The sequence below is a fragment of the Nicotiana tabacum genome, chromosome 20 (assembly GCF_000715075.1).
Source record: "Nicotiana tabacum cultivar K326 chromosome 20, ASM71507v2, whole genome shotgun sequence".
Classification (NCBI taxonomy): Eukaryota; Viridiplantae; Streptophyta; class Magnoliopsida; order Solanales; family Solanaceae; genus Nicotiana; species Nicotiana tabacum.
Window position 1 is genome coordinate 85,521,282 of NC_134099.1, and position 72,089 is coordinate 85,593,370.

General features: G+C 35.5%; 3 protein-coding genes across 7 annotated transcripts; all 3 read right to left on the bottom strand.

Moving 5' to 3' along the window:
• Positions 1-3,853: 3,853 nt before the first annotated feature.
• Positions 3,854-4,665, bottom strand: LOC142174445 (uncharacterized). The gene is made up of 3 exons (XM_075240239.1): positions 4,399-4,665; positions 4,294-4,315; positions 3,854-4,182 (listed from the first exon to the last, which is right to left on the bottom strand). The coding sequence occupies exons 1-3, from the start codon at positions 4,663-4,665 to the stop codon at positions 3,854-3,856; spliced, it is 618 nt and encodes a 205-aa protein (XP_075096340.1).
• Positions 4,666-12,467: 7,802 nt separating this feature from the next.
• On the bottom strand, positions 12,468-22,388 carry LOC107812557 (transcription factor bHLH53). The gene is made up of 4 exons (XM_016637704.2): positions 22,212-22,388; positions 20,917-21,028; positions 15,455-15,918; positions 12,468-12,784 (listed from the first exon to the last, which is right to left on the bottom strand). Exons 3-4 carry the CDS (start codon positions 15,887-15,889, stop codon positions 12,710-12,712), a joined length of 510 nt encoding a protein of 169 aa, XP_016493190.1. The 5' UTR covers positions 15,890-15,918; positions 20,917-21,028; positions 22,212-22,388; the 3' UTR covers positions 12,468-12,709.
• Positions 22,389-28,004: 5,616 nt separating this feature from the next.
• LOC107812558 (rop guanine nucleotide exchange factor 14) lies at positions 28,005-43,195 on the bottom strand. 5 transcript variants are annotated; one of them, XM_075239983.1, is made up of 10 exons: positions 42,841-43,173; positions 40,957-41,120; positions 38,537-38,632; positions 38,020-38,464; positions 31,287-31,658; positions 30,217-30,371; positions 30,059-30,133; positions 29,711-29,962; positions 29,160-29,495; positions 28,005-28,642 (listed from the first exon to the last, which is right to left on the bottom strand). In XM_075239983.1, exons 5-10 carry the CDS (start codon positions 31,390-31,392, stop codon positions 28,508-28,510), a joined length of 1,059 nt encoding a protein of 352 aa, XP_075096084.1. In that variant the 5' UTR covers positions 31,393-31,658; positions 38,020-38,464; positions 38,537-38,632; positions 40,957-41,120; positions 42,841-43,173; the 3' UTR covers positions 28,005-28,507. The 5 variants fall into 5 exon arrangements, with proteins under 5 accessions (XP_075096084.1, XP_075096086.1, XP_075096082.1 ...); XM_075239985.1 differs by lacking the exon at positions 38,020-38,464; XM_075239981.1 differs by lacking the exons at positions 38,020-38,464; positions 38,537-38,632 and having other exon boundaries at positions 40,957-41,106; positions 42,841-43,195.
• Positions 43,196-72,089: the final 28,894 nt, after the last annotated feature.

Below are 72,089 nucleotides of genomic sequence, written 5' to 3' on the forward strand. Positions count from 1 at the left end.
ATTGATCTCATCCGTTGGATCAATTAAGATTTACAGTTGAGATCAATTCACTTAACCAAACATCGTCGTTTGGTTAAAGGTTGGGGTCAGGCTGGATCGGGTTAAAGGGTCGGGTTACGGGTTACGGGTAAGGGTAGTGTATCTCAACCGTTGGATGAATTGAATCCGACGGCCTTTGATGAAGGGTGATGAAACGTCGTCGTTTCGATTTGTTTGAATTGGACCGGACATGGGGCTGTTGGGATTGGGCTGTGAAGGGAATTAATTGATTTGGGCCTGGATTTTAATCCAGGTCCAATCTTTTACTAGTATGTTTTTTTATTTTATTTTTCAATTAATTCATTTTCTAATTTAAAAATTATAAAACCATTTTAACTTCACAAAAATATATTAATTACTCTATAACAATTATTTAACACATAGACAAAAACATCAATCACACAGTGAAACATTTAAAATAGAACCAATGCGTATTTTTTGCGATTTTATTTAAATTATCTCTTAAATGCATAATTAAATCCTATATGCATGCAATATGTATTTTACTTTATTTTTTGATTTATTTTGACAAAAATAAACATTTACGGACATAACACAAACATTTAACACCACGCCAAATTCAAAAATTACACAGTAAAAGAAATTTATTTTATTTTTGATTTATTTTGGAGTAGTTTTTCGTAAGGCAAAAATTACGTGCTCACAGCTGCCCCTCTTTGTGCGGAAACTTGAAGAGTTTTCGTACAAAGATAAAGTGAGCGGACACGAGCAATTTTTGCCCGTTCGAATACTCCGTGGGAAGCATTTTTTGAAAGATTTGACCGAACCTCTGCTTCAAAGGTTTCCTACATATCCTTGGCTATAAAGGAATCAGGTCAATGTAGTTCGGGAATTTTTGGGTAGCTGGGACTACCGTGGTACTGTGATGTTACTGCTGCTTCATGCTGTTTTTACTGCTTGCTGACCTCCTTATTACACCTTACTTTAAAGGAAATACAAAATTAAACTAGACTATGGTACATGAATTATAAAATCTTATCTAGATCATGCCCTTGCGTTTCTTGTTGTCTTGATATCTTGGTGAATCTTGGGCATTTGGCTTATTCCGTATTCCTCTTGGAACTCTTGTTGTTTCTTGCTGGGGATTCTGTTGGATTCCTCTGCTTTATTGATTCTAAGTGTGCTCCTTTCTCACGTGAGTGGGCTTTTGGTTTCAACACTTCAATTGCATTCCCTCGTTCTTCAGGTGGGTGCCTCGACTTCTTTTCTTTCTTCCTGCATCCTCGTTCTCCAGGTGGACGCCTGTTTTCTTCAATTCTTTGTCCTTATTCTCCAGGTGGACGCCTGACTTCTTCTTTCTCTTTATCCTCATTCTCCAGGTGGACGCCTGGCTTCTTCAATTCTTTGTCCTCATTCTCCAGGTGGATGCCTGACTTCTTCTTTTCTCATCCTCATTCTCCAGGTGGACGCCTGACTTCTTTAATTCTTTATCCTCATTCTCCAGGTGGACGCCTGATTTCTTCAATTCTTTGTCCTCATTTTCCAGGTGGACGCCTGACTTCTTCTTTTCTCATCCTCATTCTCCAGGTGGACGCCTGATTTCTTCAATTCTTTGTCCTCATTCTCCAGATGGACGCCTGACTTCTTCTTTTCTCATCCTCATTCTCCAGGTGGACGCCTGATTTTTCAATTCTCATCCTTATTCTCCAGGTGGACGCCTGACTTCTTCTTTTCTTCATCCTCATTCTCCAGGTGGACGCCTGACTTCTTCTTTTCTCATCCTCATTCTCCAGGTGGACGCCTGATTTCTTCTTTTCTCATCCTCATTCTCCAGGTGGACGCCTGATTTCTTCTTTTCTCATCCTCATTCTCCAGGTGGACGCCTGATTTCTTTAATTCTTTATCCTCATTCTCCAGGTGGACGCCTGATTTCTTCTTTTCTCATCCTCATTCTCCAGGTGGACGCCTGACTTTTTCAATTCTTCATCCTCATTCTCCAGGTGGACGCCTGATTTCTTCTTTTCTCATCCTCATTCTCCAGGTGGACGCCTGACTTTTCAATTCTCATCCTTATTCTCCAGGTGGACGCCTGACTTCTTCTTTTCTTCATCCTCATCCTTAAATGCATAATTAAATCCTATATGCATGCAATATGTATTTTACTTTATTTTTTGATTTATTTTGACAAAAATAAACATTTACGGACATAACACAAACATTTAACACCACGCCAAATTCAAAAATTACACAGTAAAAGAAATTTATTTTATTTTTTGATTTATTTTGGAGTAGTTTTTCGTAAGGCAAAAATTACGTGCTCACAGTTATGATACTCCACCAGAAAATGTTGGTGATGATTATGAGAGTGAAAATGAAACATTCTGTCCAAAGGAGTTGTAAAGAAATTGTGGTGTTATTTTTGTATAAAATTGCTGTAAAGGTGGCATCTGAATTATGCCAATTTAGGATAGTTCTGAAATATTCTGTAAATTTGTGAAAAGGCACTTATATTTTGTTTTGTTGGCATAGCGTAATTTTTTGTAACAGCTATGCAAAATTACAATTTCAAAAGTTATGTCAAGGCATTTTGTTATTTATTTCGTTGTTTCTCTCAACTGTTGATTTGTCCATTGAGTTTGTTAGTATTTGTTCATGACTAAGTGTAAGTGAACTTCAAATTCAAAGTTAATGACCAAATGTCCTTAACTTTTGAACTTGAAATTCAAAGTTAAGGACCGACAATCCTTAAGTTTTAAACATGGGACTATAACTTAAGGACCTCAAGTTAATGACAAACAGTCCTCAAGTTTTTAACATGAGACTATAACTTAAGGACCTATGTCCTTAACGTTCGAACTTAAAATTCAAAGTTAAGGACAGACAGTCCTCAAGTTTTTAACACGGGACTATAACTTAAGGACCTCATGTCCTTAATGTTTGAACTTAAAATTCAAAGTTAAGGATAGACAGTCCTTAAGTTTTTAACATGGGACTATAACTTAAGGACCTCATGTCCTTAACTTTTGAACTTGAAATTCAAAGTTAAGGACAGACAGTCATTACGTTTTTAATATGGGACTATAACTTAAGGACCTCATGTCCTTAACGTTTGAACTTAAAATTCAAAGTTAAGGACAGACAGTCCTTAAGTTTTTAACATGAGACTATAACTTAAGGACCTCATGTCCTTAACGTTTGAACTTAAAATTCAAAGTTAAGGATAGACAGTCCTTAAGTTTTTAACATGGGACTATAACTTAAGGACCTCATGTCCTTAACTTTTGAACTTGAAATTCAAAGTTAAGGACAGACAGTCATTACGTTTTTAATATGGGACTATAACTTAAGGACCTCATGTCCTTAACGTTTGAACTTAAAATTCAAAGTTAAGGACAGACAGTCCTTAAGTTTTTAACATGAGACTATAACTTAAGGACCTCGTGTCCTTAACTTTTGAACTTGAAATTCAAAGTTAAGGACAGACAGTCATTACGTTTTTAATATGGGACTATAACTTAAGGACCTCATGTCCTTAACGTTTGAACTTAAAATTCAAAGTTAAGGACAGACAGTCCTTAAGTTTTTAACGTGAGACTATAACTTAAGGACCTCATGTCCTTAACTTTTGAACTTGAAATTCAAAGTTAAGGACAGACAGTCATTACGTTTTCAAAATTGCAAGTTGAACTTACTGACTCCTGTTAATAACTTTTAATTGTTGAACTCAAAAGAAATTAAAAGAAGGTAACAAGATATAAATATTGAAAATCTAGGCATCCGCTCAAATTAGAATAATAATGAATACAATCTATAGCAAAAACTTAAAAGAGTCGATAAACATAAGTGTATATTTCTACTCTTCTCTATGCTTTCTTGAAAATGGATGGAGTGCCGGAGAATATATACAAGCTGTTCTATTATGACCAATTCTTCTGCAACGACCACATTTGAATGTTATTTTTGATGGCTCGGTAGCAGGAATATGCCTTTTCTTTTTCCTTCTACCTGGTGGCACTTTGAAATCTGGAGGTTTAACAATTTGTGACTTAACACTCTCTGGTACAATCCATGAATCAGTATGTCCTACAGGATGTATTTGTCTTTCATATGTTTTCAGCCAAGATTCCTTTAAGTACCAGTGCGAACAAAAGTCAGACTTCTTGATGTTTCTCTTATCGATAGCTGCAATTGCATGTATGCATGGTAATTCATCAAGTTGAAATTGAAAACAATCACATGTTCTTTTGTTTAAGTCCACCAAGAAAGTTATTCCTTCTTCTTCAACTCTAGAACGCCATGAATCAACAGGGAAGACCTTCAATGTTGAAAAATTATAAGTGAGTACATTATGTTAAAAAATGTCAAAATCATAATATAAACATAAAACATAATACTTACGTTCAAAGTAAATGCTAAATCTATTATGTTCTTCAATTCCTCCTCTACCCAACAAGAAACATCATAAAATGTTCCTTTTGCTTTATTTCTTCTTTCATAAAACCAATGTTGTAGCTTCACTTGAATGAAATCCATCATTCTTAGTATAGGCAGCTCCCTTGCTTCTAATAGCACTGAATTCATTGACTCAACTATATTTGTTGTGAGAATGTCATATCTTCGTTGTGGACTACAAGGACGTGCCCATCTTTCCGGTGGTTCTTCCATCAAGTAGTCATAAGTTTCTTATCTACATTTGCAATATCTGACATGTATATGTCAAATTCTTTACGCTTGTATACTCTTGCAGCACTTTGGAAAAGTTTTATGACCTCACTTTTCACCTTTCTTCGCTTTAGGTTCTGCTCCAAATGATAGATGCAAATCCCATGATGGCTTTCAGGATATACCTTTACAATGCCATTTGCAATAGCTTGATGCCTGTCTGATAAAAAAATCAAATTCTCACGGCTCCCAATTGCATTGCGAAGCTGACTAAAGTACCACTCATAGGAATTGTTGTTTTCAGATTCTGCTATTCCAAAGGCTAATGGGAAAATTTGGTTATTTGCATCTTTTGAAACTGAAATCATTAAAACACCACGATATTTTGACTTCAAAAAAGTCGCATCAATAGCAATCACTGGTCTACAATGATTCCAACCAGCTATCGATGATCCATATGCGTAAAACATATAAAGAAACCTGAAAATACAATATAAAACAAGGTTAAAATACCTGAAGTTTAGGACAGTCAGTCCTTAACTTACATTTACAAGTTATAAAGTTAAGGACATGTTGTCCTTAACTTTTATTTCAAAGTTCAAAACTTAAGGACTGGAAGTCCTTAACTTTTAATTACAAGTTCAAAACTTAAGGATAGGGAGTCCTCAACTTCTAGTTATAACTCAAAAGTTAACAATGCTAAAGACAGCATGTCCTAAATTGTTTACCTGTTGTTGCCGTCTATCTTTATGTTAGTATAAGTTCCCGAGTTTTTACTTGTCATCATATACAAGTATGAACACAATAATTCATAATTTTCTTCGGGACTTCCTCTTATTAAAGCGGAAGCATGTTGAATAGCACGCCACGCCTTGTGATATCCAATGTCTAGTCCATGCAATTTTTGCATCTCTGCCATGACAAAAGCTGGTGTAACTTCAAATCTTGGATCCCGAAGATTATCGATAATGTAACCACTAATCAACTTTGAAGTAGCATGCCTTTGATCTGCTTTCCTAGTGTTAACAGAGCAGTCATGCTTTTTCTCAAGCTTTACTATCTTGAATAATGTTGAGTCTTTAATTCTGAAAGCACGCACACACCAACGACACCTATCATCATTGCATGTCAACGAATATCTTGTTGAGCTTGATCTAAAAACTTTAAATTCAAAATGTCCTTTGATTGCTACATTAGAAAAACAATTAATTATGCTCTTCTTCTTGTCAAATACTGATCCGACTTTTATTTGATCCAAAGAAGCATTTTCTCTTAATATCGTAGTTGGGGATTCTTTTTGTTTCAAATTTGATCTTCGTTTAGTTATTTGAGTGCAGGTTTTGTCAGCAACTACTTCGATTACCGGTGCACTCTCTAAGACTTGAATACCCAAAGCTTGTTCGTTGTCAATCTCTATAATGCTTTGTCCTTCTACTTGAATAGAATCAAATGTTTGATGCACCTCTTCATTTAATGGTTGAGCTTCAACCATATCTACTTCAACTATCTGTTGGCATCGCTCTTGATTGTCATGTTGAGTTTTTGTGTTGGCATGTTCATTGCTTGTTGATGCAAAAACTCTTTCCGAAATATCAACTATGAAACGACAGCTCTTGAAGAGTGAATGAGTTTTTAGCAACTCTATATATGTGTGAAGATCTAAATCTTTGGATACAAGCATTCCTTTGCTTGTTCCAAGGTTGATATCAAACCATATCAATATTTCAAACTTTTCACTATCCAATTCAATAAGCTCAAAAATCTGTTTAACGAAATCTTCAAACTGAATTGACTCAGGTGCTAGGAAAAGCTTTGTTTGATGATCAAGATATTTATAGTCTTCATTCCATCTACCATTAAAAGCAACTATTATGCATATTGTTTCCATCCTACAAGTCAAGAGAATGGGAAACAAAGGACATACGTTATAAAGCAATCCTTGTAGAATTAAGAACAGGTGTAATGTAATTAAAGTTAAGAACTGGCAGTCCTTAACATTTAAATATGGAATTAAATGTTAAGGACTGTCAGTCCTTAAGTTTTAAACATGGAATTAAAAGTTAAGGACTGTCAGTCCTTAACTTTTGAACAAGAAATTAAAAGTTAAGGACTGTCAGTCCTTAACTTTTGAACAAGAAATTAAAAGCTAAGGACTACAAGTCCTTAACATTTAAACATGGAATTAAAAGTTAAGGACTGCCAGTCCTTAACTTTTAAAGATGGAATTAAAAGTTAAGGACTGTCAGTCCTTAACTTTTGAACCAGAAATTAAAAGCTAAGGACTGTCTGTCCTTTAACATTTAAACATGGAATTAAAAGTTAAGGACTGTCAGTCCTTAACTTTTGAACAAGAAATGAAAAGCTAAGGACTACAAATCCTTAACATTTAAACATGGAATTAAAAGTTAAGGACTGTCAGTCCTTAACTTTTGAACCAGAAATTAAAAGCTAAGGACTGTCTGTCCTTTAACATTTAAACATGGAATTAAAAGTTAAGGGCTGTCAGTCCTTAACATTTAAACATGGAATTAAAACTTAAGGATTGCTAGTCCTTAACTTTTGAACCAGAAATTAAAAGCTAAGGACTGTCTGTACTTTAACATTTAAACATGGAATTAAAAGTTAAAGACTGTCAATCCTTAACATTTAAACATGGAATTAAAACTTAAGGATTGCTAGTCCTTAACTTTTGAACCAGAAATTAAAAGCTAAGGACTGTGTGTACTTTAACATTTAAACATGGAATTAAAAGTAAAGGACTGTCAGTCCTTAACATTTAAACATGGAATTAAAACTTAAGGATTGCTAGTCCTTAACTTTTAAACCAGAAATTAAAAGCTAAGGACTGTCTGTACTTTAACATTTAAACATGGAATTAAAAGTTAAGGACTGTCAGTCCTTAACATTTAAACATGGAATTAAAACTTAAGGATTTCTAGTCCTTAACTTTTGAACCAGAAATTAAAAGCTAAGGACTGTCTGTCCTTTAATATTTAAACATGGAATTAAAAGTTAAGGACTGTCAGTCCTTAACATTTAAACATGGAATTAAAACTTAAGGATTGCTAGTCCTTAACTTTTGAACCAGAAATTAAAAGCTAACGACTGTCTGTCCTTTAACATTTAAACATGGAATTAAAAGTTAAGGACTGCTAGTCCTTAGCAATCCAGAAATTCAATACAGAATTATCATAGGAGGCGGTGTCTATAAATTTATCAATCCAGAAATTCAAAAAAAATCAAATTCTTATCTAATATATAATCAAATCAATACAGATCTAAAAAGTATAACTATAGCGAAATAAAAATTGATAGAAACACATGAAATTACAACTTACTGTTTATCTATGTTGTTTTTTTGGATTAGATTGCTGAATTTTTGAAATCGGGAAGAGAAATGGTGGTTCGTCCTCAGTTGATCGCCGCTGCTGCTGTTGCTCGCTTCTTCTCTTTGTGTAACTGCTGCTTGTGTTGATAGCGTAGGTATAAGTTATACCAGAAGGGTATTTTCGTCTAGTTAGGTATAAGTTTTTTAAAAGGAGTGGCTAAAGTCTAAATACATTGAAAACAATGGCTTTAAAATAAAAGCCACAACTTTTAGTGGCTATTTGTGCCGTTCGCCCTCTTTTAGTTCGGATGTATGGATTAGTAAAAAATATAAAAAAAGACACCAGGTAACCACTCTAATGGCTGCTATTTAGAAATTAGTCGGTACGTCCTCAATTTCAGTTTTTTCAGACAAAAATATCCTGAATTATCCTGAAATTTATATTTTTAGTTTAAAATTTCAGGACCAAATAGATATTGGATAGTCTCTAAATAACATTACTAAGATTGGTTATCTGTGCACTTACCCCTAGTAAAACAGGTATCAAAATTAAATGGCAGAACGGCCTAAATGGCACCTATACTTGTGCCACTTTGTAATGCGGTCCTCATACTTCACTTTTTTTCATCCAGACACTTTAATTTGTTCAAAATCTATATTATAAACCCCTCTGACTGTTGACCAAGGACATGTGGCAACAAAATGGTTGAGCTGGACAAAGTGTCTGTAATTCACGCGACCAAGGAGCGTGCATATGAAGATTTTGAAGAAGAAATAATTAAAATAAGGAGAAAAAAATCATCAAAATAAGAATGAAAAATAAAATAAGTTTAAAAAAGAAAAAGGAAAAAGCAAAGAGATATTTTGTATGCTTCTTCTTCTTCCACCCCCACCCCCACCCCACCCCATCTTCCTTTTCCCTGTATGCTTTTCTTCTTCTTCCACCCTCATCTCCCATTTCCCTATACGCTTTTCTTTTTCTTCTTCTTCTTCACCCCCCCCCCCCACTTATTTATAAACAAAAGCAAAGCCACTGAGACGTCTCAATTTAACGCCGTGAAAACAAATACTGATTCTTCATGGCAGAAAGTGATATAATTGACGGAATTGCAAAACTAGCCATCTAAAACGACCTCACTCCTCATTTTCTCTCTTTCCCCTCTGCACCTCAACAGAAGTTCTTGTGCTTTGGATAGGATGTGCTGCAGTTTTTTCCCGCCCAGATATTTTTGGCCAACAATCATCAACTATATCATACACAATCATTTAGTTATCTCAGGTAAGTTGCAACTTCTCCAATTAAATCATTGGCTCAGTAGCCAAAAATCAATATAAATTGCTTCATCAGCTAATAAACGGATAAAAACCTTTGAGGAAGAAGGGATATGAGACGGATAAGGAAGAAAAAATATGTGCATTTGCTAAGCACAAGGCAACCCTAATTTGAGAGAAGGGAGATGAGATGGATGCATTAATTTTCTTTTTCTTTTTTCTTTAAGGAAATAGTATATAATAAGTGTTTTTAGTAGATAAAATATAAAAAATGACGTGGAATATGATGTGTCATCCACGTCAAGCAAGTGAGATACACACACGGTCAGAGGGGTTTAAAATATAGATTTTGAACAAGTTAAAGTGTCTGGATGAAAAAAAGTGAAGTAGGAGGACCGTCATGACAAAGTGGTACAAGTATAGGTGCCATTTAGGCTATTCTGCCGGAATTAAATTATTGAGGAATTAGTAATGCAAGATTATTTTGCAGGGATTATAATATGTGATTATTTCTTGTTGGATGTTTAATTTAATATATTTTTTATTTATTTGAAATATAAAAGTTTGTTCAATATTTTGAGGGTTAGTTTTATCATTTTAATGTTTTAGTCCACGTTTTATATTATTATTATTATTAAGTATTCAGATTCTTATTCAACATTGTATTCCGTATAAAATAATATATAAATTTTTATGTGAGTATTATGTATGAAGAAAAAAGGAAAACAATTAATTAACCAAACATGGTATATGATCAGGGGCGAAGCTATGTTGGCACAAGGGTGGTCAACTGACCACCCTTCACCGAAAAACTATACTATGTATAAGGTAAAATATTACTTGTTATTGATTAAAAATAGACTTTGAACACCCTTGCATAACCCACTGAATTTTAACACTCTTATTAAATTTTTTGGTTTCGTCATTGTATATGATATACTGGATTTTACGCCAAAATTAACTCTCGTTGAAACATCAATCCAACAATATGTTATATTATGCAATATTGTACATAGATTAACTCTTGTAAGGCACCTTACTTCTTTAAATTTTTATTCTTTCTTTTTCTTTAAACTATTCGTTAGACATGGGAAGGAGTTCTAAGTTACACCTTTAGAAAACAAACATACAACCAATGTGGGATGTTTGGATATCAAATATTTTTTCAATGTTTCGTATGCCGAACTTCAATATTTGTAAATATTGAGATAGCTATTATTATTTGTAAATATTGAATTCCAGTATTTAAAGTATGTGCTGTTTACCTGTAAAATAGTACAGTTAAATTTGCTACGTAGTTTATAGATAAGCGAACTGATTTGATCGAAAAATGATAAATAAGACTTAACGATTAAAATCGAAGGAAATGACAAGCTTGGCTCCGAGAGCAATGCCTCCGAGGACAGAAATAAGAACAATATAAAAGAGCAAATAAAGTTATTTTATTGAGCTTGAGAATAAAATATAGCATAAGTTTTTTCAAGAATTTCGCGTGTTACAATGGTTGTTAAGCCTACTATTTATAGCTATACCCAGGGAAACAAGATCCTAGGATCAAGCCCCTCATAGGCTTCATTTGTTTGCACTTAATGGAGGTCTGAATCTTAATCATTCAGGTTTCAGGCATTAAGTGCGTTTGTTTTTAAAGTCTGAATTTTAATTATTCAGATCTTAATCATTAAGTGTGTTTGCTTTTTTACTTCACAACCACTTAATGGGTCTGAATAGGTCTGTATGATTAAGATCTATAACAAAAACTTAATTTCATTAAGATGCTATCATCCATATTCATTATTAACTACCGCAACTGCCTACCACTATCAACTACCAACACGCCCACCACGGCTACTGCCACCACCAGACCACCATCATCCTCAATCATAGCCACCGCCATTATCGACTATCACCACCCACCATCTCCACCACCATCATTCTCAACCACAATCAACACTCATCCACCTCAACTGCCACAACTAACCACCCCATCACCATCAACAACCACAGATGGCACTGCCTATCATTATAACCTACCACCACTCACCACCACCTTCCTCAATCACAATTACCACCACCACCCGCCATTATTAACTATCACCACCAACTACCACCATCCTCAGTCATAATCGCCACCACTACCAATCACACTAGCTACTACCTTGAACCACCGCCATCAACCAAAACTACCACCAATTACTGCCTCTAGTCGGCATTCACCTGTTAGCCATCACCACCAACATCTATCATATTTTTAAAAACTATATATTTTAATGAGAGAATATTTGATTAATTAGTATTTCATTTGAATCTTATGTTTATTAATTTTCAAATAAACATAAATTTTATATATTCATATGTTAAAAATCAAACCGTCTTAATCATTTAGTATTCAGATCTTAATACACATCTTAATATTCAGATGTGTATTCATATTCAAGTGGCTTAATCTTAATACACGTCTTGATATTCAGATGTGTATTCAGATTCAGACGTCTTAATCTTAAAAAACAAACAAATGAGGCCTTAAATGACAATAAAGGGGTCATTGATGAATATGTAACAGCAGGCCATGAATGCAAATACTTTCTGCAACGACTGCCCATTTAATGCCAGGATTGAATGATATCCGATGGCAAACATTCGATCTGCTCACATTGATCATGCTCCCTGGGGGTCTATCCGATGCTAATTACAGTTGTTATTCCCGGTACTGGTTATTATTCGATTTACTTTCTACTTGTCTTCGGTTCCACATGTCACACCACCATTTGAGCATTTAATATAAACTAATTTTACCCTATACACTTGTGAAATATTGAAATAGAGGTTTAAGGAGTGGTTTTAAATGAATAATGATTTTCATTCACAAATCTTTAAACTTTTTCAAACATTGAACTTTTTCCTTTTAGCAAATCCCTTTAAAATTTTGAAGGAGAGATATATGGAGGAAACTAAACTTCTCGGAAAGAAAAATTAGGGTGTACTTTTTTCCTTGTAACAATTAAATTTCGAAATAGAGTATATATATAGTTCATAAGTGATTTATACAAGTTAAAAAAAAAAATTAAAGGTTAACTTCATGAAATAGATTCACAGGAAGGCAGCTATAACTAACTTCTAATTTACCATCAAAGGAAGAACTGCAATTCATTTTGTAAAAGAAGAATTTACAAAGAAAAAGCTAAATGAAGGTACATGGAGCCTAAAATCTAAATACTAGAACAAAAATAGAGCAGAATTAAATAAGCAATAATTCCAACAAAAAATGAAAAAGCAAATAACAACAACAGGCAAATTAACAAAATAAACTGAACTACTGTTAGATTCTCCTACTATTAGCTGCTTGGCTTAATCAGCTGGTTAACTTCCTTCAAAACCCGAGGATTTGAATGCTGGAACTCATGATCATTGGCTAGAGCTTTAATGAACATTTCAGGAACTAAACACTTGTCACTGGAATACAACTTCTCCTGAATTAATGGAGATCCAACAAATTTGTGGAGTTTGAAATAGCTCTCTTTCTTCCTGAAATCATTCCAACTTTAATTACTATGTTACTATATTTTTACCATGATTCCGTCACTAATTATTTGAATGCACAAAAGAAAGAAGATTAAAAAGAAAAAGAAGTCTCTCTCTCTCTATAGACTAGTTAGAAGGGGGGCTTGGAGCAGCGGTAAAGTTATTTTCGTGTAATAAGTCTCGCGGGTTTGAGCTGTGTGGAATCAGCGACTGATGCTTGCATCAGGGTAAGTTGTTCGCGTCCCTTGGGGGAGTCAATTACTCAAATGGTCACTCAACTATCTCAAATTATCTCCTAAAGTCACTTTTCTTTCGTTTGTAACAACAAAGTCACTGAATTATGCTTATTGCACTCAGAAGGTCACTCAACTAGATTTTTCAAATTTTGGATTGACAAATACCTATTTTACCCTCTAAATTATAAATATTTATCTTCTTTAATTTTTTTAAAAACTTTTTAATATTATGATTTTTCCTTTTTAATTTATATTATGGACTTACCTATAGAATAAATAAATATTATTTATAAATTAAGAAAATAAAAAGTATTTAAGCATCTATAATGCTGGAATAACAAAATAATGAGCATAGTAAAAGAATTAATTAGAATAATTTATTTGTAATAGTAATTTTAGTATTAACAATAAAAATTCAAAAATGTATTTACACAATTCAAAATTAAAGAAAATAAAGGTTGTAATATATATTCCATGCACGTAATATAAAAATAATTATTTAAATAAAAATATTTTTATAATATACATTATATATTCTTGAAAATTATGCTCAATTATATTATATATATTACATGCACGACTTAACATAGCATATTTTGCCCTATACAGATAGTCCCCCTGCTTTCCAGTGATATAGCTTTGTGTCATCGGAATGGTAGAAACATAATAATATAATTGAGCATAATTTTCAAGAATATATAATGTATATTATAAAAATACCTTTATTTAAATAATTATTTTTATATTACGTGCATAGAATATATATATTTTACAACCTTTATTTTCTTTCATTCTGAAGTGTGTAAACAAATTTTGAATTTTTGTTGTTAATACTAAAATTATTATTACTAACAAATTATTCTAATTAATTTTTTTACTATGCTTCATTATTTTGTTATTCCAGCATTATATATGCTTAAATACTTTCTATTTTTTAATTTATAAATAATATTTATTTATTTTGTGGGTAAGTCAATAATATAAATTAAAAGGGAAAAATCATAATATTAAAAAGTTTTAAAAAATAAAAATAAGATAAATAGTTATAATTTAGAGGGTAAAATAGGTATTTGACAATCCAAAATTTGAAAAATCTAGTTGAGTGACCTTCTGAGTGCAATTGACATAATTCAGTGATTTTGTTGTTACAAACGAAAGTAAAGTGACTTTAGGAAATAATTTGGGATAGTTGAATGACCATTTGAGTAATGAACTCCCCCTTGGGGTGCAGTCATTCTCCGAACTTTATGTGAACTCGGGCTACTTCGTGCCTCATCAGTACCAGCTATGTCCCTCCTCAAAACTTTCTTAACTCCAGAGAAATTAGTTGAAAGTGGTCATAACGTCAAGAGTGATAAAAAACGAGGTCAAGTTCTGATTAGAAATTCGACATATATATGTCCATAAGTGCAAAATTAACATGAATGAATAAAGAGTTACTGTGTTTTCCACAAACCTAGAGTAGGACTAAAACAATGAACTCCATTTAAAGTAATTAACAAAACATAAATTAACACAAGCCCTCGCTTTCTTTTCCGCTGCCTTCTTCATAAAAGTCTCCAAATTTATCCAATAGCTTGAATTCTATAGTATAAAACGTTGTAATAATGACGTACGGATCATAACAGACTGTTTTATATAAGTATTAATGCATAGTTTCATAAGTACTTTTATTCGCTTCTCAAAAAAAAAGAAGAAAGAACAACAAATACAGAATATTGGGTAAGCGGTGTCGATACTTTAAGAAGTTAACATATGAACAAATTACTAAAATAAGTCCATCTGAATAAAACACATTCAAATACATTAACAAATTTATTTAAAAAATAAAAGCAAATCAAGAGAAGGAAAAAAGATAAAAGCGAATAATTTCGGTATTATTATTAAGAACTTTTTCTAGAAAGTGATGGAAATTAACTGAACAAACTTTGCTCAATAGTTGGGAAATTGGGTTAGTGTTATTTGAAGTTAAAAAAACATTGATGCAACTGTTCAGAATCGAACGTGGGACCATTTGGAGGCCGAACCACCATTGTGACCCCTGGACCAAGACACGCCTGTCTGTCATCAGTGTCAACTGATATATTTTTAGCATTGTTTCTTTTAAAACCATTATTTACATATAAATTTGTAAAAGTTTCCGGCGAAGCGGTGTCGGATGACACCGCTTGTATGAGCATAAATCCGCCTTTGAGCGTAATGTGTACGCAGACCTTACCTCTACCTAGGGTAGAGAGGCTGTTTCCGATAGACTCTCGGCATCCCTCCTTCCAAAAACTCCCCACCTTCCTCTTTGGGTAACTCGAACTCACAACTTCTTGGTTGGAAGTGGAGGGTGCTCACCACTAGAGCAATCCACTCTTGTCAAGAAGCTAAAAAATGAAACAAAGAGTATAACATAATACAGCATATATACAAGCTAAGAAGCTAAAATTACCTGATATGAAGCCATGAATTGAAGAATTCCAACTTGGGCTTGCAAGAAGTTAATATACTTATAAGCAGCTTGAAACATCACAGCAGTGTTCATCTTTTTTCCTCCAGGAATCAACTTCCCCAGTTCGTGTGTCTTTTCGGTTATCTTCTTTCTCCTTTGCCTCGCCGCAATGCTTTGTGCTGACAAATTCTTCTCATTACATTTACTACTCTCCTTAGTCCCTAAGCCATTTTCGCTTTTATAAACTGGCAAACTTTCAAACTCGGGTAACATTGGCACAAACCCATTGAAATAATTGTTATCTTGAAAAATCTTTACTTGAGGCAGAAACAAGTCGTTGGAGTTGTATAGAGGTTCAAGAAAACAAGTACTCCTATCTAGAATAGGAAAACTCTCATCTTTGAAACCAAGAAGAAGCTGATCATCCACAGTCATTAATTCTGAGTTGACTTCATCATGATTAACTGTAGTTCCCAAGTAGGAGTTGGAGTAGTAAATACGACTATCCATTGACAATTTATATGAATGAGCTAATTAAGCTCAAGAATAGCAAAAACAAGTTGGCGTGCTACAATCCAAGTTACGTGTGCATGTTCGATATTTGTCTAAATGAGGAAATATATATGCACAAGAAAAGATTACGTAATATAATTGGGAGGACAAAAACAAAGTGAGAGAGAATAACAGAGAGTGTCTTTTCGTTTAACGATAGTAGACGACCTTACAAAGAAATCTTTTTACGGATGACAAATTAGTAAAACGTAATGCTAACTAATTGCCAGGTAGTGGGGGATGGAGGTGGGGGTTAGTGGTGAGGGAAGTTACTGAGAGGGGAATATAATTAAGAGTAATGGAATATTATCTGAATCCTAATAACGAGGAGGATCTTTCTCTCTTCCTCTTCCAACTGTCCAACCGTTACTTGTGCTTTAATTTAGTTTTTACTGCATTTTTTTTACCGTGGATCTTACTAAGAGATTCCTGTAAATCTTAGGAAGTTCGAAAAACCACTATAGTTAGAGCTTATTTATTTGACACAGCTACAGTTTTCTTATTTACTAGCCATAACAAAACTTATGTTGCCGAGAGCCTGTATTTTCTATATTCGTGCGCGTAGGATAGACTGTATCAATAAATACAGTTTTGGTGTATTTTGATGTATTCAATTTACTATATTCAATTCGATTGTATTCAAAACAAAATTAAAACCTTTGTTTGCTGTGAGAACACAGGGTGAGGAAGCTAAGGGACCAAGGGATGAGCAGAACAAGGGAAATACAGAGGCAAATCCCATAGATCGACGGCAGGAGGTGAAAAAGTGGACAAATCTGTTTCGACAAAACAGAGTGGCTACTCATGGAATGGCTTTGAACTATGTACCTCCACAGATTATAGATGGCCAAACAGTGGTGCAGCTTGAGGTGCAGGATGTGAAGAAAGAAGAGGAGAAGTGGAGTGCAACACTGATTGCTTATATTGTGGGTGAAAACCCAGGATATAATGTTATGCGAAGATATATTGCACAACACTGGCTGGACATTGGTGAACAGGATCTGTTCCTTCACGAGGATGATTATTATGTGATAAAATTTCAAAATATGGATGATATGCACAGAATTTTCCATGTTGGACCTCATACTATTAGAAACAGATCAATCATTCTCAAACCTTGGACTCCAGATTTTGATATCAGTAAGGAATTTCTAACTGATATACTACTGTGGGTGATTTTCCCCAAGTTACCAATGAGCTGCTGGGGAAATGAAGCATTGAGTAAGATTGCAAGTGCGGTTGGAAAGCCTTTGTTTGCTGATGAGTGTACAACTAAGCAAACAAGGATATCATATGCAAGGATGCTGATTGAGGTAAATGTAACTAAAACCCTGACTACTGAGATCATGGTAATGGATCCTAGAGGGAAAGTATTCCAACAGGCAATAGGTTATGAGTGGAAACCAGTGTATTGTGATAAATATCAAGCTATTAGGTATATTTGTCAGAATCATCAAGGAAATAAGGAGCAAAGGGTAATACAGCCACAAAGAAGAAGGGAAGCAAAGAAGGTTACATATGAATGGAGAACAAAAGGACCTATAACAAAGGATATGAGAAATGAAGAACATGACAATGCAGAAGGAAATATGGGTGAAACAACAAAGACACCTGAAGTACCATACAAAGCTGCAGATGGAAAAACTGGAATGCAACAAGGAGAAGTGCAATTTATACTACATCATACTACTGGTGGTAAGGGAAGCAATATCAAAGAGATGGTGGACAGAGGAAAGAATACACTAGATTTTAGCTTTGAGAACTTTCCCATGCTGACACCACAATCTAGTAGAATTAGTTCAAAAAGAGGGACACCGAGTACTAGTGTAGCCAATAACTTACCTCATGATAGAGGTGGGGAATGCAGAAACTAATAAATGAAGTGGTTGATATGGAATGTGAGGTGTATTAATAAATAGTACAAGAAGAAGGAGTTGAGAAATTATCTGAAAATCAAAAATATCAAACTGGCAAGGTTCATTGAAACTAGAGTAAAGGAGAAAATTGCAAAAACAATAAGTCAACACATAACACCTGGATGTGAGGTCATTAATAACTATAATGCAGCAGTAAATGGTAGGATATGGATTCTATGGGATCCTAACTGCTATGATGTGAAGTTGATAAAAGCAGAAGCTGAGGCGATTCATTGTATTGTCTCAAAAGTTAGCAATGATGGAATATATGCAATATCTGTAGTTTATGGCTTTAATACAGGTGAGAAGAGAAAACATTTATGGGAGAATTTGAAGGAGATAAATCAGATGGTAAACATCCCCTGGATAGTTGAAGGTGATTTCAATGCTATATTACAATTTCAAGATAGGAAACATGGAAATCCAGTAACTAATGCTGAAACACAAGACTTTAGTGACTGCATCCAAGAGCTAAAGCTGAATGAATTAAATTGGGAAGGGGGAATACTATATTTGGTCTAATAAACAGGAGGGTGGAGATAGAATATGGAGTAGGATTGATAGGGTATTTGGAAACTATGAATGGATGATACAATGGGGCCATATAGCTATTGTGTATGAACAACCCTTCATATCAGATCATGCACCTATAAGTTTGTCTTTCAATGAAGCTCAGAGAAACAGGAGAGTACCATTTAAATTCTTTAATGTGTGGGTTGTACATGAGAGGTTTTTACAGGAAGTTTAACAGATATGGAACCTCAAATTACATAATCAACAAATGAAGAATGTGTGGATGAAGCTGAAGGCATTGAGAGTAGTATTGAAAAAACTTAATGTAGAGGAATTCAAATTTATTAAAAGGAAGATAGAATTGAGCAAAATTGAGCTTGAGAAAGTTCAGTGAGATATAAATTCTGACATCAATGCAGAAATGTTATTAAAAGAGAAAGAACTGATGATGAATCTGGAGAAATGGAGTATGATAGAAGAAGGGGCTTTAAGATAGAAAGCCAGGGCAAAGTGGATACAAGTGGGAGATTACAACACCAAATATTTCCATACTGTAATGATAGAAAGATGCCAGAGAAAACAAATCACTGAATTACAAGCTATAAATGGGAGCAGATTAACTTATGCAGATAGTATCCAAAAGGAGATTGTGGATTTTTACAAGTCTTTGATGGGAAGTGCAACTCATATGCTGCCTGGTATAGATAAGGAGATTATCAACAAAGGAGCCAAACTCAGCAAGCAACAAAGAATAGAACTGTGTAGAGATGTGACTACTGAAGAGATATATGATGGCCTATGCTCTATTGGTGATGAAAAAGCACCTGGATTAGATGGTTACAATGCTTTCTTCTTCAAGAAAGCTTGGCATATTGTTAAAGATAAAGTCATGGAAGCTATTATGGAGTTTTTTAAGTGTGGGAAGTTGTATAGAGCAATAAACTGTACAACTATAATGCTAGTGCCTAAGGTATCTAAGCCTAAACTGTAAGAGAATTCAGACCAATTGCATGTTGCACTGTCCTTTATAAGCTGATTTCAAAGATATTGGCAGCTAGGATTCAGAAAGTGATTGGTACACTAATAAATGAAGCACAAGCAGGATTCATACCAAGAAGGAAGATTGCAGACAACATCATATTAGCTCATGAACTAGTGAAGGCATATACTAGGAAGAATATGTCTCATAGAGTTATGATCAAGCTAGACCTTCAAAAAGCCTATGATTCTGTGGAGTGGAGCTTTATGAAACAAGTAATGGAGGAGCTAGGATTTCCAAAATTATTCATAGGATGGGTTATGTAATGTGTACAGACAGTTAACTACTCTATTGTAGTTAATGATGAACCTACAAGACCTTTCAATGCTGCAAAAGGGCTAAGGCAAGGTGATCCCATGTTACCTTTTCTTTTTGATATTGCTATGGAATATCTAAGCAGGAACCTAGATAGTTTGAAAGAGGAGAAAGAATTCAGATTCCATCCTAGGTGTGCAAAGCTTGGGATCACTCACTTAAGTTTTGCAGATGATCTTTTATTTTTTGCTAAAGGTGATTTGAAATCTGTACAAGCAATGTAACAGAAGTTCAAACAATTCACTAAAGCATCTGGATTGCAAGCTAATCTAAGCAAGAGTGAAGCATATTTTGGAGGTGTTCAAGAGACAAACAGACACCAAATATTGCAGTGCTTAGGCCTTACAAGTGGAGAACCCCCATTCAAATATCTAGGAGTTCTTTTATCTACAAAGAAGCTGAGTTTAATGCAATGACAACCTTTGATTGAGAAAATGACTAAAAGAATTACTTCTTGGACAACTAAAACTTTGTCATATACAGGCAGAATGCAGCTAGTTCAGAGTGTTCTATTTGGGGTACAAGCATTCTGGGCACAACTATTTATCCTACCAGCTAAGGTGATTAAAGTGGTAGAGGGAATATGTAGATCATATGTTTGGTCTGGGACAAATGAGATTACAAAAAGGGCTTTGATAGCATGGGATAAAGTATGTTTTCCAAGGGCAGGAGGTGGACGCAACATAATCAATTCGAAGTTGTGGAACAAGGCAGCTATTGCAACGACATGCTTGGATTTAACTCACAAGTAGGACAAGCTATGGATCAGATGGATACATGCTTATTATGTCAAGAATCAGCAAGTGAAGACAATGAAAGTTCCTCAACAAGCATGCTGGATGGTAAGGAAAGTAATTGAGTCATACAGTATACTTGAAGAGGTGCAGTTCTCATAGAGTCGGAAGAAGAGCATGATCAGACAAATATACCTGCACCTACTGGGAGATTACAGAAGAATGGAATGGAAGACATTGGTGTTTCAAAATGCAGCAAGACCAAAAGCAAAATTCATTATGTGGTTGATGATCCAGGAAAGGCTAATGACCTGTGACAGGTTAGTTAGTTGGAAGGTTAATGTAGAACCAGATTGTATGATGTGTAAAAAAGAAAAGGAAACAAGAGATCACCTATTCTGGCATTGTGATTATGCAATCCAAGTGCAGAACAGAATGTGCAGATGGCTTGGAAGACAGAAGTTGGGAAATAGCAACTGGCAGCAGTTTCTTCAATGGGCCATAACTGAAGCAAAAGGGAAGTCTGCTTATGTGATGATATTCAGAATAATGTATGCAGAAGCTGTTTATCATATATGACTTGAAAGAAATAGAAGAGTATTCGAGAAGAAGAGCAAAAATGTGGAGCAAATTTAAAAAGATATAGCATATATAGTTAGTGCTAGAGTCACTCCTAGGAACAAACATTATGCGTATAGATTATGTTTCTAGTAAGATTAGTATAAGGAGTAAACAAAAGATTAACAAGCTGTGTTAGCTTTGCTTTGTTATGTAATTACTATTTGGTGATTAATAAAAAGAAGTTAGTTACCAAAAAAAAAAATTAAAAAAATTACAACGGTATTTGGTTGTATCCAATTCACTATATTCATTTGTAGCTATTTTTACACTGTATTCAATTTATTGTGTTCGATTCGCTTGTATTCAAGCAACAAAAATTTTAAAAAAAATACAAGTGAAAATACAAAAAGTCTCCTTCGAAATACAGAAATATATGCAAAAATACAAAAACATATATTGTATTTACACTCCAAAATAATGAATACACTCAAATCCGGCTAGATACGAGAAATACAAGAAATAAAATATACTTAGTGTATAGGTCCAAATTTGGACGACCACGACCACTACGGTGTATGACGAGGAACGAGGTCCTTATGATGTAACGTCCTTTGGTCGTTATAAAGGGTGATGACCGACAATGGTAAGCGGACGTACGATGTTTGCAGTAGTGTAAGCGTAGTAGGAGACAGTAGGAATATGCTTTTCAAATATTCTTTATGTTATAACTTTTTAGGGTTTAAAAGGGGATTGTTTCTTATAAAAGGAGGCAGAACACTTTGTAAAGAGGGGGAGAGGGAAGTGAATGCAAAAAAGACAACTTTGCTTACTACAAATCCATACATCATCTTTTATCTTGCCCAATCGCATTCATTGCAATATTTTTCTACATTTGAAGTTATCACATTTATGAGTAATCATTTGGTTCCGACAGCCTAGAAAGCATCATTCACCTTATTTCTCTCTTGCATCATTTAATCTAGATTTTATTATACTTCGCTGAAATTTACCTATTCATATTCATTAATTGATTTAATTAAAACGGTTTTAATATCTTTTGGTCAAATACTTAAATCGCAGAAATACACTCAGATCTAAGAAAATACACTGGGGGGGGGTTGGTTGACCGTGGATTCCGGCCAGAGATGATGGCGGTGGTGGAGGTAATGACGAAGCCGATCTGGAACTCGAGTTTTTCGGTGGGTTTCATTATCGAAGGCAGTGAGCAATTGATCTTCATTGGTATAAGAAATACTCCGTATATAATTGGGCAGCTTCTTACGGTGACCATTGGCGTAATCTCCGCCTCATTGCTAGTAGTCAAATCTTTCTCCACTGAAGATAAAGACCAATGGAAGCCTTTTCTATTTACCCTATTAAGAGGAGATGTTGATAAAGAACAAATAGGAGGTAAGTCAGCCTTAACTATTGCTTCATCGTCCGTACAGAAAAAGTCCATTGCGTGGTTAAAAAACTAGTCCAGATCTGGAGAAATGATGGAGAAGAAGGAAATACGGAAAAAAAGAATGAGTGGAGGAAAAAGTTGAGGGATTAATTGTTATACTCTTATGTTATAAATATAATTTTATTCAAGGTGAATGTCTATATTTTAGAGAGATTTTTAGGGTTTGTTACTTGGTGGCTAAGTCATTTTTTTCCTATAAATAGAGGGATTCTATTCCATTGTAATACATCCCAAATTAATAAGAATTATCTCTCTACTTTTCTCTGCAATGCTCTTTTTTTTATTGTTTTATAACACGTTATCAGCACGAGACTCTAAACAATTGAGTAGAAGCTTTGAGATTGAGCATAATGATTGTCAATTGTTCCATGAACTTCCTTCATGATTAAATTCTGGATTTAAGGTAAGTATTTTACCGTATTTTTCTCTTTTATTCTATAATTTGATTTTAAATACAAGCAAAGACAATAAATTTTGATTATAATTCTAATGGAGTTAGTAAGAAATTATAACCACTCGAAGTGATAAAATTTATATAGGTTGTCATGATCAAAGTCATGTATGATCGTGAACACAAGAAGTGAAAATTCGTCCCATTGAATTTGCTTCATTCTCATTCCCTTAAGAGAATGTGATAACAATATGTGATAAGTCTGGAAGAAGACAAAATCATTACCGTGAAGGTATCAATGGATGTGGACGTGGCAATAGACGAAATCATAATCGTCATCATTGTGATAATGAGAATAATAAGGATTCTCAAAACAATCCTTCACTCTATGAAAGTAATATTTGTCATCGATTTGACATGATATTTTATAAAGCACATATAGATGATTATGGTCCATTTATGATGTGAATGTGACAATATCTGATTTATTAATACATATTCATTCTTGGAAGAATATGAACGTGCTAGTGGTAGTGAATATACCACACTCACCTCTAGAAGGAGATTTGAGATGATATAAGAAAATAATGTCATTATTATGGCATGAATGGTCATTGGTCACGTACCTATTGCACGCCAAAATATTTTGGTAATGTGATTATTAAAGAATAACATTAATGCAAGAAACATATCTTACATATAATTTTGACCATAACCATAATGGTATAACTTTCTCTTTAAAAGAGATATTCACCATATGGATATTGATGAATATGTGGTAGTACTAAATTAATTGAGAGCTTTGGAAGAGCCAATTATTACTGTTTTGGAGGAATAAAATTGATTATCAATAAGTCATTGTATTGTAGTAAGTCTCAAAGAAACTTAATTGAGTTTCTAAAGTATTTGCGAAAGCGGTTGGTCATACTAAGACTATAAATAAAGGAAAGATTTAATATCTTCTATTACTACAACTTGTAGCGGGATAATATGTATGTGAAAAGCTGTCCGCTTTATTCTCCAGTTTGTACTACACAAATAAAAGAATACTACAATAAAGTGGATATTTATTGATATAAAAACCCATATCATAATAAACTTAGAGTTTATTGATAATTGCACACGCCATGGTGTAAACCTGAAGTTTATCTATATTGATAATTTATTCAGTTGGCATAATTGGTTTAGCCATGTTAATTTAAGTATGATGTGCAAAAATAAAGGAGAATTCACATGGGTAAATATTAAAGAACTAGAAAGTTCGTTACGAATTCTCTTATGTTGTTTGTTCTTATTAATTAATAGACCAATTAAAATTGGGATTCAATCCCATGAATACTGAAAATATCAAAGGTGAATATGTACTCATTCACCTTCCATGTATACCACATAAGATGCATCTATGAGATGGTTATATGCGCGATTATTATTAACCCGCAACATGATGTTTGCGAGGTAACTTGCTCAAAAATTTAATTTAGAGCATAATTTCCAGATCTTTTACTTAAGAAAGTTTATCTTGATAAGTTGGTTTACATCAAAGTTAGTTTAGCAAAATAATTATTGAGTGCCTCCACTTAATAGCTAAACTATTGCTTATGAGAACAAAGTTATCTATACCAGTTTGATATAGGTTATATACGAAAGTATATTATATTTTTCCCTGACAAATGGTTCAGGGTCAGGAACCAAATAATTTCATCTTGTTATTATTGATATGTGGAGTACATCTTGATTAACACCATAACGCACAAAGATCGGTTCTCAAAGTTGAGGAAACGGGTTAGTTTTTCTAACATGAGGGGGAGACATGATAAACAGTTGAGAAAAAGTTACGTGAAATGAATTATCATTTGTATATCTAGATTCTCGAATAAAATAATATGAACTTGAAGTTCATAAAAGATAATTCATGTGCAATATATTGCAAAGCATGTCAGACACATTTGCTGACCCAAAGAAAGTAATTATATTCTCACTGCAAATTCTCCTATTAGAATAAGTCCTAGAAGGACAAAGTCTATGGTACGCTTAAAGCGTATAGACAGATCGATTTCAAATAACTTTTTGATAAAGAAGATGAGCAAATGATAATATAAAGGAGGCAAATGATCTAGAAGATCACATGACATAATACTTCATAAAATCTCAAGAGAGGTTCAGGTACCTGAATATATGAATGAAGAGATCTCTATGTTATGTCTTTGTGAAAAAAATATTGGAATCAATATAAAATGTTCGTCGATGACATCTATGATAGCGCTAAATATAGATGAGGATCTTAAGTCTGTCGCCTACAGACACAAAAATATTGGCCAAATGGAAGAGACATAATTCTAATAAAATTGGTTTCATATGAAAGACATATAATTTTGTCTATGTTGTTCAAATACTTGAAAGTATAAAGTCAATGATGTGTGCAATCCCTTTATCTATCTTATATGTCCAGCATGACATAAAAACTTGATATGCATCTAAAGTCTATTATATGGCTTACATGACTTAACTTATATGACAATTCATGAAGAATTTAAGTTGTTTGAAGCATATACAGTTCTTGATCTTGAAGTAGCACTTCCTCAGTGCAATTTGTGCACAAATGTATCTTGCTATAAATATGGGCATGATAATATGATAGCAAGAGTTTTCACCTCTATGTGAAGATATTGAACTGACAATTCCAACAAGATCATATGAAGACAATACATATATTAGGGATGATGATTTCAAGGTGAAATAAATTTGTTCAAGTTAATATGACTGATTTGTTTATCAAATCTCTACCAAAGATCTTTTGAAAATGGTGCACAAGATTGGAATGCAAATGCTCAAGGATGTGAATTGATGCTCTCATCAGGGGGAGTTAATGCGCGTTGCACTCTTTTTCTCTTACAAGGTTTTGTCCCATTGGATTTTCCTTGCAAGGTTTTTAACGAGGCAACCAAAAGGCGTATTGTTAGATATGTGTACTCTTTTTCCTTCACTAAAATTTTTTCCCACTGGGTTTTATTTTAGTTAAGGTTTTAACGAGGCACATTATCTGATGAATAGACATTCAAGGGGGAGTGTTATAAATAGAATTCTATTTAAGGTGAATGTCTATATTTTAGAGAGATTTTTAGGGTTTGTTACTTGGTGGCTAAGTCATTTTTCCCCTATAAATAGAGGGGTTCTATTCCATTGTAATCCATCCCAAATCAATAAGAATTCTCTCTCTACTTTTCTCTGCAATGTTCTTCTTCTTCTTTTATTGTTTTATAACATTATATTTGTACTTTGATATAAAATATAAAAAGTTACTATAAATAATAATATTTTTAAAGTGTTTTGATTTATAATAAATAGGGTGCATTATTTAGCTATAACATATAATTTTTTTTGTATAAGGTCCTTTATGTATATCAGATGCTATTATGCTACTTTCTCCGCTCCACAATAAGTGACCAATTTGCTTTGGGCACATTCATTAAGGAAATACTAAATTTTAGATGAAAATAGTTAGTGTGACTAAACTACCCTTCATTAAATGTTGCACCATAGTTATAGTAGTACTTACTTCTCTTCTCAAATGTGAAGAGTAAATGACTTTTTAGGCATACATACATAAAGGTAATTTTGGAAAAACATATTAAATTTTTTCTTGATTATATAAATGGACACTTATTTTGGACCAAAATAAAAAAAACAAATTAGTCACTTATTATGGATCGGAGGGAGTATATTCGTTATAGCAAGAGAAGACGTAAACACACATGTACATATAGCAGTTTCTTTCCACAAATGCTAAAGTTGTTAATGCACAATTATAAAACTGACATTTACTAAGTTATTTTTCTTTCTCTTTAAAGCTACTTTCACCCCAAGTATTAATTGTGAGTGAACTTTTATTAATAGTAATAAATTTCAAATGAAAAAGTACGAATAATTAATGAGGGCCGAATGCTAAGTTCTTTGCTTCACCTACGTACAATATTTCTCAGTAACTTAAAAGAAGAAACATGTATAAGCACCGAAAAACGTGGTTGTTTTGACATTCTGATTTCCTAGCTAGAGTGATAAGTTCCCCCCCCCCCCCCATGATTTAACAAATTTTATATGAGAAGCAAATAGGGAATCTGATACAACTAGCCTCTCCGCGTTCATAACAATAAAACCAAATGTCTGGCACAAGTTCAATGAAATAAGTTAAGGGAACAGGAGAAGGAACAGATAGATATCAGTTCCTCTGGTCACAATATAAGTCAACTCTTACAGTTGTTAAAGCTGATGCACTGCACACGCAACAATACAACAACATTGTTGAAGCATGCTGTATACTGGACACTATCCCTTACATCATTTTTGATGAACTCACTTATATATTACCAACACGAGACAAGAGATTACACACTTGCAAAACCTAAAATCATTTACTCTCAAGTGTGCGGCCGCCTTCACTTTCCCAAAGGCATTGAAAAACCAAACAGCAACATAACGAATTACCAGATCCCAACATTGATTACATCGTGTGTCATTAGTATTGTTGTGTCTTTGTTTATGTTATTCATTTGTATCTCCTACTCAGCTTAACTAGAAGCATCTTGTAGGACACTTTATAAACCATAAACTGTGTGGTTGTGTTGACTAGAGTTAGTCAAGTGGTTAGCTTTGTAATAGAGTTATTACAAGGAGGCTTGCAATATAGTTATTGTAAGTAGGTGAGAGATTGATAGTTTAAATCCTAGGTTACAATACGTTGTTATCTAAAGTTGCTCAGTTAGTGTAGTTGAAATCCTACAATTGTAGATCGTGATTTTTAATCCCGTAAGCTAGGAGTTTTTCAAGTAAATATTGTTGTGTTATTTACTTATTGATGTGTTCTGTGGGAGCTGATAATTTTATAGTATATAATTTGGTGGACTCTTAGTTTACATCATTGAGCAAAACATTTCCTATCAGAATTGATTTCCTACGGATAGTCCAGGGAGAACCAACTCTTTGTAACCTCCACGGCTCCACACCTTTTCCCCTCTCTGTAGGAAAATGAACAAGCACATTGCCACATTGGGTATATATACTTAACTGTGGATAAAAAAATTCTGATTCTTTTAAATTCTTGCACTGGCTATGGTAAAATTACTCAATACAGATACCAATACATATATTTTTGCAATTAATTCTTAGCTTGTAAAAAGCTTGCTATTCTATTCCCACTGTATTGTATTTGTAGGTGAGGGCAAATTCCCCAAACAACCATGATAACTCAGCCTAAAAACTAAGGCTGATGGTTGGCATGGAAATGATATATATATCTACAGAAAGACTTGCAAAAAATCTCATTGTTAAGGGGAATTCATAGTAGACATGCATGCTGCTACAAGCTTCCCTGCCAATGGACTGAACTCGACTTTGGCCTGGAGCTGCATGTACAGAACTTATAATTTCTTCAACAAACTCAATGTCCATATCAGTAGCATTACTAAAACAATCATCCTGCAGCTCTACTCGTCTGTTCGATCAGCGACTGTCTCACCTCAACTACATACAGGACTAGTGTCTGATAATCCTGAGATTCTTGTAGCAGGAAGTCAGCAAGCAGCTGCGGATGAATTGGGGTTGCTCGAGATATCTACTTGCAAAATTTCTCCTATCCTGATCCAAATGCTGTACCCTAGGTTTAAGAGAACCCGAGAGTACGCTTCCATGATTAAATGCCCAATGTCCTAGAATAATACAGAAAGAACAAGGATTATATCACAATCTTATTGAGCACTTTGTTATGGCCAAAGGCGGACCCATGTGTAATGGAGAGGGGTCACCGACCCCGAAAAATTTGGCCGAAAATTCTGTATTTGTATATGTGTATACCTTGAAAATGGTTAATTTAAAGCAGTTGGCACCCTAAGTACTAAAAGCTTTTAGGGGGTACTGGTTGAGCAGAATAATGTGCCCCCTCGTGTAAAAATTCTGGTTCCGCCCCTGGTTATGGCATAACTTTTTCTTAACAGACGCGTACATCATAGAAGAAGAGATACATACAAAATCTTAAGGTAATTTAAGGGTGAAACAATTATCCGGAAAGATATAGTTATCCTCTATTGTTGGATGATTTATGGATTATGCAAATGACAAGCTGAAACGAGTCCTTAACTGAAACAGAGAAACTTTTCTGCTGATAAGTGAACTATACAATCATATTTGCTTTTTAACAAATTTTACTAGTGGCGATACGATTCTCACCGTGCCATACTGAATTTTTGTGACATTGAGGAATGTCTGAGGAAGGTTAGGATATTTAGTTTTGAGCTGCTGTAGAAGAGCTTCTGCTTGGCTCAATAAGACCTCCAATTTGTCTAGCTCAGATATTGGATCTTTTACGAATGACCAAGATCTTCGAACTGGAGCTTGATCAGTTATTCTTTCTTTCCATGCAAGAATTGCTCCCTCTAACCTGTTAACAGCTTCAAGTGCACTGTTTTCAGATCTCAAGTTCAAGGAATTGAACATTTCCTCAGCAGAGGTTGATTCTGCGGTCAGGATTCTATAAAGGTCCTCGCCGAGGCTTTCCCTCCCAGACTGCAAGAATGAATGGATCAATTTCAACAAATTAAATACTCAATAGCAAAGGATTTGAGTTATATACGTTGTGTAAATTTCCTTTACACTATTAGTGTAGTTTAATATATGTGACCATACCTAGTTATAAATGCTTATCAAGAGATTTACTTGTAATTACCTTATAAGTAAATAAAACTTAAACTCAATAGCAAATAGCTTTAGGGAGAACTTGCCTTTGGAAGTGCATCCTTGATAACTGATGGAACCGGCATTTCAGCTAAGATGTTTTCATTAATAGCTTTTGCTGCCTTGAATATTTGATTGGCCAATTTTCCCTGATTCAGCAATTTCTTTCTTTCAGTGTCAGAGAGCCCAGCGATGGGTACCTTGGGTGAAGGAAGGCACCACCTTGTGCTCTTTTCTTCTGCTCGGCTACTCACTTCCGTATACCAAAACTCAGTATTATCCATTGAATCCAGCATTCCCTATCAATTTGAGATCGAAAGGAACTTTGAGAAAGTGGACCAAGTCGATGCAGAAACAAAGTGGTCGAACATTATAGGATTTAAGAGACCACCTACAAGAAGCATGGAATCCAATTTCTGAAGTGCTGGAAGATTCATATGGATGTCTGCACGAGCTTTTGGTGTCATTATCTGCTCGGACGAGAAGTGGAACTCACTATATTGTTGTTATATTATGAAATAAATCGTTTGTGTTATTAGAAAGTCATAGTTACCTCCAATCTCTGGCCATTAGAACCACTTTGTTTTGCAGGAACAAACTCAATCATATGTTTGGTAGGTGAGAGCAACCAATCCATCTCCCTTTGCCATTTCCTCTTCCTTTCCTCTGCAAGTGGCTCCAATTTCCACAACTCTCCAAACACAGATGCTTTAAATCCAGAAGTAGCATCACAGATCAGGAAAATTGCATCATGAAAATCACAGCAAAGTAGAAAATATAACAATAAAGGTTTAGGAGAAGCTGAGCTGATGTGTTACGAGGTGTAACATTCTTTTAAACGCTATACTAGTGCTTTTTATTTTGAAGTTATCATGCGATTTTTTATCAGATCTCAGATTGTAAAGTTAAAGTTAATCCTGGTAAGGCGCAAAAGCGCAGGTTAATCCCATAGCGTCAGTAATAAACAATCTATGATCTTAAGATGACAGTGGGAAAGGCAGGAGCACGAACGAGGTAGCTTATGCTATTTTTCTTCCTTACGGAGTAGTTTATAGTAGAATCTGGAGAATATGATTCTGCTGTTTAAAAATCTTTCCAAAGTATAGTGAAATTAGTACTCCTGTTTGTTCTTTGAATCCTCTCCATTGCTGTTAGTAAAGCAGTTGGGCAGCCAATTCTTTTCAGCAAAGGTAGTATATAGGAGAGAAAATCAAACTTAACTCCTCATTACAAAAACTTTAGAGAAGAAAAAGGAGTAAACTTGTGATACCTTCACTAATAAAATCCTCTAGCAAATCATATTTTTCAAAAAAAACATTGAATTATATTATGGGTGAATGGAACTTCTTGAGCACTCTTGTTAGGCATCAGCACTCCTAATTTCTCGCATATATCATATTGAAGCTCTATTCTACGGATTAAGACCTGGATGATCCTCAAAAACTACTATAAGAATCTTATTAAGTATCAGAATATTGAAGACTAAAATCGTTAATAGTTGGCGTGAATCAACTCTGAGTTATAGAAGATATAACACTAGAATTTAGAGTCACTTCATCAGAGAAAAGATACATAGATTTTTCTAAAACGATATTGATGGATAAAGAAGTAACAACTAAATACCTGCAAGATTTATAATGGCATTAGACAATGCTAATGCAGTCGAAACTCCATTGCTTCCACCCGTCACATCCTCACCAAGCAACAATTTTGCAAACTTGTCTTTCATTGTTTCCACATCTGAAAATTGGATTGTGTAAGCAGGTTTTCCTTTCACATAGAAATTCCCATTGTCACACGATCCCTGGTCATCCCTCTTCTTCGTTGTCCATTGAGAGGAGAATGATTCAAAAGCATTGTTGCTGGAAGAGCTCCTTGAGTCATCATCATTTAAGGAATCTGTAACATCCCCATCACCTCTACTAGTCGCACTATCATTGTCATAGGACTGACAGTTCCGTATGCAGCTCTCGAGGCCATCATATGCTGTAATTCCTGAAAATTTCCTTTTCAAATTCTAGTCAGATGCAGGTTAGAAGGGACTTAAATTTGTGTTCGAAAAACTATATAAAGATAAGACTAATCTGGTTTCTCTCTTTTTTTTTTTTTTTGTGTGTGCGCGCGCGTATGAAATTGGCCAGAGATCTTTGTCTGAGCAAATATGTTGGTTATAAACAGATTGTACAAAATATTACTAACTTGAGGTGTTGATTGCTGTTAGCTTCCATGGCTATGGAAGCTCTTAACTGAAAGCTTGACGTGGAGAGGAAGCTAAGAAGGAACTCAAGAGAAAACATAGTTACTGTTTTATTGAAGAAGAGAAGAAAATGAATTGTTCTTATAAAGTAGTATCTACAGTGTGTTTATACTACTAATTAGCTACTAACTTCCTAACAACCTTTCTAACTAATCCAACTAATAAGAATAGCTAACTCTACTCTTAACCACCTAAGCTAACTATAGTTTAATAGTTCCATTTCTCTTAACACTCCCCTTCAAGCCTTCAGCTTGAAGAGGTTCTTCACTCCAAGCTTGTCCTGTAGGTAGTCATGCTGAGTCTTTCCCAATAAATCTGCTAGTTGTTCCTTGGTGGACACGTGCTGAGTTTTCATTACCCCTTGCAGTATTCTTTCTCGAATAAAATGACAGTCTCTATCAATATGTTTGGTTCTTTCATGGAAGATGGGATTAGCTGCAATTTGAATTGCAGTTTTGTTATCACACATAAGCTTCACAGGTGAGTGTAGCTGAATTTCAAGTTCCTTGAACAAACCAATTAGCCAAACTATCTCAGCAGTGCATGATGCCATACTTCTAAATTGAACTTCTGCATAGCTTCTGGACACATTCTCCTATTTCTTTGATTTCCATGAGATCAATGCATCACCAAACTTAACTACATAACCTGTGACTGAACTTCTAGTTTGTAAGCAAGAACCCCAGTCAGAGTCACAATATACAGACAACTGATAAGCATTCTGTGTTGGCATAACGAGTCCTAGCCCAAGAGCCCCTTTTATGTACCTTACAACTCTCAAAGTTGATTCCATGTGAGACACCTTAGGATTGTGCATGTACTGACTCAAGCCTTGAACCACAAAGGCCAGGTCTGGTCTAGTCATAGTTAAGTAAAGCCTTTGATAAATGCATGGATCCTTAAGTGTTGCATCGGTTGCTTCTGAACTTCCTACACCTGCTATAGCCTTGTCATACTCCTCAGAAGTTAGCTTCTGATTCAGCTCAAGGGGTGTGCCTGCAGGATTAGCTCCCCATAGCCCAGACTCAGAGATGAGTTCCAGGGCATACTTTCTTTGAGACATGACTATACCTTCTTTTGATCTAGCAAAGTCAATGCCCAGAAAGAACTTCAGATTACCTAGATCTTTCATCTTAAAGTTTCTCTACAGATTTGCTTTTGTCTAGTTCAGTAGCACCACATTATTGCATGTGATTAGTAGATCATCCACATGAACCAACACTACAACTAAGTCACTGCCCTTTTGTTTGGTGAACAGAGAGTAGTCAAAGTGGCTTTGTTGAAATCCCATGTGCAGTAAAGCCTCAGTTAGTTTCTTGTTCCATTGCCTTGGGGCTTGTTTGAGCCCATACAGGGCCTTGTGTAGTTTGCAGACCTTGTGAGACTCCCCCTGTCTAGCAAACCCATCAGGAATGTGCATGTACATTTCTTCTAGGAGATCACCATTGAGAAAGGCATTGTGCTCATCCATCTGATAAATGACCTACTATTTAACTGCTGCTAAGGCAATGATAGTCATGATTGTTACCATCTTGGCAACATGAGAAAATATTTCAGTATAGTCAAGGCCTTCTTTCTGGCTATAGCCTTTGGCTACCAGCCTGGCCTTGCACCTCTCAACTTTCCCTGAAGCCTTGAACTTTATCTTGAAAATCCATTTGCACCCAATAGGTGTTTTGCGTGTAGGTAAGTCCACAATACTCCGTGGTTGTCTTCTAGGGCAGCTGTTTCAAGTTTCATAACTTGAATCCACTTAGGGTTTGTAGCTGCTTCTCTGAAGGATTTTGGTTCTGTGAGAGAAGAGTAGGATGAGACAACACGTGTATGAGCTGCTTTGAGAGTGTCACAAGACACACATGAGAAAATAGGGTATATATAGGTATGAGATGTGACTGGTTGTGTCACATAATCTTGTAGCCACAAAGGTGGTTTGCTAGGTCTTGATGATCTTCTAAGGTTCATAGAAGGAGCCTGTGAAGACTCTGGAACACTAGGCTCAACAGCAGAAGGAGAGTAGCCTAAAGAAGTAGGTTTCTCTGAATGATGGGGAATATGTGGTGCATCAGTTGGGAATGTGTCCATAGTTGGACTCTGAGATGAAGCAGGAGACAAAGGAGGATCATAAGGTTCAGGGAAAGACTGCACTTCTGTGGTAAAGGCACCAGGTCTAAAACAGGAAACATGGGAGTGCCTGTGGTTTGTAGGTGTTTAAAAGGAAAATGTGTTCTTTAAATATCACATTTCTACTTACACTAAAGGTTTTTGAGTGTAGATCATAGACCTTATAGCCCTTCTGAGTTGAAGAATAGCCTAGAAATGCTCAAGGTATTGCTCTTGAAGCAAACTTATCCAGTTCCTTGGGTGAGGTTGCATAGCACAAACAACCAAACACTCTGAGGTGGGAGAGAGATGGAGCATGCAAATAAAGTATCTCAAAATGAGATTTTCCACCAATAACTCTTGAGGGAAGTCTGTTGATCAAATAAACAACAGTAGATATACACTCTCCCCAGAATTTCAAAGGAATAGCAGCCTGGAATCTCAGAGCTCTGGCCATCTTTAAAATTGTCCTGTGTCTCCTTTCAATAACTCCATTCTGCTGAGGTGTATAAGTGCAGGTACTTTGATGAATAATGCCCATGGATGACAATAGATTGTGTACTTCATGATTAAAGAACTCAGTACCATTATCAGTTCTAAGAGTCTTAACTGATGCAGAGAACATATTCTTCGCCTTTGTTAGGAAATCTTTCAGAATAACCACTGTATCAGACTTAGAGACAAGTAAGAAAATCCAGGTAAACCTAGAATAGTCATCCACAATAGTAACAAAGAATATTTTACTGTCATATGTTGGTACCCTATAGGGCCCCCATACATCAAAATGTAATAGTTCAAAAACAGTATTAGAAGTAGTAGTACTCATTTTGTAAGGTAACTTTGCTTGCTTGGCTAGAGGACATACAGTATAGTGAGTGTGATTGTCCTTCAGGTTTCTCAATGATGTATACTTCTTGATTACATCTATAGGTGCATGACCTAGCCTTCTATGCCAGATTACACTAGAATCAGAGTATTGATTAGCCATACAAGCAAACTTATTCCCAGACATAGTAGTTTTATGTACATATTTCACCTCAGATACTTGTTGATGAGTTTTATTCCTTAGTTGAGCTGGATCATGATTAAGTATACCACTTAGTAATGACTTTCCTTGCAGTAGGTACAGTCCCTAATCCTCCTTACCGATCCCCTTCACCTGACCACTGTAAAAATCCTGGAAGATACAGAAGTCAGGATGCCACAAGACACTGCAATTCCTTGGTCAGTTTAGAGTAGAGGGGTTCAAAACCGAACCGAAACCGAAATCGAACCAAAACCGAAGCTTAATGGCTTATTGGTATCAGGTTATCGTAACGGACGGAGAACAGATTGAATTTTTTTTATTAATGACTTATCGGTTTGGGGGCGGATTATTCAATTTTCTTAACGGATAATCCATTAACCCGTTAAGAATATATATATATATATATATATATATATATATATATATATATATATATATATATATATATATATATATAATTTATTTTTATCCATATCTATCTATATTATTATAAAAGCACGAATGTTCCATGCTAAATGTTGATCGACAAAAATATCCTCAAAATATTAATCGACTTTTATGCCCTTACAAGCCTAAATTCCTTAAACGAGATAATTTATGTTGGATAGAATTGTAATATTGAACTTTACCAACTATTTTCGACGTTTGAATTCAACTAAACTTCTACCTACTTGAATTTTTGTCAATCCACCAGGAATTTGAAATCGTTCCCAGTTCAAATTGATAACTTTTTCAAACTCATATTTCTCCTATTCACTGTGTTCGAGTATTAAGGTTTATATGCGCTAATAACTTTTATCTTATTTAACATAATATCAAGACACATGATTTTTTTTCAATTGTTTTGAATTATTAGTAGGTAATAATTTCATATACTTTTTTTGATCCTACATTATTTGATTCGTAAAGAAATCTCTTCCTATTTATTTTATATATAGTCGTCGTGTGGTAACTTTTTATATGTTTTATTTCTGTTCTATACAATAGGATTAAGATTTTAATGTAAGATTTTGTACTAATTGACACGAAATTATTTATGTGACTTCTACGTCTATAAATTAGAGATGCTAATTTTCACTTTCACCTAAAATACATTTGTTTTTTCTTATCCTGGGCAAATATATCTTCCTAAGTCCTAACTAACAGAACTCTTGGCCTAGCAATTCTGTCCAAGCAGATGACATGTTAAAATATACAGTATGCCCACTTCTAATCATAATAATAGTACACCAAGAAATCTTTTACATGGACTAAAGCCAATGTGCATAAACATAAATAAGATTCTAGACAGATGATTTACCCAGCACTGTGTCTCTTCTGCTTCGTCCCTCTTAGTACGTCGACTACCTATTTAAATATATAGAGACTAAATTTTATTTTATTTTGATTGAATTAGGCCGATAAACCGCCCGATAAGAGCTAAATAGAAGAATACCCACCACGAGCTTGATTAGTTTTGCCACCCAAACCAGCTAAAGGACATTTACGACGGTCGTGTCCTGTTTGCGAGCATATACCACATTTGCGCGCATAAACGGTATCACTAACATCCATTTGGTTCTGTATACGCGTTCTCTTTTGCACCTGTATTTTATGCAAATAGGACTTGTTACACACCATTTTAAATGGTTCCGGAGGCCAATAATGCTCAGTACCCACTGGCTGCAACTAACCACTATATGTGTTTAGGTACTTGGAAACACTATATTGTTGATCAACATAGTTGGTCTCCGCATAACCAACACGTTTAAAACACTTGATGGTATGTGAGCAAGGCATGTGGTAGATGGACCATTTCCCACAGGAGCATAACTTTACTGATTCATTTATAGTATGTACATTATTACCCCGATTATTATGGATAGCGGTGCGAACTTCAAAAACACCTCTTTCGTTATCATACCGCAAAAATGAATGTCAATGTGCTCGCCGTCTGTATTTCTCAAATCTCTGCATCGGCACTGGCATAAATTCAACACCCCTTTCCATCAATTCCGTTGCAACTGCAGACCGTTCAACAAACCTCTCTGCTATCTGCTTGAACGACATCCGCACCATGGCTGTGACGGGCAATCCTCTTGCCGACTTCAATAACTTGTTGAAGGACTCTGACACGTTTGTAGTAAGAATTCCCTATCGTCTGCCACCATCCGCATGCAAAGCCCACTTTTCCGGGTGATGTCGCATTAACCAACAATAGGCTGCCTCGTCTTCTTGCCTGATAGAATCCATATGCCTCCGGAATTTATGCTGTTGGTGGTTTGTTGCTGCCATCCACATCAAATCATGTAGATCCTTGTTGGGATGTGCCTTCTAGAAATTGGCCTTAAAGTGCCTCACACGGTAACAGTGGTATGCATAAGGTTCTTGCCATGCAGGCAAGTTCTCCACATAACTTAATCTACCACCGTGCCGATCAGATATTAGACAAATACCTGAACGCTGTTTGACAACGTGCTCTTTCAGGTGGTTCAAAAATAGCGTCCACGTCTCTGTTCTTTCATTGGCATAAACAGCAAAAGCTAGAGGAAATATCTGTCCATTAGCATCCACTGCCACGACTATCAATAGCGTGATATCGTACTTTCCATAGACATGAGTTTCGTCTATGGATATTACGGGCCGACAATGCAAAAAACCATCAATTGCTGGCTTAAACGCCCAGAACACGTAATTGAATATGTATTCTGGTGTTCCCGGACTCCGCTCAAGCTTCCATTCAACAACAGTCCCGGGGTTAAAGTGCTGCAGTGCGGCCATGTACTTTGGCAGAGATGCAAATGACTTATCCCAATTATCGTAGACAATTTCAAACGCTCGTTTGCGCCCGAGAAATGCCTTTCTTTTCGTAATGGTATGGCCATATTCCTGGTGGACTAATGTAATGCACTCTTTGATTTTATATCTTATGGACGCTTCGAGGTGCGGAATAAGTACAAGAGAAATCAAGTCAATATCCAAGTTGTGCATACCTGCATCTCACGACACTCTTTTACGTTGTGCATTTTACAAGCCCTGTTTACGCGCGCTTTATTAGGAAAAAACATCCCCTTTGAAAGCACCGTTGGTCTAGACTCATCCCACATTGCTGTCCGGATTTCATCAAAATCCCTTGTGAGAACTTCCACATCCGGCACGGTTGGCAAGTTATCAATGTAAGGAATCTCCGTTGAATGAAACGGTACTTCGGACTCGTACACTCTTCGTCTAGGGGGGTCTCTCTTTAAATCAGGTCCTTCCTCCTCATCCTGCGCATCACCATCCTCACGAGGAAAGGGTGTCTCGTCTCCAGATTCATCGGCATTGTTATCGTAATCACTGTTCTGTTCCTCACTCTGTGCATCTGCCAGATCCCGATGTAATACGTCGTTTTTGAGCAATTGAGTGAGTACGGGTGGTTCAACTTGCTCGTTTTCACTACACACCCAACAAAAATATAAGCTACTGAATTAATAAATGCTTTCCATATGGCTATATCACTTCACTTACAAGTCGTAATGTGATGAAATTCCATGATGGACGTTTTCAATTAGGTGATGAATACCGGATGGGCCACTTGTAAAATTCATATACGGCCGGTACCCCCTATTAAATATATGAGCGTTAATACAAATTCAATACACCAAAAATATACATAATTAACATAAATGAAAATTGAAGTTTACCACTCGTCTTGTGAATTATGGAAAAGGGGGTATAAATTATTTTCTCGCTGCTCATTCGCCGGCGGTGATAAGTTTAAATCAAGGAAAACTCTTTCATCCGGAACCTGTCTGGCAAAAACTGCTCCAGAATAACTACTCGATGACTGGGGGTTATCTCTACTACGCACAACCTCGTTTTTTGGAACGTCTTCGACCTTCACGTACACCTCAAACATTGTGATTACAAGAAATTCCCGGCATTCATCCGGAGTCCTCATAAAATTACTCAAAGTTTCATCATCGTCGATGTTAAACTCCGGATAAAAAACAACCCCTTGCGGAGTTACGAAATACGAATATCTTCCGGTTACTTTAAGTATCACTGAATGTTTCCTCACACTCATTTTTTTGCATAACAACGATATCAATTTATCGTATTCCATTGTAAGTGACAATTTAACATGACACTGAGCAGGTAAACTGTAGCCCACGGGGTTATTCTCCATCACAGCCTCACCCCCCAATATAATGAAACTCTTATTCTACGCTCTTCAGACATAATGAAAAAATGCTGGAGAATTTAACAACAATAAATGTTTCAACAAGAGTTAAAATTTTTTTTGAATGAATTTCTATACAATCCTAACCTCTTTATATAGGAAATGGCTAGCCGGGATTTTTTTTTATATATAGCGCCCAAAAAATGGGCACTATACGCTTTTGAATTATTGAAGTCAGGAATTATTGGTGGGGCCAGGAAAAAGGTGTATAACGCCCAGATACTGAACGCTATACATAAAGTTTTATGTATAGCGTCTAGTATTTGGGCGCTATACCTGTTAGTGTCAGCTTTCTATGTATAGCGCCCAAATAATGGACGCTATACATTAACGGCACAATTAACGTTAATGTATAGCGCCCAATATTTGGGCGCTATATATAAAAATATTATTTTTTTACACCTATTAAGGTGCTACTTGTCCAAAAGAATCACATTTTGCGGACTCCCCAAAGTAAAAGTTTTGATGCAAATAGAAAAAAGTTAGAAGACTTTCCAAAAGGAAAGTCCAAAAAGGAAAGTCCGGTAGACAACGACTGCTTTGTCCCAATAGTTACTTGAATGCTTCATGAAATGATAGTTAGGCCCACTATTTTACCAAACAATACATACAAACCACGAGAACTTCCTAGCTATCTCTACCACTGCGGCATTTATGACAAAAATAAATGTCGTTATAGTGCCATCTATCTATTTCACACTAAAATGGAAGATTCTTCCTCCTCTTATTACAAAAGTTTATAGAAAGTAGACAATAAAATTTGGAAGTGTAGCTCCTCACATGTCACTTATAAATAAGTTCAAAATATACCTAACATATGGTGGGTCCCACATAAGATTCTTTATCAACCAGGAAAAAAAATATTTTTCCTCATGTAATTTCAAGACATATTGGTTGTTAAATTTCTTGAATATAAAATAAGCATCCACATATAACTAACATGCCAATATTTTTAATTATATTGGTACAAAATTGACTTAAATGGAGTGAGTGGACAATAAAACTACATAACTAATCTCAACTTGTTTAGTGTTTTACTAATACATAATAATAATTGTTGCTCCTATAACAAACATGTAAATGTCTTCGATTAATCTACAATCATCTGGGGCTCGCAGAAGTCAAGAAAGTTACACTAATGAGGTGGTCGGTGAGTCTAATTTTATTGAAATTCTTAATCAATATGTTAGCATTCACTTGTGGAAAAGAATAGTACTCCTCAATTTGTTCAAAGACATCTGCTGAGTTCACGAAGCAATGGTTATTTTTCTTAAGTACTTATATTTGTAAATCTTCAAAATAATACTAAGTCAAAATTTTAATGTGTGTGTATGTATGTACAGTCATACCCCACTATGATAGTATCCCTATATAATAGTTATTACCTATAAAAATCAATTTTTTTTCGGAATCGATTTTTATATCATATTATAATTTATGTCCTCTATAACAACACTTCACTATAACAGCTAAAAAATACTGAAACAAACGAGGTTGTTATATATATATATATAGAAAGGTTTGACTGTACTAATTTTATAGCCACTGCCAACTCCCACAAAGTCGTAGTAGTAGGTATGCTGGTTTTCAGCATTGATTGATTAAAAGTCTTGGATTTGCCTCAATTATAGGAAGGGAGAAGTCACCATGCATGTAACACCCTAAAAACAAATACTAATAAGAAGGAGAGAAGGGGAAATCTCACTCTCTTGTTCAGCAAAGTCAATGCTAAACTCTCTGATTCTTGTGCAGCAGGCTAATGTCTGTCTCATGATCACCATACTTGATTAATATTGCCCAAAATGTGCCTCAAATATTAGGGGACCTAGTAAGCCATTTGCAGCCATCAATACTCCTGCATTACAAAGCCTGAAATATAAGATGCAGTTGGAATTGACAAAACGTAGAAAATAGAAGTTAATGCTACTAGATCTAAAGGTTTCAAAAGTTGAGGCAAAAAAGTTGCTATATGTGCCATTTTGTTCACATTACCAATAAATGCCACATATATATTTTGAGTCATGTTATATATACATTATTATTATTTAACCATAACTAAGTGAAATGTATTCTCACCATAGTTTGTAACTCGTAGGGTCTCGTTTGGTACCTGTAATAAGGATACTAATTCCGGGATAGAATGTGAAATTATATTTGTCGCATGTTTGGTTATGAGTATTAGTTAGTGATTTGATAAATTTTACACCAAAATTAGTGAGATTAGTTATCCATATAGAAAGTGAGATAATTAATCCCATAAAATATCCGTGTCTATCCCACCTGGTAACCAAACGAACCCTTAAGGTTAAGCTGTTTTATTTGAGGTAAACACCGAGATCATGGTAAGTATTCTCCACTCCCCAAAGTGCAACTTCTCCTGGCTATGTTAATCGCAAGATAGACGAATACAGTATGAAAATTTGCTCCATTTCCAAATATAGGAATTTGATGCAGCTACCCGGGTTCGATCCCCGACAACGGCGTTATCTTTTATGGTTATACTTTTCTGGACAGCTAAATGTGTTTGTTTTAGCTGTGGTTTAATTTTAAATATATACTTTGGTGATTAATAAAATTACTTTAGTTACCAAAAAAGATTGATGCAGCCAGAAATTTCAGAAACCGAAAAAAAATAATTTAAGTGCTAATTGGAGTTTTGATTTGCTCCGGAAACCACTGAAAGCTCAACCCATATAGTCCGAGAAGGAACATAAATGGAGCAACAGAACCCAAAAACCAACAAATCCAAAATATCAGATAGACCGTACACCCGGTTCATTTTAAGTTATTTTTTGTGGTCCATAATATTGATTTTTTCAAGAATTAATTCAAGAATTAATTTCTTTTATTCAAAGGAGGGTAGGAGTATTTGTTGTATTTTCAATAAATAAATTAACATTAATGAAAACAACCAAAAAAAATTACTTAGTTTTTTTTCGTTTTAATCAATCAGAAAAGTGGTCCCAGAGACCATTTACCGAGCCTCCTACTTAGCTCAGAGCACAATATAGTCATTCACAATCTGATTCCACAATTGTCAAACTCTAGTCTTTGAATGAAAAGTGAAATCAGGGAAAAGGAATCACTTTTTCACTATAAATATAGTTCATGAATTTTAGCCAAACCCCTTCCAAACATAAAGAACCTTTGACCGTTTGACGCAGTCAAACAACCTTTCTATAAGTAAAAAAAAAAAAGTTTAAACTTTTATATACTCTTAATAAAATAAGCAAGTACTAATAACTACTTATAAATAGTGGGATTGGTAATCTAAAATTAAGATAATGTAACTTGTTATAACATATTAAAGTACACTGATAATATATAAAAAAATTTCCGATTACAGTATGTTAAATCCAGAAAAGAAGAAGAGATTGAAAAAGGCATTGGACTGTTTCAGACGCTTCAGATTAATCGTGATCTGGATTTCACTGATAAAAAACACGTAAAAATGGAGCTTGTTGCATCTAAAACATTTCCATTCACGAAAACTGCCAAAATCTTAGATAAGAATATAATAGAGTTTTGATATGAACCTGGTCTGAGCAAGAAAAGAAAAATGGACGAATAAATAAAACAAGAAGCTGACCTATGTTTATGTATTTGATCAAATGAAAGCACTTCAATCTTCTAACATGTAAAAGGATGGAAATAGACATCATTCAAGATCCCACATTTAGCTTTTCTCATGTAATTCTTGCTTCTGTGAGAAAAGATAACTTTTTTCTTGTTTTCAAGTGTGAATTAATGGTAGAAAACAATAAATCTTTGGTCTGTAGTCAAAAGAAAAAAACAGTAATTAAGAGAAGACTGGATATGACTATTCAGAAGGAGGATGAAGTACATGAGATTGGTATTAAAAGCAAATGAGAAGTGACAGAGCAGAGAAGAAAGGGTAATGCGTGTGTGAGGAATGGGAGGAGTATGTGAATATAAAGACATTTATGGTGAGAAGAGAGATACGTGGTGGGGCTAGCTAAGAGGTCGAGGCTAACGTAGTAGGTAATCATTGCTATTTTTTTTTCTTTCTAGAATTTATATATAAAGTTAAGAGTGAAATTACATATTGATGTACCGGAAAGAGCTAGCATGTTATACGTTTCTTCATTTTGTGCCGACATCATATGTATTAGTTGATTCGGCACCGAATTTAGGAGAAAGGAGAGACATTTTTTAAATTTGTAATCTTAGAGCTCGTTTGGACTTATAAAATTTTTCCTTTTTTTTATTTTTTTTTTGAAAATAATGTTTGGTTATCTCATTTTTATCAATTTTTTATTTTTCACTTGAAAATTCATTTTCAACTTTGAAAAACTGGTTCTCACTACTTTTTCAATTGAAAATGGGAATTTGCTAATTTTTAGTTTTACAAATTTACTCTATATTTTTAAAATTTATAAAATGACTCCATCAGTTTTTCATCTTTGGCAGATACATCTTTGGCGACTGATGGTGGAACATCAGTCATAGTTGATACTTGAACTCTGCCTACTAGAAGTTTGATTATATAGTTATGAGAAATATGTGGCTATGCCTGCTTTTGTACCTTCTCTGTGTGTTAGTAGAATTAGAAACTATGATATTGATTTGCATCTTCTGTGTATTGCAGTAAAGTAGAATATGATAATAGTTAAACAATAACATTTTGATTGTTTATTTCAAGTAGGATAATTAAATTGGGGTGGTTTTGATATTTTTTTATAAGTTCTGGGGTATAAATCATGTTTCATGATTTTTTTTTAAAAGACATCCAAATATGTTGCAAAAATTATAATCAAACACAACTTCATCTTCAATTCAAATTTGAGTGAAATTCCAAAATTTGAAAGAAAAAAAAATTAGAATTCATGTCCAAACGCCTACTTAAAAGCTTAAAAGGTAAAAGCTTTGGGGGCCATGACATTTGTGTGATTATAAAAGTTCTCATTAAAGGTGATAGAATATAAGGGTCCACCAAGCACTACAGAGAACCAGGTTCTCTATCAGGTCCAACAATACACACACACAGCAGTAATTAAATGCCAAGAGGAATTTTACGTGGAAAATTCCCAGCTCAACGGGACTAAAAACCACGACCTACCCTTATAGGATTTCAACTTCACTACTAAGCAACTTTCAGATTACAACCTATGCAACCTAGGAATTAACCTCTTAATCCCTCACTAACTTATAATACTCTATTACAAGCCACTTTGTAATAACTCTATTACAAAGACTTTACAACTTGACTAACTCTAGCCAAGACTCAAACACACTGGTTTAAGGTTTACAAATGGTTTCCTATAGAATGCTTCTAAACAAGCTAGATAGGAATTACAATTAAAGAACTATTACAAATTTACAACTCAACAAAGAACATACAGTAACTCGATGTGGGAACTGGTCCGTAGTTGCTTTGTTATTTATTCTTGAAGCACTTGAAACTTGCTTGCTGGATGGTCACGTGAGTGAGCTTGAGTAAAATCTCTAAGTGTTCAGGTGAATATTTTTTACCTTCCTTGATTGTATATATACATGTGTGACATCACTTACAATAATGTAAGTAAGGTAGGTAAAAAGTTTTCCCTGGAAAGTTGACTGCATCACTGCTATTGCACTGTAGCGTGTGCAGGCAGCAACTTTCCAGCTTGAGAGTTGACTTCGCACAGTCTCCTTGGGAACTGGTAGGGACCTGTTCCGTCAGCTGTTCCTTCCACTCTAAAGAGTTGAATCATAACGCAAACTAGATCCCAACCTGGAACCTTGTGATCTTAAGGTCTTGTAAATGTATAACAAGTTCCTTATCTGGTTCTGGATAGTAAGTTTGTTAGATCATCAAAACATAAAGCAAAGTACTTATGACCAAAGTACTTGTACCCTATCAATTTCCCCCTTTTTATGATGACAAACGCATAATTGAAAAACCCATAAAGAACCACATAGAACCAAACTGTGAACCAGAAAGACCTTAAATTCCCCCCTAAAACTCTGCATTCCCCCTTAATCAGTACCTGAACCTCTGTGAGTTCCCCCTGAATTTGTATTTCTCCCCCTTTAGATTATTATTCATTTATGCTCTTTATTATTCAATTAATCTTCCCCCTTTTAGCATCATAAAAAGCACAGAACAAGTAAGAAGCATAAAGAAGTCTAGCGTAGTTAACTGCATGTCACTTGTGTACATACAACATGATAGAAAACAAAGACAAAAGAGCAGCAGCATAGACAACTAAAAGGAAAACACTTGCATTAACCAAATTTGAACTTTTACAAGCTGGAGCAGAATCATTGTTATCATCTATTGTTTAAAACAAACAAAAATAATTACCAGAAACAAGAAAAATATTGCCAAAAACAACTAAGAAGATAGAAACTGGAAACTGGACACTGAGGGGACATTCTTTAGGGGACACTTGAGGAAGGGGGCTTGGAAGAGGCAACAAGGGTTTATAGAACAAGATCCGTGGGAGCATTCGCGGACATTTGCTTATTGAGCAGTTTTTCTTTCAGGTCCTCCGCCTGTTTCCTGCGTTCATCATTCTCCTTTGTTAGGCATGCAACTTCTGAGCTATGAGAACTACTAGAACCAGGTGCCTCTTATAACTAACTGAGCTGACTCTCAAGAATTGCAATTCTAGCCTTCAACTTCATGATCTCCTCTATGGCACTGTTCTGAGCATTTATCAGTTGAGAGATAGTGGAAGTGCTTCCAACTCTTCCGACCTTGTCAATGCACTCACACTCCTCAAGAGTATTTTTTGAAAAGGATTGATTTTTAGTGCCCACTTTGGCCTATCCCAGAGGTACTTTGAAGAACTCAAAGACTTTTGTAAGAAGAAAACCATAAGGTAGTCCAGGATTCCCATCCTTAAGGTTTTCTACCTTCTGCATATGCTCAATCATTATGGCAGGAAAATTGATGAAGGTAAAATTATCCTAGGCTTCCATAAAGGAACATGTCAGCTTTGGATGCAACAGATCTTCTCTCAGCATGGGGAAGCAATACTTTGTTAATCATCTAAAAAAGCAACTGATATATTGGAAGGAGTGCATTCTTATGCACCTGTTCCCCATGTTGTATTGCCTTATCCTTGACAATGACATTTCTGAAGTTTGATGTGCAAGCACCCTGAGCAGACGATAGTCTTTCGAAAGGAACACCCAGAATTGATCCCAATAAGGCAGAGTCCATTACTATGTCAACCCCATTTATCAACACACAGATTTGATTACCCTCTACTGTGAAGAGGCTGGTATAGAAACTCCGTACCTCCCTTCATATACTTTGGGAATCTCATTTGTAAACAAATTGGTCCATTGTTGAGAATCACAAATGTTCACTAATTGTGTCATCCCAACAAGTTCTAGAATGTCAGAGGCAAATGTGCGGCCCCACAGTACTTTCTGATTTCTCAACTTCCTTTTCTCAGAACTCAGAGACTCACTAACTTTTTCTTTCTTGATGGAACCAGGTTCCTCATCATCATCCATTTTTCTTTTTACTAACTTGCGAACAGACTTTCCCTTCTCCACTGACCTTTTCTGCATATATTCACCAGATTTTTCCATTTCTTCATCATCAGACTTGTCACCACTTTCTGTCATTGTTTTGTCACCAGAATTTTTCACCAACTTTTCACTGGAAGCAACATTAGCACTCTTGGAAGGACCTTCAGCATTTGTAGAAGTGTGCCTCATAAATTGAGAGTGAGAGTGCTTTTGCTTCGAGAACTTGTGGATTAAGGAACTAGGTTCCTCTTCAGCTTTCTCATCCATATTTACCACAGGGACGACTTTCTCATGCATAACTTTTCCATCCATTACCAGCCTTCTCTTTCTCTTGCTCCTTTTACTTTTCTTGAGAGCAGACTCCAGAGCCTTCTTTTGTTGTAACCGAGTAATGGACCACTTAGGGATTGACTCTAGAGCTGCAACTGGCTTACTTCTAGCCCTGATAAAGCTAGCATATGCCAAATCATATGCGTCTTCTTCACTGTTAGAATTTGTCTCAGGAACCACCATATTTAGAGGCTCAACATAGAAGTGGGGAGAAGGAGCAGGATCAACACTGGCCGCAGGATCAACACTGGCCTGGTGAAATGACCTCTGACCTGGATCCTCCACGGAGGGATCAGGTTCATCACTTGGGACCCCAGTAGTGTCATCTTGAGTCGATTTTTCAAAGAGAATAAGTGCTCCCTAGTCTTCTATGGACGAAGGTTCTTCCCCCAGAAGCTCAGACACTCCTACACCTTCCTCTACAACAACCTTTTTAAAGCAATGGAAAACATATTTTCTATCTACTCTCTTTCTTGTGAATTAATGAAAATTTAAGTAGAAGGAGGTGTGATACCTGTAGAATCATGGCCTGTCATGGTCGTCTCAGTCTTCTCATAGGTAATGACTAGATTTTCACTTGAGTCCCCAACCATAGAGAGAGTTGATATTTCCTGAATAAGGTTCCCTTATTTGCCTTGTTTACCCTGTTCAGTCTGGTTGATCAGTGAGACTTGAGGAAGACACATATTTTCAACCTTGCTTAGATGAGGAACAAAATCGGAGTGGGTAGGAGAGGGAGTGGAGTGTGGAGGAGACTCTGCTTTAGGATTTGGACTAGTGATTGTATTGGGGGAGGAGTTCACCGCTGGAATGTTGACTGGTGTTGACAGTGTTGTCAGGCACACTGGAGGTTACTTGATTTTCAAATATGGTGAGATTATGCTCGAAGGGTTGTGGATTTGAGAAGAGAGAAGACAAAGAGGAGTTTTTGAATTTGGAAGAGAAGGGTTGTGACGTTGATTTATTTATGATGAGGGACCGGTTCTGAAATGGCGACAACCTTTTGCTTAGGGAGTTGTATAGTTCAGAAAAGGGTGTGATGCTTTAGATGAAAAGACACAACTTAAAGAGACTGTCATACTGATGATGATGTGGCATTGTTTTTTCCATTTTAAATTGTGTATGATAGAACAAAAAAACACAAGTTAGTAAAACAAAAGGAAAGAAAAACAAGACACACAACTAGTTAGATAGATAGCCAAAACCGTTTAACTCCTCGGCAATATCACCAAAAAGTGATCGACTCCAACCTTGCACCACTATATAATGGCGAGGAGTGGTCGATGCAGCTTTTACCCGAAAGGTCAAGATCAATTTCCACAGGGAGTTAATATTGGTTGGGAGTTGGGTTTCTATCTAATCTAGCTACGTGTGTTGCTTTTAATTGCACTTCTAACCATGCGCGGATTTGTTTCTATGCTACTTTTAATGCTATTGATTGCTGAAAATAATCTAAGTACAATGTTTTTGTAAGAGTTTTCTCAATTGATAAAAAGCACTAGGGAAGTGACCTACACCTAGACGAGTATCTAATGAGGTCTAGAATTTAGGACAAGCTTGTTATATTTTGGGATCGTGATATAACCTTTACACATAATTACTCACTCTATACCTCTCGGTAGTTTGAGTGACTTTGCCCTAATTGGCTTTCTCAAGCCTAAGTGGGTGTTCAAACAATGCAAGTAAAATTGGCTCAAGTCGGGTATTACTATCTCTAGGTTTAACCCTTTAATTGGGGCTATCAATCTCTTGAACGCACTCCAATTGTTCACGAGCTCCCTGATACAAAAGATAACCTAGAAATGTGAAAAAGATCTATTTATACACAAATAAAATTATTGGACAAAAATACCTATACGGCGGTTCCGATGTCAGTAAAATACTGGTCGCCTTAACGCATGGACTTTCGCGGCCGCGCAAAAGCAGGTGCGGACTGCGTTTCTTCTCTTTTGTGCTTGGTCTGAACTTGATTTTGCGAGGAGCGTAAAAGTTACCGCCTCAGTGTTAGCATCAACTACGACCACGCAATTTGGACGCGGACTGCGCTCCTCAGTCAGGCTTAATTTGCAAGGTCTCTGAACTTTGATCGACGCTCTCAACGGAAATACCACCGCGGCCACGTTAGGTATTCCGCATCCGCACTTTTTTATCGCGGTCAGCAGTCTCTGTTGCACCCAAAACACCTTCTCTGAATCTCAATTCCGCGGACCATGGAATTGTGGCCGCTTCAGCGGTGGACCTTCCACGGCCGCGCTTTTCCTTCACGGTCAGCGCTTTTATCTCAACTTTGAACTTGTGCAAATTTAACTCCTTCATAATTTGGTTATGACTTTCTTGCATCATTTTGACCAAACCTGTAGACAAGCTCAATAAGTCAGTTTTCGGGAATACTTTTACACATTTTTGATCCAAAACCTAAGCAAAAGAGAGCATAAGATAGGCTAGAATCCATAATTATCACGTGTCTACCTGTAATGGTATAGAGGTGAGTTAGACTTAGCCAGAAAACACTTTAGCTAACTTTTACCTGACTATGACTTTCATAACCAATCATGAGGAACCAGGTTCTTAGTTGGGTTTTATCATCACCAGTGCAAGGTAATTCTTCACAGAATGTTTTCTTCTCAGGGTTTTGGTGAAGATGTCAGCAACTTGATCTTCAACAATCAATGTATTTGACCCTCTTAAGTTAGACTCAAGGTCTTCTAATATGCTACTTGGTTCACAACATTTGAACATAGCAGGAGGAGAATGATACATATTTTGCTTCATTTGTTGAGAGTGCCCTTGAATTTTGCTTCCGTGAGCCTCATGATACAAGACAAGAACCCAGAGAATGTTCCATTTCAGGCGAGCTTTTCCTATCCATTACTTGAAGGATAGTAGAGAACCAGGTCCTGTGTTCCTCTAAGATATCTCAAAATTCTTACACTAGCCTTCAGATGAGAATCCTTTGGATTTGACTGAAACCTTGTACAGAACCCAACTCTGAGCATGATATTTGGTCTACTTGCAGTGAGATACAAGAGTGATGTCTCTATGTATGGTTTGATTTAGAGGAGAACCAAGTTCATCCATGTCTAGGAGTGTAGCTGTGGCAATGGGAGTGATGCTGACTTGTGATACTTCCATGTCAAACCCTTTTTGACAGCTCGATTTTCAGTTTCTGTTGTTGTAGTCATGGGTCCAGGTTCCTTGCTGGAATCAATGAGCGTTCTACACATTGATCAGTATTTATGTTCTTTCTCGAGACGAGTACATCAGGGGGATTCCTCCATCTCTTTTAGCATCATATTTTCAAAGTTAATCCTTCCTATTGTTGAGAGCATAACAACTATACCCAGATATCCTCAATTGAGTTAGCGACTTTGGTCAAGATGTTTGCAATTGGCATCCCTGTATCAAATAATATTGACCGATCCCAATCTTCAAGTGTCCTGTTTTTCTTTTCCACAACTCCATTTCTGTGGTGTTCTTGGAGCTGAGAGGTTGAATACTTCTTCCTTATTTCCTGTTAGGCTCTCTCACTGCTCCACATAGATCCATATGAGGAAGATCAAGTGGCCTTGAGGTGCTGACTGCCCCCTTTTGTTTTTTGCTTAAATGGAGATCTGATATACTTTCCTTTTGCGCAGGCATTGCACACTTTGTGTTCCTTGATACTCAACTTGGTTAGATCACAAACCAGGTCCTTGAGGGCCAGTTTATTCAGTGATGAAGTATTTGCATATCACGTCCTTCTATCCCATAGTTCAGCATTGTTTTCAACAACTCTCATCTAACTTATATCACCGCTCTACAGAGGATCAAGCATAGCTCCATAAGTATTATTGTATCTTTTGGCAACAACATCACCTCACCAGTCACATGATTTGAGATTGTGCATATCCTGGACAAGAATTCCACTTTGTTTCCCTTGGCACATATCTTCCAACTCCAAAATCGTACCCCTTTTAGCTATTTTCAAAAGGGTACACTCTCTCCTTGCAGGGCTTTTTAGTTAAGGAATTTGATCGTATTTTCAGTCATATGCTTTGAGCAGCTACTGTCCATATGTCATTGTTAGCTGCTCATCTTCACTGCTCCCTACACAAGGAAATCAAGGGTTAGACTCGTTTGGATCCCTTGTTAAGGGAGAAAGGATGAATGAGTATTATCTTAGTCCAAGTAGGAAAAATGTGTTTCCTATTTGACGGACTAGGTCCTCTAGCAGTAGTTACTATCTCAGCAAAAACTTTATTTTTCTGATGAGACTAAACCCTGGCCATGTAGTTTTCCTTGAGGTGCCTATTGTTACCACAGTGGGTATATAGCTAGTTGTTGGTTACAGTAATGTACTTGCTCTGGGGGTTGTAGGGAATCTTTTCTCTTTGAAACTCAATCCCCTTCCTGTTTCCCCTGTTGTTAGTGTATATGGCAGTGATACCATAATAGGACCAGGTCTACTTAAGCGATTTTTCAAGGTTACTCTTTACCTTCCCTAGTTCTTCCTAAAGCTGTTTGTTTTTCTCAAGCACAACACACATACTAGTCTTCACCAAATTCAACTCGTTTTCAAGCTTAATGTGTGACTCACTTGCAACTTCCTTTCCTTTTTCAGTGTTTCCATGCCTATTTACCATTTTAAATTCCTCAATTGTTTCTTTCAAGTATACTACCACCACTACTAGGTCATCTCTTTCTTGCTCAATGATAGCAACTCTCTCAGTCAAGGTTTCTTTTTCTTTACTTGAACACTCAATGGTTTCTTTTAAGTTCACCACAACAACCATTAGATCATCTCTTTCATGTTCTATACAAGCAATTTTCTCTTCTAAGGCATTCTTTTCTTTTTTCAGGTTCTCTATTGTTTCTTCCAAATCGGCTACAACTACTACTAAGTCATCTCAGCTTCCCCTAGTTCCATAGTTAATGTATTTTTATCATTGATAAGACTATGGTACGCATCAATTAACACATTTGCTAATGACACGAGCTTTTTAGGAGAGTAAGATTTCAGATTTCTCTGAACATCCAGAAAGTTTACCTCATCGTCGTCGTCATCTTCATCGTCATCAGATTGAGCCATTAGAGCAAAGATTGAATAATACTCAATTGTTTCATTTTCCACTGCCATCATTGAACTACCACCATGATCATTTTCTTCTTTAGATTCACTGGAGGAGTCTCCTCATGCAGCAAGAGCTTGCTTTACAATATTGCCAGCATCATTCTTCCTCTTGAAGCGTTTGTCAGGAACCTGGTTCCTCTTGGTTGCTTTATCAAGGTTGTTATTGTATTTTTCTTGCTTTAGGAGGGAACAATCCTTGATGAAGTGTTCTGGCTTGCCACATTTATGATAGAGGTCATAATTTCATGGCTTGCTAGAACTTCCCCTTTTTGGAATGCCTCCATTCCTGCCAACCATCTTCTGAAATCTTCTTGTCAAGTAAGCCATGCCCCCGTCTTCACCACTTGAGTCATTGCTGTCCCTATTGAGGACCAGGTTCTTTTCCCTCTTGGGTTATTTTGTTTTATTGTCCTTCTTCTTATTCATCTCATAAGTTTTCAAGTTTCCAACAAGTTCATCCTTGGTCAGCGTCTGCAAGTCCTTAGCCTCTGTAATGGCGTTAACTTTGCTTTCCTAAGAACTGGGCAGTATACTAAGGATTTTTCTGACAAGCTTGTTTCTCGGAATACTTTCACTAAGAAAGTGAAGCTCATTGATGATGGAGGTGAATCGAGTGTGCATATCTTGGATGGATTCATCATCTTTCATTCTGAAGAGCTCATATTCAGTTGTGAGCATATCAATCTTGGATTGCTTCACCTGAGTTGTTCCCTCATGAGCTGTCTGAAGAGCCTCCTAGATCTTTTTTGCTGATTGACATGCTGATATTCTGTTGTATTCATCAGGAACAATGCCACAAACAAGAATTTTCTTAGCACGAATTTTTTTTCTATGGCTTTTCTCTCAGCGTCATTAAATTCCTTCTTGGTCTTGGGGATGACTACACCTGATTCGCCAAGGTTCTTGGTAGGGACAAATGGTTCGCCACATATAACATCTCATAGCTCAGAATCTTCAGCCATGATGAAGTCGTGCATCCTTGTTTTCCACCATCCATAATATTACCCGTTGAACCTTGGAGGTCTGTAAGTAGACTAGCTTTCTTCGAAGTTTGGAGGAGCAGCCACGAGGATCCTTTCTAGGTGTTAACCTGATTGAAAGAATCTGCTCTGATACCAATTTATAGAATATAAGGGTCCCCCAAACTCTATAGAGAACCAGGTTCTCTATCAGATTCAACAGTACACATGCACACTGCAGTAAGTAAACAACAGGAGGAATTTTACGTGGAAAATTTCCAGCTCAACGGGATTAAAAACCACGACCTACCCTTGTAGGATTTCAACTTCACTACTGAGCAACTTTCAGATTACAACCTATACAACCTAGGAATTAAACTCTTAATCCCTTACTAACTTGTAATAACTATAATACAAGCAACTTTGTAATAACTATATTACAAAAATTTTGCAACTTGACTAACTCTAGCCAAGACTTAAACATACAGGTTTAAGGTTTACAAGGATTTCCTACAGAATGCTTCTAAACAAGCTAAATAGGAATTACAATTGAAGAACTATTACAAAGTTACAACTCAACTAAGGACATACAATGACTCGATGTGGGAACTGGTCCGTAGTTACTTTGTTCTTTGTTCTTGAAGCACTTGAAACTTGCTTGCTGGATGGTCACGTGAGTGAGCTTGAGTAAAATCTCTAAGTGTTCAAGTGAATGTGTTTACCTCACTTGATTGTATATATACATATGTGATATCACTTACAATGATGTAAGCAAGGTCCGTTAAAAGTCTTTCCTGAAAAGTTGACTGCAGCATTGTTTCTGCACTGTAGCGTGTGCAGGCAGCAACTTTCCAGCTAGAGAGTTGACTCCGCACGGTCTCCTCGAGAACTGGTAGGGACCTGCTCCGTTCGCTGTTCCTTCCACTCTTAAAAGTTAAATCATAACGCAGGCTGGATCCTAACCTGGAACCTTGTGATCTTACGATCTTGTAAATGTGTAACATGTTCTTTATCTGGTTCTGGATAATAAGTTTGTTAGATCATCAAAACATAAAGCAAAATACTTATGACCAAAGTACTTAACCTATCAAAAGGATAAAATGAGTAAAATAAAAAATTTAAATTTGAATTAATTTCAAATAAAAAAATGTGTCATTGTTTTTTTAAACAAACTAATAAGGAAGGTGTGTTGTCTAAATTGAAATGGAGGGAACAGTATGGTTAAGAGTTCTTTTAAACGGCAAACAAGTAGAGCTTTACCTAATGAAACTCATACTATGTACGTAGTTAAGAAGTTTGTTGCCTATTTATTATTCAGAAAATATACTTTTTATTTCATAGGATAATTCTTTTATGAATACAAATATATTTTGTGTTTCTTTCTTCAATCATTTAGAAGCAGAATACATAGTGTACCTTAGAATTATGAACCAAATTCACGTGACACACTTTTTTATCATAAAAATTATTTTGCAAACTCAACATTTCCATAGTATGCCTAACACACCTATTAGTTGCACGTGCTTAACAAAAATATTGATCGTGTAACTTTTATGGCCAATTCCCTATTTAAATACCAAATATTTTAAAGTGTCCCAAAATAGAATGGGTATCATATAAATTGAAATAACGAAGGTAATAGTTTTTTTCCTTTTTGCTAGAGTCTAATAGTTCACGTGACCAAATCAATGGCGGGCAGTTTAAAGAAATCTCCATGTGAAATATGTCAAAAGAAACCCCCCACCCCACCCCACCCCACTCTCTCTATATATATTAGGTGATTTCATGTTTAATATATTAAATTGTGCAGTCTTTTACTTCTTGAAATTCTTTTTACGAGAGCCGGAATAGGAAAATAGTTTGATACATTTTTGTTTATTAATCCCAGGAGACGCGCATTGCGCGTGTACCCTGTCCTAATAAATATATATTTTTGAAAAAAATACATAAATACTGAATTAACAAATTACGTTTGAGTTATAAAATAAAATTTAAAAAAACATGTGAGTTCCTAAAATGATGGTTATCGATCATATTTAGGGGTCAAATGATTTTGTGGTCCATTACAAACTTGTTTTTAGTTTTATGACCTCATCTCCTTTTTTACACATGGAAGATTTGCTTTTACACATAAGAGATCTATCTTTTACACATAAGAGATCTAAAAAGACATTTTCTTAATTTTAACATTGTGAAAAGCCATTTAGGTCTAAAACCCCTCATATTTAGCTAACTCCACAAATAAAAAAACAGTGATAATAGAAGTCCTCAATCATCTTAGTTAATATATTCACCTTAAGTTTTGTTCCAGCTTTTATAATTTTATTACTGCAATTTCACAAGTTACCACGCTTTTTTTTTTTACTTAGAACATATAAACTCTGAAAGATTTAAGAGGTTTTTTCTGAAATCTAATTGAAAAGTATATACTATTAAGCTTATTTTAGAAAATAAACAAAGTTAATTAACTGATAAAGCATTTTATTTTATTTTTTTCACAAGTAAAATATAAATTATCTATTTTTAATCAATAAAAAGTACTATGAGAATTATAAAATAACCAAAGAAAAAGAAATAAATTTTGAGGATTTGGCCAAACAGGCTCTATGTTGGCGAGATAAGGGGTGCTGAACATTATTAAGGAGATTAAAGTCTTATATTCAGTTGGAAAAATCGATTATATAGCATTAAGGAACAGATTTGGATGACGTATTTTAGATCCATAGCAAGTATTACTCACATCCTATTTGGATGACGTATTACATCCTATTCCAAGATTATAAATTCTTAGTGACATCCATATTCCTAGCATCTCTAATAATGAGGCCAATTTCATCTTTTCTGTAGTTTTGAGTCGTGCACTCTATCAATTGTACCTTGTTATATCTTTATATACGATTGATTTTTAATTATTAAATATTTAAGTCTTATGTTTCTAATTTTATATAATTTTTTCTTCATTGGAATTATTTTGCAAAATAATAAATTGCATGTTTACAAAAATAAACATGCTAAACACTGATATTTCTCATGTAATATATTTAAATATAGATATAGTTGTAACGACCCGGCCGATCGTTTAGAGAAGTAACGTCCCGTTCCGCGGCATAAAGTCTTGAGCAGCTTCGTATTATGTGTTATGACTTGCGTGCGTGGCCGAGTTCAATTACCGGAGTCAATTTGGAAGAAAGATTCTAGTTTTGGAAGCTTAAGTGGTAAGAGTTGACTGGAATTTGACTTTTATGTAAATGACTTCAGAATAGGGTTTTGATGGTTCCAATAGTTTCGTATGGTAATTTTGGACTTAGGCGCGCATCCGGATTTGGATTTGGAGGTCCATAGGGTAATTTGAAGCATTTTCGGCGAAAGTTGAAAAGTTGAAGTTTGGAATATCGAGGTCGGAATACAATTCCGAGAGTTGGAACAACTCCGTTATGTCATTTGAGACTTGCCTGTAAAATTCGATTTCATTCCGGTTTGATTTGATAGGTTCCGGCGCGAGTTTTGGAAGTTGAAGGATTTGAAAGTTCATAAGTTCGATTCATGGTGCGATTCATAGTTTCAACATTGTTTGATGTAATTTGGAACCTCAAGCAAGTCCGTGTAAGGTTACGAAACTTATTGGTATATTTACACGGGGTTCCGAGGGCCTCGGGTGTGTTTCAGATGGGCTATAGACCATTTCCTTGTATTTTGGACGGTTGTTTTGATGGTACCTGATTTCCTTAATCGCATTCGCGTCAATTCCTCCCCGTTTATGTAGTGGAATTTTGGAGGATGAAACATTTGTTCTTCGCATTCGCGCATGACTTTCCACGATCGCGTAATTGTGCACTTCCCTTCTCCGTGTTTGCTGCTGCCTCTCCGCGTTCGCGTAGTAGAGCTAGGTGCCGGTAATCATTGCTCATCGCATTCGCGTGCCTTTTTGTGTGTTCGCGTAGGGTGATGACTTTATTCACCGCGTTCACATCTCCTTGTTCGCTTTCGCGTAGGGTCATTTTGGGCAGCCTTCATTTTTCTTCTTCGCGATTGTGATGCATTGATCACTGGGCAGAATATAAAGTACTCTATTCTGAGGGTTAGCCATTTTTATCATTTTTAGAGTTCTAGAGCTCGGTTTTGAGCGATTCCTTGTGGATTTTTCAAGGAAATCAATTGGGTAAGTGTTCTTCGCTTAGAATTTATTATATTTCCCGATTCTATCTTTATTTTTATCATTTAATTAGTATTTTGAGTTGTGGAAAAATAGGAATTTTGAAGAAAACTTTCAAAATATAAAATGATGATTTTGAGAGACGAATTAGTATCGAAATTTGATAATTTTGGTATAGTTGAACTCATATCGGAATGAGTGTTCAGGTTTTGTGAAATTTGTCAGGTTCCAAGGTACGGGCCAGGGAGTCGACTTTTGAGGTTGATTTTTAGTTTTTGATAAAGAATGAAGCTTTATTATCCAGAATAGTTTCTTATGAGTTTTATTTATTCTTTGAAGTTATTTTGGCTAGATTTGAGCCGTCCGGAGGTTATTTCACTCGAGAAGTTCATTTTAGAGTAACAATCTATATTCTTTGAGGTAAGTATCATGCCTAACTTCGTGTGGGGGAACTACCCCTTAAGATTTGAGTCTTTTATGCTAATTGTGTCATGTGAAGCCCGTGTACGCGAGGTGACAAGTACGTGTTCGGGCTTATTTTTGGAAAGTTGACCTTCTAGGGCTTTTAGGTTCTTATGTTCATTAGATATGAAGTTGTTTTGTTATGTTAAGTTCCCCGTTTACTAGTTTCACATCTACGTATTTTAATTGGAATTAATTGCTTCTTGTTCCACCCTTATTGCCTATTTGACTCTCGTGTGCCTTAACTGAAGTTGTTGCCTATTCAATTACCATGCTATATTTTCCATCGCTTATCCTTAATTAAGTTGTTGTATTGTTTCCATAATTTTCTCAAATCTAAAAGAAGTTAGTTATCCTTTATCATAGTTGCCTCATTCTTATTTGGAATTAATGACTCATGTTGTCTCCCTTGTTGTTGAATTATACTTTGTGAAGTTATTGTTACATATAAATTCTTCCTTGTTGTGTTGTTCTTATTGTGACTAGTATTCTCTATTGTGTTTATTCCTTGTGAGCCCGTTCTAGTGTTTCTTTGCGCTCTAAAGCTTTTGAGTTGATTTACTTGCCGTATTCTCATGTATTGTTGTTGTTGTTGTTGTTGTTATTGTTGTTGTTTTTGTTGTTGTTGTTGTTGTTGTTGTTGTTGTTGTTGTTGTTGTTGTTGTTGTTGTTGTTGTTGTTGTTGTTGTTGTTGTTGTTGTTGTTGTTGTTGTTGTTGTTGTTGTTGTACTCAGTTTGTTGAGCCGAGGGCTATGCGCAGTTGTGGTATTGAGATTGTTTAGTGGAAATGTCGTGGAATATGGGCACATGTGGCAAAGGCCATTCTATTGTGTTGTTGTATTTTTGGAAACGTGATGTTGTTGGGATATTTTGTTTGGGTGTTTGCACGAGGTTTCTGTCGTGCTATTGTTACTGTTGATTATGCACATGTGGCTTGACAAGGCGGGCTATATCTGTGTGTTCGTGCATGTGTAGAGACAAGGTGAGAACATTATTATGCACGTGGGGCGAGAAAAGGTGGGCATTTAATTTATTATTGTGCACGTGGCGAGATAAAGTGGGCTATGTCAGGGATTGAATTGTGATGACTTGTGATGTCCTGAGAGCATTCTTGTTGTTGATATTTGTGTAGTGACGTACCTACCTGTGTGAGCTTTATCTTGTGAAAAACTGTGGGGAACATTCTTACATGTGGTTCATTTTCTCTACACTTACTAGTTGGCATGAACTGCGTTAGACCACTTGCACAAGCATATCACTCCTATCGATATAAGAGATGGATCCTGATGTTATTGATCATTCTACACACCCTCGTCTACTACCTCCTATGTGAGAATGGTTCTATTGGCACGTGCGTCATCCGTGCAGTAACCGGTTGTAATGAGGGCACAAAATGCCAAGTATTTAAAGTTCATGAATTGGGACCCGTGAATTGTGAATATTTTGAGGTTCGGTACCTCGTGGAGATTATTGCCTAAAACTTGTGTGAAAGCGGTCGTTCTTGTTGAGTTGCTAATGGCCTTACCTTTATCTGTGTTCCCCGGATTTGAACTGTGTTTAGCTTACACTACTGTGTTATTGCTTGTTGTGTTCCGCTGCTAATTGTTGCTTCCATTTTCTTACTGCAAATACCGTATATTGTTGTCATTATGCATAGTCTTTGTAGAGATATCGTACTCTGTTAGTTCTACACTTATACTTGTCCAGGTTACCTAGTCTAGTAGGTGTCTTGACTGTCCCTCGTCACTACTCCACTGAGGTTAGTCTTGATACTTACTGGGTACTGCTATGGTGTACTTATACTACGCTTTTGCATAATTTTTGTGCAGATCCAGGTATTTCGAAGTCAGTCGATTGTTAGCTAGCTGTACGAATTTTTGCTGTGGAGACTCAAGGTAAACTTGTTGCGTTCGCAGGCTTCGGAGTCACCTCCTGATGTTTTTTACGCCGTTTATCCTTATTTCGAAATAGTTGTATTTAGAGATTTTTAGCAAACTCTGTAGAACTTATGACTTGTACTACCGATTTTAGGATTATAAACTTTGTATCGAGATTTCTTCTTTGCATTTGTCAATGGTTATTTATTATTGTTTTTATTTCGATAAATATTAGGCTTATCTAGTTCCTAAGACTATATGCCATCACGACATCCTACAGAGGGAAATTTGGGTCGTGACAATAATACTTATAAAAAACTACAAAAATATCATTCAACTTGGCTTGTAATTACGGACTTGAATTGATAATACAGAAAACTACAAGAACATTTGTAACTACAAAAATCTTGAAGTTGTTTGTGATAAGTTAGATTGTTTACCTCAAAATATTTTTTCCTTTTTTAACTACAGTAAATTGGTCTCTTTAATAGGATATTAAATAATGAGTCTCCTAGTATTATCTTATTCTTTTTTCTTTTTAACCTACGAAATTTTTTGACGCTTCACTCTTTGTTAGTATTAAGGATTAAGGATACTAATAAAAGAAGGAATTTCTTACTTCTTCTCTTCTTGTTAATTATTTCATTTATGCTACGTTTTTTTTTTGTTTTGCAAAAAGGTAATTTATTTGTATTTATTATTTTATTCATTATAAAGTACATTAACGAAGGATAAAAAAGGTAAACGATATTTCACTATAGGTCTTCGTACTTTTAATATAGTATAGATTTTAGAAATTTTTATCATTTTTTCTTTGAGGAGAAAAGAATTGCTAATGAATAGACAAACATTAGGAATGTTTCTGTTAAAAAAAGAAAAATATTAGGAATTTTAAAGCCCATTGTCATCATATATCCCTTTAAACCTCTTCCTTTCGTCTTAACTAGTATTAGCACCAGCGCAGATGCGCGGACACTAACCATGTTAGATATTTGAGTTATTTGGATTATCAAATTAAATCCAAATAAAAAAACACTACATGAAATTAAATCCTTCTCGATAAATATAGATTATCATTGGATATTAATTAAGAAACACTACATGAAAATGATTAAACATTTCTCAAATCTCCTAGTTATAATTTTATTTTTCTTTTTTGGTATCATTCTCGCCGGTGTCATTGGATCCAAAAAATAGTCAGGAATCAAAAAAATAATAACTCATATATATGGCAAGCCAATCGAAGGTTGAGACTATGAAGGACTCTTTGAATACGACTTGACTCTTTTACTACTGCTTGAACTCTTATTTGGTGTGTTGATATATTCTAAACTTATTTCTATTTTAAATTTTCAGTTTCTAGAACTTTATTTTTCAATGATAATTATTTTTATAACAATATAAGTGAAAATATTATCCTTAATTCAAAACTCATTTTAATCGGCTATCTAAAATTTTAAAAAATCTTTAGCCAGTGATTTTCTTTCTAGTATGACTCCATTTTGATATTTGATATTAACCATGTTAAATATGTGAGTTATTTGAATTATATGTAAATAACCTTAAAATTTAAACCTTCTAGGTAACTATAGATAATTGTTAGATATTGTTTATGAAACACTACATGAAAAAAGGCTAACATTTTCTCAAATCACGTAGTGATAATTTTATTTTTGCACCATTCTTATTGGTGTCATTGGAACCTAAAAATAGTCACAAAGCGAAATAATAACTCGTATTTATGAGCTCTGGCAAAGCACAAAGGTTGGCACAATATGAACGATTTTTTGGTTACGATGTGACTCTTTTATTACGACTTGAATTCTTATTTGGTATGTCATTATGTTTAAAAAAAATATTTCTATTTTGAAATTTCAATTTCTACAACATTATATATATTTCAATAATGATTATTCTTATAATGATGCAAGTGAAAATATTATCAATAATTTAAAATTCACTTTAATCGGCTATCTAAAAATGTAAATGATTCTTTGGCCATAAATTTTATTCCAGTATGACTCCATCTTGAGTTTATCGATATCTTTAGCCACAGATTTTAAATTTTGAATACCCTATACATATACAGATTCTTTGAATCATTAAATGTTAGACTAATTGATTGTTATTATATAGCATTGCATATATTGTCTTAAAATTGCCAAGAAATTTTTTCTCGACACCATACTTGGCTTAACCTCAATGCAAACTACTAAGTTACAATAAAATTCAAATTCGAATATCATATCAGTTTGTTAGTAATAGTGATTTTTTTTTTAAAAATGACACACAATGTAAATAAAAAAATATTCTAAGATATCCTTATCTTATAATCTATGTATTTAAGTTGAAAAAAATATTTGAAATCGATAAGATCGTCTTCCAAATGTTTTACACTCAACAAAGATGAAACGGAAGAAGAAATTCGTTGTCGTCTCTTATTTCTGATTTTTAGATTTTTCATACATTTTTTATATTTTTTAATGTTTTTCTTTCCTTTCTTACACAAAATTAAGTTATTTCGTAATAAAAGGATGAGTTTTAATAGAAATTATCTACATAAGAACTTTATTTATATTTTTAGTCTTTGGTTGAAATTCTATCATATTTTTCTTTTGGCTTTATCTTATCAACCTAAACAGGAGCTCACCCAACCACTTAAATTAGAAAATTGAGGATGTATAGTTTATATATAATTCATATGTGACATGTGTATAATCGTTTGTAATAGGTATATCATCTATGTATATTAGCTATAAAAAGTAAACAATAAATCTGGCCGGATATTTATGTAATAATCCACAAGATTTCGATTTCTTGATTTTATCCATATGACTTCTATTATAATTATTTTAAAAACTCTCTACTAAAATTTATAAATATCTTGTCTTTTATTTTAAAAATTACATTATAATTTAAAAAATAATCCCATTTCGAAATAATTTGTTTACATTTTAAAAATAACTATTTCACGCCATATCAATTTTTTTAAAATATATTTTTTGTTATACTTGAAAATCGCTATAGAAACTATCAATTAGAAACCAATATCCCTCCTTTTGAAATCGAGAAAAAAATCTTTCACATAATCTAATGACTCAAAACCAATATTTTTCAATGAAAAAAATACTACACCCTTGTAATGTTGGTTTGACTGCAACTAAATGAAGAGGTTTCGGCTTATAGCCAAAGTTTTGTTATTTGTTTGATGTCCATTTATATAAATTGATTCTTCAAACAAACATTTTTCAAAAAGAAAAAAACAACAACTTGTGTTGAATATTGACTGATTTTTGTAATGTTTCTTTCCCCAGCATATAGGTTTACTTTATTATATATGTAAGTAAATTTTTATCAACTTTTAAACTTTTTTTTTTTGTTATCTGGATAAATATAGACGTGTACCCTATATATTATATTTATTTTAAAAGAAATTCACTTTATTCAAATCGAGCTACAGACTATAATTATAGGATTTTAAATGTAAAAGAGTTTATAGTTATATGGAGTATTTTTTTTTTGGCCAAAGGCGAAGTAATATTTACATAATTTGAATTAAGATAACAAAAGTTCCTAATATAATTGCATATGATCACTAACCGAATTAAGTATGATAACATGGTAACAAAAGATAATTTTTTTTAATTTTAATTTTAATTCAAATTTAAAAACTTTATATATATAAATTCAAAATTATCCTTATCTCTTCTCACCATCCCCATAGTGTATGAGATATATATATATATATATATATATATATATAACATAGTCAAATATAGAATAAAGTTACCATATACTATTGACATTTATTAACTTACCACTTGGCTTAACCATAATGTCAATTATATATGGTAACTTTTTTGCTTTATATATATAATATCAGATATCTCTTTAACCCCTTTCATCTCCATATCAAAAGTCTAAAAGAAAGTTGCATGTACTTCTTGTTAGGCAAATTTTTTAATCAAAAGTAGTTTAAAAAGAGGGAAATCTGTCCTTCGGTCTGATAATCATAAAACTCAAGATATTCCATTTATGAAGCTTTAATTATTTTTATGAAGCTTAGGATTGGATCTTGAGTGTTATTCCCTTTACGTGGACAACATATATCCCACGACATAAATCGAAAATTATATATTTTGCAAATATTTCTCCATCTCCCCGCACCGACTCCTCACATGATACTCCCGCCCTTTGCTGTGCTAATTCAATTTACGAGCAAGTATTTTCGTAAACAATCTCGTACTTTGTTTTTAACTGTATCCTTCCTAAGGGTGTACATAGGTCGGGTTGATTTGGATATTTCAACTACCAAACCAAACGAATTATGTCGGATTATTAAATCTATAAACCAAAACAATCAACAAAAGTCAAGTCTTTCAATCTCGAATTTTCTCGAGTTTTTCGATTTTCTCAGAATTTTTGGATTTTTTCCAATAAATTTTTTATAGCACAAAACATATAACTTGTGCTCCAAATATTATTTTTCTGATCCTAGTAGAATACACTATATAAGGTGTTACCCAAAAAGATAACACAATAATGTGTAATGAGTCATGCTATTTTATTAAATATTCAATAATAAAGATAATAAAATCACATAAAATAAATATTTCCAATTAATAAGCCATAGTGAAAATGAGCATAATACAAAAGTACTAAGTCATGCTAAAATAAATCTAATTAATTACATGACTAAACAATAAAAAAAATAAGTTATACATTTTTATTGGCTAAACCAATGCAAAAAAATAAAAAAATAAATAACTAGTACTACTGTCTTTCCTTGTACAACAACAACAATAACATACCTAGTATAATCTCACATAGTGAGATCTGAGGAGGATAGTGTGTACGCATACCTTACCCCTACCTTGTGGAGATATAGAAGTTATTTCTAATAGAATTCCGGCTCAGAAAAGCATAAGCACCACGAAAAGAAAAACAAGAAGGAACAACAGAGAGAAACCATGATGACCGAAATGAAAGAAACGATAGTTAGTCATAGAAACCTAATATCAAAAAATACTTGTAACGACCCGATCGGTCATTTTGAGCTCTAGCGCGTCATTCAGTAGTTTGAGGCCATGGGCAGCTTCACTTCAGGTATTATGACTTGTACGCGTGGTTGGAATTGAATTCCGGAAAGTTCGGAGTTGATTTGGAAAGAGAATTCCCATTTAGAAAGCTTTAAGTTGGAAGACTTGACTAAGATTGGATTTTTGAGTAAACGGCCTTAGAATTGGGAGTTGAAGGTTCCAACAGGTTCGTATGATGATTTTAGACTTGGACGCATGTTCGGATTGGATTTTGGAAGACCCGGGAACGTTTCAGCACTTATTGTGAAAGTTGCCATTTTTGAAAGAATTTCATAAGTTTGGATTGAGGTGTATTTCAGTGTTATCGATGTCCGTTTGGGATTCCGAGTCTGGGAATAGCTCTGTATGGTGATTCTGGTGTTGGGAGCGCGATCAGAAGTGAATTCGGAGGTCCATGAGTTATTTTGGAGTCATTTGGCTAAAGATAGAAATTTGATGGTTTTTGAGGAGTTTGACCGAAAGTGGACCTTTTGATATTGGGGTCGGATTCCGATTCCAGAAGTTGGATTAGGTCCGTAATATCGAATAAGACTTGTGTGCAACATTTAAGGTCAATCGGACGTGATTTGATAGGTTTCGGCATCGAATATAGAAGTTTAAAATTCTAAACTTCATTAATCTTGGATTAGAGTGCGATTCATGGTTTTAGCATTGTTTGATGTGATTTGAGGCCTCGAGAGGGTCCGTGTTATGTTATGGTACTTGTTGGTATGTTTGGACGGGGCCCCGGGGGCCTCGGGTGTGTTCAGGGTGGTTTCGGATCATTTTGGGCTATTTTGCAATAGCTGATGCTGGTGTCTGATGTTGTTCTTCACTTTCGCGAGGATCCTCTCGCGTTCACAAAGAAGGATTTGGCTTCAGGGACTTTGTTCTTCACGTTTGCGAAGAGAACCTCGCGTTCACGAAGAAGGAAATCTCTGTTGCACACGTCTGACTTCGGAGGCTCATATCTCGCAATTTATAAGAAATGAGGAAATGATCCAAAAGTTGTAGCTCTTTGTGTCTAGTTTTCAGAAAAGTAAACTATTTAGCATTTGGATTTGTGTACAAAAAGTTATGGTTGGTACACTACAGGCTGTCCGGAAAGATGAAGAAGAAATTTGTGTTGCACAGGGCTGGCTTTGGTGTCTAGTTTTTAAAACATTAAACCATTTGTATTTTGGCATTTTGTACAAAACATCATGACCATTATTCTAGAGGCTATCTGAGAAGAGTTTGGAAAATAATTTTTGGGAATTTTCTTCTTCGCGAATGCAATGAGGGGCTTGAGAATGCGAAAAAGAGTCGTCTAGGCAGTGTATAAGTATAAAGAAATGGGTTTGGCTCATTTCATTTCATTTCCTCCATGGGAGCCGACCTAGGAGCGATTTTGGAGCTCCATCTTCATTATCTATGTCAAGGTAAGTAATTCCCACCTATTGCAAATTAATTACTTGGATTATATCTAGATTTTAACATGGAAAATTATGTAAATTAGTAGAAATTTTGGGATTTTGAAGAAAACTTAGGAAATTTGTATTCTTAGATTTTGACCATGATATTGGACATGAAATTGAGAGCAAATTATATATTTGAGTTCGTAAGGTTTTGGGTAAACTTTATCTTTGAAAAATTTCGAAATCCGGTCCCGTGGGCCCGAGGGCGATTTTGTTAATTTTTCGATCGGGGTTAGAAATTGTTATCAATTGGGTTATTATGAGTAATTGAACATATGTTAATAGGTTTACATAATTGTTGGCTAGTTTTGGAGCATTGTGCATCGATTTGAGTCTTCGGAAGGGCGTGGAATGCCGGTTTTGGAACTTCGGAGTGAGGTAAGTCTCCTGTCTAACCTTGTAAGAGGGAATTAACCCCATAGGTGAACTAAATTATTATGTACTTCTAATTGTGGGGGCTACGTACGCACGAGGTGACGAGAGTCCGTAAGTAGCTACTAATTATATCTATGTCTGGGTAGTTTTAGGCGCACATCATACCTTGTTGATATTATTGTTGATTTATGTTCATTGTTTGCCTTTTGAAGGAGCGAGATTGAGAATGCTTATTAAATACTTTTGAAAGGAGTCAAAACTGTTCTAAAGATGGGGATCTTGAAAGTCTTCATTGAAATCCCATATTTTGAAAAGAATGGAAGAATGCTTTAATAACTTGAGAAAATCAATATTTTTACCACGTTGCATGTATGATTCGCAAGTGGGGGTATTCTTTAAACTATATTTTTTGCGTCATGTGGATGATTCGCGAGCGGGGTAATACTTTATATTTATGTTTGACCGTATCGCATGGATGATTCGCGAGCTAGGTAATAGATGCATCTACGGTTCACGCCGTTTGACCCTCGGTAGTGAATAGTTTACATTTATATTGGATCAGACCGAATGTCCTCGGTGGTATATATGTATTATAATAGTACTAGAAGTCCTTTTATTTAACTGGTGTAAATTTACTATTTGGTGACTATTGGTTTAAAAGAAAGAAGTGGTTTAAGCTCTTAAATATGGTGAAGTCTTGCTCAATTATTTCTTGTTCTGAATGTTATTGTTGTATATCATGCTTAGTTAGAATTTTTATATTACCATATTGTTGGCCCTTAGTAAGTGTCGAAGTTGACCCCTCGTCACTACTTCTTCGAGATTAGACGGGATACTTACTGGGTACACGTTATTTTCGTACTCATACTACACTTGCTGTGCATTTTTGTTGCATAGGCACATGTATGTCTAGTGGCCTACTTGGGCGCGGCGGCATGGTTGATACGGAGACTTAGGTGAACTGCATCTCTCGAGACGACCCGCAGCCAGCAGAGTCTCCTTCAGAGTATTGTACTGTATTTTCTTTTCTGTCCAACTTGTATTCCGAATAGTTGTTGTATTATATTATTTCCTACAAATTGCTCATGCACTTGTGACACTGGGGTTCTAGGATGATTATGGGATATTATATTAACTTCTAAACATTATTTTATTTATTTTGTAAAGATTTTCTTTTACTAGCCAAATTGAAGGAAAATTATAGTTTTCACAATTATTTTAACGAGAATTTAATTAAGTATTTATGGTTGGCTTGCCTGACAGCAGTGTCCGGCACCATCACGACCCTTAGTGGATTTTGGGTTGTGACAACATGGTATCAGAGCACTAGGTTCCCTTAGGTCTCACGAGTCATGAGCGAGTCTATTAGAGTCTTGCGGAGCAGTACGAAGACGTTTGTACTTATCTTCGAGAGGCTACATGTCCGTTAGGAGTACTTCCCTTCTTGACTCCTCATCATGCGATTTGATTTCTTTGAGGCTTATGCCCTTATTTCCTTCCTATTCAATCTTACGCGACGTGAAGCACTTGTTATCAATTGGCAATCAAAGAATTGTAATAATACTATAGATGTGGTGCAGGATGATACTCCCTGCATAGTTTATTGGGCTATTGTCATCGCCTTGTAGAAGGACATTCTGTCATTTCAACTCAGTAGCTGCACTTCTGAGAGCTTTGAGGCTACGTGCGTATTGTTATGATTGCTCATGATTGGTTATTGCACGGTATAGGCGTGATGGTAGGATACTTGCCCATGTGTCGGGGCAACGAATGACTTGAATGGAGGTCTACTCAGTATATGATTCAGAGATTCGATATTTTATTTTCGGCGGAGGAAAAGCAATCGGCATGTGAATGTCCAAATTTGGATTGACGGGGTAATGAGACTTAGTGTTTTCAAGTATGGTGGATCTACGATGTGGTATCGTCGTCGTCGATTGAATATGTTAAGTTCGCCAGTGTTATGGTTTTCTTCAATTCGCCTTTGGGGCAGGGTATTGTGAAATAATAATGGAGAGGCGACTGTTAGAGATCCGGTGTGCGGTGGTTCAGGCTTGAATCAGTGTTTCTAATGTTGATGGATCTATAAAGATGATCTTCGGGGAGGTTCAAAGTTAGTAGCGACCTGTTGGTTCAAGTTCTACAGAGATAGATATTGATTTAAGGCAACAACTGGGCATCAAAGGACAAGGAAGGACATGTAGGAAGTGTCAGCCTGTGGTTAAATTTCTAGAAGGCCAGGTGTAAGGAGCGAAAGTCGAGTAGTTGCTTTAAGGAGCAAGTTTGACCAAAGTGGGAGAGTGACGGAGTTGCATATGGGTTCGGTGGCAAGATGACTACACCTCCTTGAGGAATTGAGTGATTTGGGCATTTTAGTGAACGGTGAATGGGTCTACGAGCTTAATTTAAAATATTGGCTTGCATATGACGGGAGATTGGATATGACTTAAAGAAGTTGCTTGACATGAATAAGGATACAACATGACTTTGGATAAGGAGATATTGTCGCACATTTAGTTGATGTCCACGAGGAGTGAACAGATTAGTACAGTTGATGAATAAGCACGGGCTCAGGATGGGTTATTGATGTCGTAGTGATTGTACCCCGTATAGCGACGTTGGAAGATGTCAACATGTAATTTCCACAGGTGGGTTACCTCCTCTGAGCAGGTCAGCGGTAGTGTGGTTGGCGAAGCTTCTACGAAGGATTTTGAGGAATTTGGCTGGTTGGTTGTGTAAGGTGATGTCAACAATGAAGAAAGAATCTTGACGAGTTTCAGAGTTGTGTAATAGTAGCTTCAAGCTAAGTGGAAGAGTCCCACCACCTTCGATTGAGTTGCATGGTTATCTACTTGTGAGATTTCTGGCTATCGGCATAATGACGAGTTATTTCAGCTAAGGGAAAAGAATATAAGTGGTAATTTGAGCAGATCATTTGAGAGATGTGTGCCATAAATGGCCTTATCAATTATGTTCAGGCTTGGGGAAGGTCCAGGATTTATGCTTCGTGTAGATGCGGGTTGCATGGAAAGTGACTCGGTCGGGTGCCTCATCGAGAGGGTGTTCATGTTCTAGAAGATTCTTAGAGTTGACTATATTCGGGACCAAGCCAGAGTGGGTGACTCTCAGACAACGATCCTAGTAGATTCACAGGTCAAAATGTGGTGTCTAAGGATTTTGAGTCCATATGTATGGTTAAGAATCAGGCTTTTGCAGCGGATTATGAGAAGAGGCTTGGAATGTTCTATGATATCTTCGGCTTGTAGTGTAACATTTGGGGGAATGCGAGAAAATGACTTCGAATTCATAGGAGAGTATCATAATGGGCGTACCAGTTGAGGATGCGAATATGCGCACAAGGAAGGTATGAAATGGTTCATGGAATTTGAGGCATCATGGTCTAGTGATACAAGGCCACTCAAGATGAGTGCGGATTTAGGTTGGTGATGTGAAGAATGGAGCTATTATTCTCTCTAAGGCAAATTGAGGATGAATTAGAAGAAGATAGCTTGGTTAGCCATGGTTGAATCGGCATAATGATGGCAGTGATCAGTTCCTTCAACATAATTAAGTTATGTATGTGATTCATGACGGTGCCTGAAATACTTGACGGCCGCCGTAATTAGTTTTATTGGGAGTATTCAAGTATTATGGCCTGTTATGTGTAGGTGGATCCCGGAAGGGTTATGGTAGTCTAGACCACTACTTTTAGGATTTGCAAGTTCTACAGTTATAAGAATCCACTCGCGTGTTGCTATAGTTCTCTTGGAATGAGTTAAGTAATAAGCTTCTATGTGATGAAGTGTTCGCCCTATTAGTGGTTCAGGAGTTATTATGAAATTCTTGTACTATCATATATTGGCATGTTAAGTGCAGTGAGTAGTATGAAATTTGAAAGTGAGGATCAAGGTTGCGGGTCGGTGTTAGCAAGGATGTCCCGAGCTCGGATGAGTAGGAAAGGGATTTGAATGTTTAGGGTAAGCTGGTATTGTCTTCAGCGTCACCTGAGATCGATGTTTGTGTAAGAGGCTTTGCACCCTGGTTATGGATTCTTGATTTGCTTTACAACATTAGTGTGACCGGTAGTATGGATGTGTAGACTTGTTATCTAGTGCGGAAGGTCGTGGAAGCGTACCTCGTGGGAAGATTGTATAAGTTGACATGTAGTCACTTGATTGATTGAAGAATTAAACCAAGTACGAAGATTATGGTAATATCATTAGTTTGAGAATTTATGCCTGGAGGGCACTCGGTTTATTGGGTTGTGGACTATGGAGGTTTACTTAGATTATGATGGTTGTTCTTGTGGGTTGTGAGAAAAAGGGGGTTATTATGGACCCATGAAAGGTTGTTAGCCTAGTGCGGTGCGATCAGAATCGGCTTGAATTCAGTGGATGGATTAAAATATGAATGTGGGCTCTACATCAGGCCAGATGTGTTTATTTCAGCATAGCGTCCCTTATGAAGGAGTTCGAACGTGGGATGTTGTTTCGTCATCGGCTATTTCATGTAATATTACATTGTGCCGTATGAGTTGTGAAATGGCTTAATAAATTTCTTATGCGTTGAGGTTTCGTGTAGCGATGATGTCATATGAGCAGGATGGTTCTTGAGATTCAGATCATATATCGCACCTCAGTTGTGCTTGAGTTTTGTAGCTTATGGCGCTATATGTCTCTCCAGGGTTTGTATTATGCACTTAACGTGCTTGTGACCGATATTCGGTATTTTGTTATAATGAGAAATTTAGCTCGATGTGTATCTCCTTATGTGTGGATTGGGTGGCACGCCTCCACGGGTATGTTATTTGGATCGGGTTGCACGCCCCAACAGTGTGATGTTGAATACAACTTTCTATATTCTATTTTTGTGTGTCTTGTTTCCCATTTTCTGAGAAAAGTTCATATTAGTGTGTGAGTTGAGTTAGTCTCGTCCAGAGTTCATTTTCCTTATATATGACGTTCGCGTTCATAGCCTATTAGCACATTGTGGCATCATATGAGACTTTTGATCATGTTCGGGGTGGCTTATTGCCTGATCAGTTCGTATTGGGTGAGACGAGATCATTGGATTTAGGATCAGTGCAATCTGATTATATGAAGTATATTAAGGAGAAAAGACCATTATTTGGTTCATAATGAGGTGATGGTTCTTGTCAGTAGTATAGACCCAATAATTTTTTGATTCGGCAGTTGGTCATGAATTTCTACACGTCTCTTCCATTGTGGTGGTATTATAAGAGTTAGAGCAAGACCTATGTATGTATGTCATGGAGTGCGTTGGGAGCATCAGATTCATGGAATTTTGACTATTATAATCAGAGAAAGTTATTGTGGTCCTGTAAATAAAGTGGTACTAGGTGTGAATTCAGCAAAGCTATGCAGTCACGTTCTGGTACATCGTGTGGTGATTAATACGGTGATCATATGTTGGAAACAAGACTGACAGAGAATTTTGAATGTCGGAACTGAGCTCTAACGCTTATTTGCCTAAATGAAAGAGAATATCTTCATATTTTGCTCGAGCTAATGTGCTCAATTGAGTCGTGG

Coding starts and splice junctions, on each gene's coding strand:
- LOC142174445 (XM_075240239.1), bottom strand. CDS start 4,665: ATGGAAGAACCACCGGAAAGATGGGCACGTCCTTGTAGTCCACAACGA. Junction 4,316..4,398: donor ATTTAGCATTTACTTTGAAC/GTAAGTATTATG, acceptor TCAACATTGAAG/GTCTTCCCTGTTGATTCATG. Junction 4,183..4,293: donor CTTCCCTGTTGATTCATGGC/GTTCTAGAGTTG, acceptor ATGCAATTGCAG/CTATCGATAAGAGAAACATC.
- LOC107812557 (XM_016637704.2), bottom strand. CDS start 15,889: ATGACTGTGGATGATCAGCTTCTTCTTGGTTTCAAAGATGAGAGTTTT. Junction 12,785..15,454: donor AATTCATGGCTTCATATCAG/GTAATTTTAGCT, acceptor GAATGATTTCAG/GAAGAAAGAGAGCTATTTCA.
- LOC107812558 (XM_075239981.1), bottom strand. CDS start 41,032: ATGGTGATCATGAGACAGACATTAGCCTGCTGCACAAGAATCAGAGAG. Junction 29,963..30,058: donor AATTGGATTCCATGCTTCTT/GTAGGTGGTCTC, acceptor TCAAATTGATAG/GGAATGCTGGATTCAATGGA. Junction 28,643..29,159: donor CAAAAATTCAGTATGGCACG/GTGAGAATCGTA, acceptor GTATTATTCTAG/GACATTGGGCATTTAATCAT.